The sequence below is a fragment of the Pyxicephalus adspersus genome, chromosome 7 (assembly GCF_032062135.1).
Source record: "Pyxicephalus adspersus chromosome 7, UCB_Pads_2.0, whole genome shotgun sequence".
Taxonomy (NCBI): domain Eukaryota; kingdom Metazoa; phylum Chordata; class Amphibia; order Anura; family Pyxicephalidae; genus Pyxicephalus; species Pyxicephalus adspersus.
In genome coordinates, this window is record NC_092864.1 from 38,910,689 (window position 1) to 38,982,777 (window position 72,089).

The 72,089-nt window shown below is 38.6% G+C and overlaps 1 protein-coding gene across 1 annotated transcript; it reads right to left on the bottom strand.

The window, feature by feature from the left end:
* Positions 1-27,742: 27,742 nt before the first annotated feature.
* Positions 27,743-53,252, bottom strand: RND3 (Rho family GTPase 3). Its single transcript, XM_072418143.1, has 5 exons — positions 52,923-53,252; positions 51,925-52,012; positions 33,314-33,423; positions 32,081-32,215; positions 27,743-30,361 (listed from the first exon to the last, which is right to left on the bottom strand). The coding sequence occupies exons 1-5, from the start codon at positions 53,070-53,072 to the stop codon at positions 30,110-30,112; spliced, it is 735 nt and encodes a 244-aa protein (XP_072274244.1). The 5' UTR covers positions 53,073-53,252; the 3' UTR covers positions 27,743-30,109.
* Between the last annotated feature and the right edge of the window lie 18,837 nt (positions 53,253-72,089).

The window sequence follows — 72,089 nt, forward strand, 5'->3', positions numbered from 1 at the left end:
AATTGAAACCCCATAGATCCACTGCAAAGGGGGTGGCTGTCACACTCCGTCCTCCAGCAACAAATTACCCCTTCTACCAGCATCTGACAAGCAAATGACTTGAGAAACTTGCAGTAATGGATACAAAATGATGAAGATGAAATAAATAATGCAGCAGATTTTATTAAAAACATACACCTAAATTATTGTTTAAATCCTTAAAGGATTTCTTTTTTCCTGTAGGTGTTTTTATTTTCTTTTTTGTTTAATTGTTGATCGCAAAAGGTAAATTATATTCTTTTTATTTAATTTGTCTTCTTTGAGGTTTATAAGTTTATAAACTTAAAAAAAAATGTATTACTTTATAGTACAAAAAAATAGTTTTATACAGTGTGCTTCCATAAAGCTGAAGACTAAAGAACACGAATGCAGCTTTAACTCATGAATCCTTTAAGTGAGTATCAGCCTTTTTAAATTCTTGTATAGAAGAACACATATGTGGACAAGCAGCATGGCAAAAGAAGAAAAGAGCAAGAAGATTTAAAGATTAGTTTATTTTTACAAAGTTTTTGCTATGATGTCCAAACACAAACTGGGGTCAGGTCCGCAACCTTTCAGACTCATAAGAAAATGGGTGAAATAATGCTGACTGTCATTTAACATGGACAATCTTGGGATAAGTACTATAGAGAACAGCTTTGGACTGAAGGTCAGTATTGTTCTTTTTTTATTTGAGGATGGAGTTGTGCTTAAAAGTTAGGTTCCATTAGTTGTATGGAACAGCAGTGATATAAAATTTTGATTCTAGTGAATGCATAAGCAGCTACATAATAAAAACACAACATTAACAGTAAGGTCCACAAATCTAAAATGTACCACTTCAGAATGACACCAGAAGTTATAGCCAACACATTTCAGGAGTTTTTCTGAAGACCCCGTTCATCAGGGCTTTGAAAGGTATATAGCGCGGGAAGGAAGGACTTTTGAAACTCTGAAACACCTTAGCTGTAACATCTGATGTCAATCCAATTAAGGGCTAATACATTTTAGAATTTTGTACACTACTATTTGTATGGGTCTCACTTTGTGTTTAATCCCAGGCCCCTTTAGTATATAAGAAATGCCAGTACATACAGCTCCATAAATTACACCTCCTTCCTACCTTACTTCCTCCTTACACTAATACTCTTTTAATATCTATTAAAGAGGACTGTGAATGCTTACCCATGCCACTGTTTGCACCACCACTCACACGTAAACTTCGTGTGATGTCTGCAGGAAAACCAACTTTTATGGCAGGTTCAGTCTCTTTTTTTGTCTTCTGCAATATTTAGTGTTTTCTCCACAAATTACAGGACAGGAAGGCCATCAGGAGGAACCAATGAGTGTAATAGGAGACAGAAAAGTTTACAATGTTTCGCCATTTATAAGAAATTTTATATTCTGGAGTTTAGAATATAGAATTTCTTTTAAATAGCGAAACATTGTAGCACCAAGTGGGAAAGGTTAGTATTCCCAGTCTTCTTTTACAAATGTTTTTAATACCATGAGCAAGTCCATTCATTGATCATAATAAATCACAAACAACATTCACTAAACACAATCGTTTAAAGTTCTACTGATGATTCTATTTTCATTAATGGGTATAGAATTGCATCTAGTTAGCCAACGCATGTGATCAACGAATTTGTCAATATTAGATTGGTTGAAGGGAACTTTAAATAACAGAAAGTATTTAAACTATCCAATCTTAATTTTTTATCCTTCTATTGATTATCTCTTTTTTTCGATATTTAAATATTTATTAATTCTATTTTACATATGGTTAATATGTATATATATATATATATATATATATATATATATATGGGTCTTTTTGATATTCATGTTTGGGATTAAATGCACTTTGCTAGTAGATAGAGTTTGTCTTTTATCTGTAGTGTACATAGTCTGATCTCCCTGTTATTTAGCTTTTTATTTGGCTATATGTCTTTTTTCCATGCAATCTCTCAGTGACACATCCCTACTAAAATACCTTTCTGCAATGGTCATTTCGGTATCAAATTATGGTGTCACTCTCTTTCTTTATATTGTGAAAGAAAACTAAACATGTAGCTGTGATAAAGTGGTAATTTTGTGATTGCAGGAAAGGGCTGGGAGAAAAAGCTGCAGCAGGGAAATATCATCAAATGTCATCATGTAAGAAGACATTGGGTGACTCAACACACAAGAACCCACCCAAAAGTAAAATATCAAATTGGGTGGCGTTGGCCTTTAAGACAATGGAAAAGGAAACAGATTCAGACACACTACCTCATTCTGAGAAGTAAGATGTTTGTTATTTTTATAGGAAGGGAAAAAAGCAGAAATAAAACAGAACCACCAGTGGTTTGCTATAACTTCTTCCTTTCTGTGCAGATTAAATTGGCTCATACAGTGATATTGTATCAGGAGGACTGTTGCAATAGACTGCAGAATAGAAGTTCAGCCGCTGTCACATTCTGCTTTTCAGACATCAAGTTGCGTCTATGTATTCAACTTCTAATGGAGAAGTATTGATTGGTGGCTCTTCGCAAAACATGAAAAGGCCGTATCGTAGTGCAGTGAGCATAACTCTGACTGTTCCTAAGAGAGGAAAATTCTTGATGGCATTCTTCCGATTTAGTTAGTTGCATTATGTCAAACATCTTCCTGTCTCTTGCCGTCTATTACTTCTTTCTTCTTGATGGAAAAAATAGAAGTGGCCAACCTTCCAAAAAGTTCAAATGGTATGCGGCTGCCGCTCTACGTTTCCTCTCTCTCAAAACCTGGAAAATGCTATCTACTCTTTAGCTGTGAAGGAGCTACAATTCCCAGCATGCCTTGCTTATGCCTAACTCATTTGTTTTTTGGTTGGATTGGGAAAAGGTAAAGTAAAAATTTGATGTCTAAATATTAGATCTAGTATGCAAAAGCCCAGTAATGTTCAAAGTAAGGTGATCCAAATCTTGCTTACCTTCATGACCAGCACTGAAATGGTTTATGAAAGTTCCTATTGGCCCTTCATTGTGTTGAATTTACAGGGTATGGTGGTTGGATATATCCAGCATTTCCAGAAGCTCAGGAATTAATTGTACAATTTACATATTCCAGCAGTTCTACTCACCACTCTGCAGCAATCATTGTGTCTGATTTATTAAAGCTTTCCAAGTCTGGAGAAGATAGACTAATATGAGTGATCCAGCAAACCTGAAAAAGGTCTGATCCAGGACTGAAAACATTTGCCAACATTTTTGAGAAATATATTCCAGGTTTGCTAAATCCCTCAGGTTCTCCCATTATAATCTATCTTCTCCAATCTTGGAGAACTCTAATAAATCAGGCCCACTAAGTATTAAAGAACACATCCCCAACACCTGTATTCATGCTTTATGCTGTGTAATCCAGGAGCACCTCTCTGTGCAATCAGCTGCATGTATCTTTATTAAAACAATTTCCCATCACCTCCAGTCTTAGGAGAAAGTGGGGTAACTCCCTTGTATAGGAAGGCACATAGCAATAAATGCTGTGCATTATCCAAAATCAAATAAACCATTTTGATTGGTGATGGTCTTCCAGTTTGGGAAATCAGATAAAAGACCAATTTACCAGATTAAAAGCATAATTTACAAAAAGTTCTGCAGAAAAAATGTTGTTTACAGTGATAAGTCAAAATACACACTAGTGGCTCTGCAGATCAGATGCAGAATTTCACTATGATGGGTTAACATTACATTTAGCATTTGCTTAGTAAGCAGCTAACTAGTAAATTAAATTTTAGTGTGCCTTCTTTTACATAAGAAATGCTTAAATACATAAGGCCATGACCTGACTGATGTTATATCAAGCTAATGGCAGGCCGGTCATATCCTGTCCAATGCTGCCCAATTCAACAGCTCAATGCAATGTTTAGAAATGGATAAGGCTGTTTAGGGGTCACCCCAGGAGATGATATCATTAATCACACCACAACATATTCCAACTTGTTGGAAGCTCACAGCATGTGCTGATGAATCCATCTGCTTACTCATTTAAAAGAGATCTAATATGCAGAAGCTCAGCATTGTTCATAGTAATTCAATAGGGTGACCCAAATCTTGCTTATCCTAATTATTGTCATTGAAATGGTTTTTGAATGTTCCTATTGGCCCTTCTTTGTTCTGGCCATACCCTGTCCAATGCTGCTAAGTCCAACTGCTCAATGCAGTGTTTAGTAATGGATAAGGCTGTTTAGGGGTTGCCCTAGGAGGTGATACCATTAATCACACAACAACATACTGTATTCCAACTTGTTGGAAGCTCACAGCGTGTTCTGATTAATCCATCTGCTTTCTCATTTAGAAGAGAGAAGAAAAATTGGTGGGACCCAGTATGACCCATGTAATAGATGACTCCTGGAGATTCTGCCACCGTATACCTACTAATTATAGGATTTATTGATGATGTAGGAGTTTGAAAAAGAAACCACATCTTATGGGGGGGGGGGGGGGCACAGATACCTTGAGTTTTTGGAAGAGTTAAATGCTAAAGAGACTATATCACTAGAACAAAGAGAGGTGAGTAAATTAGTTATTCTTTTAGAGGATATTTTTAGTTTGTTTTTTTAAGCCATTAACTGGGCCACTTTAGAGCAAATGTGTGCATTGCTTATGCAGGCAATGATAATTTTTTACTATTCCTTTGCGCCATTACTATTTTGTTAAGCCATTTGGTGTCAGGAAATGACCTGGTATGTCGAGGTAAGAAGCATGTACTACCTTGTGACAGTACAGGCCCTTCATGGTTTGGCTCTGTCACATGTGTGCAAGGAGACAGTACTGAGCCAGGTGCAAGCCCTTCCTAAAGAAACCCAGATCTTACAACATATGTCTTTCCTAGATTCCAGTAGTTAACTAAAGGGATAAGAGAAAGTATTTTATGTTGAAGGGGGCAGCATTGAAAAACCCAGGTTTGCTTTAGCCACAGGCCAGGTCCACCAACATCACATGTATGGTATGGTTGCAATGGTTTATGCAGTTATTATATAACTATCTAATACAAAATCCTAATAAATGAACCAGATACAGGTAGTCATCTCTCAAGTTTTTGGCATTGTGATCATTTTCAGTTCCTCTTATAACTTAATGACAATGTCTACAGTGTAATGGAAAAGTTTGCTGTGTTCAGTGCAGTTAATATATTATTGATAAATGGTGCTTATTATACAGCGCTGTATGTCACCACAACACTTATTTCTGAAAGCTGAAATGAAAAAGGCCTTTTACTAATGAATCAAGCATTAAAAAAAGAATTAAACTGACAGAAGGGTGCCTGTTGAAAAATGGGGCACATTAGTCTAGAGCTGAGAAACTGGGAAGTAATTAAGAGCAATTAATTTTAACTAAGTTTGGAAATCCTGTAACACTGTTTTGTTTTATAGTCACACTTTAAAAGAAACTCGGAAAAATACTTTTAGAAGATAGGTATTGTATGGGGTTTATTAATAAATGTGTTTAGCCAAAATTTACCCAAGTTGTAGTCTTCCAATAAGAAATCATCTTGCCATAAACTGTATCTAAACCCAAATACAAAAATGTAAGATATGGCAGTTAAATGTGGGACTGTGTTAGTTTTCATTTTAATGTTTTCCCCCATTATTTTGACCTTGGCAAAACACAGTTTCTATTCTAGGGTGTCAATGCTCTCTTACTCTACTGTATCTATGGAGAAGCAACAATGTCACCCAAAGGCAGGAAGTTTGTTAGAGCGTCAGAACACACAGAAAGAACTCAGAGCAATGGAAAACTAATTAGTAGAGCAGATACAAAGCAAAGGAAGTTACCATACAAGATTTCTGGCAGAAGCAACTACTCATCGAAGCTGGTATAACAAAATGCTTCTAATGGTAAATTTAAGAATAATCATGTAATATAAATTCTTAGTTGGGGTTTTAACATACCATTAAACTATTTTTCTGACAATAACTTTAACAACACTTTTCACCTTCATATATATCAATGTGAGAACAGGTTAGAAGATGAATTGTGCCATCCAAAAATATCCACAAACACCTGCATTTTTTCCCCCCATTGAGTAAAAGATCCTTCTGCACATGTCCAAGATTGGGCACGTGCAGCAGGAGCAGCATATGTATCCCAGGAGGCTCTGTGCTCCTATTCTGTCTTTATCAAAGGGTTTAAATCTCCCCCACCAAAAAAGGTTTTTTTTTACCTTACATAAAAGGGTTGTCTACCTTTTTATGTAAAGTCAAAATTTTAGTTTACTTCCACTTTAAGTAAGGTTATTGGTCCAATACCCCCTCTTAATATGATATTGATTTGGAAACTGGTCCATTTTGGACTTTTGGTAAGGGACTTACAATATTTCTGTGCACCTTGATCAGTTCTTCCTATTGAGGCAAGAAAGGTGATAATTGCACATGGTTCCAGTTCAGGAGGTATGCCAGAGCCTTTTTAAAATACCTGCACCACCTACTCCGCCTTTTCACCCCTACCCACTTTACCATTCAATAGCACTCTGACACCTGCGGGTATGGTGAAAATTGGCCCTAAAGCCGTTTATTAACATACCAATTTTAAATAACTCAACACACATTACAAATAACAAATATAACCATTCTTTAATTTTATTAAATTTTATCCCTCTCAGGTGGCAGGTCCTTGACAGGTCTTTACTCCATTTATTCACATTAACACTGGATCTGCGTTTAAATTGATATATATATATGTCATGCTCCCAGGCGCCACTCTACAGCCTCGGGAAAGATATCAATCCCGCATCTGCAAACCAAAGTTAACCACTTAACCTTCCATTAACCAATTTTGGAGACCCCATACCAAAGATGGCTCTTCACACTTCATAGCTTTTACACCCATGTCCACAAACCCCCTGTCCTTTAGGACCTCAGACCGCCTTACCTGAACATTTCCAAAGCCCTTAAACACAAAGCGGGAGGGTGGGGAACTCTTCTTCTTCCAACTGGCAAATTTCTGATCTCCTTCATTTTCTTTCTATAAACTTCATTTTATCCCTCCCTTTGTTTTCAATAATGACATATCCTGACCCCTCTCTTCGATCAGACCACTGACACCCCCTTTATCACAAAACCTATTGACCTACCCCCCTCCCCTGTCGCAGGCTTTTGGGGCCTCACTTTCTTGAGACAAGCCACAAAAAAACAGCAGTGAATCCTATAATTAGAGGAGACATAGATATATCTTCAATCAAGGTTCTCAGGAAGACATCCGTCCCTCTATAGACCCTTTAAAGTGAACCTAATGCTTTTCTCCTGGCTCATGTTTAAAGCTCAGCTGTGGGCTGATGTCTTTACCCCAATACTCTGCATACTACAGTAAAGTTCCCTTCAGTATTTTTGTATTTACCTTTTCTAGAAACCTTCATTCAGGTCACCCAATGCCAAAGGGACTTCTCTTCTACAAGATAAGTGAATGTCAAAAGTGAAGTGAGTAGCACAAACGTGATGACATGAATTCTGCTCTCCACACCAGAACATTGTTAATAGAGGGTAGCATGAACATCACCCCCAAGTGGCAAGTCCATGTTGCCCTTTACTCACAGTACGTCCTCAGTCTTCTGAGCTGAATGACATTGGACACTATTCCACTCGTACATAGACAATTAAAAACTATGGATAACAACAAGGCTTTTCAAACATCGACGCATATTTCAACAATTATTTATATGATGATGATCATTTTATTGTATACATAAAAAATACATTAAAAATGCCATAGTTTCCTTACGATGACAAGTGTACGCTTTCCTCTGACAATGCATACAATTAGAGAAGTTTCTTGCAGATGAGGCTGATGAACGGCACAGCAGTACAGAGCTGTCATGCATCAGATAGTACATCTGTTATGGTAATCGCTGGGAGCTGGGACCCTTTTGTTCAGACTCATCCCTCCCATTGGGGATTTGGCTGGAGACCATTTTCATGTTATTAAACATGATTTCAAGCTAGGAGAGAGCAGATGCTGCTGCAGGTTTTGGAACTAATAACCCCATCTTCAAGTGCGGGGAGCTCTTGGGGGGACCTGTCCTGTCTGAGAGCAATTTTATTTCCAAGATAATGTCTTGGCTCATACAATGGATGCATTTACAGAACGTAAGATGACTTTTAACAATGCAGCTGAGAGGCCTCTTAGTGTCAGAATGGAGTATGAAAATCCCCCACCATTAAATGTGTTTAAAAAGCACTAACATAGGGTTCACATAAAACATGTTAGAGCATGCTTGCCAACATTTTAAAATCATTTTCAAGGACACTTTGCTCCTAAAGGCGAACGTGCAACTGTGTATGTTGTTTTACTTGATGAAAACAACATTTAATAATGAATGTGTACATTGTGAAAACATTGCTATCGTGTATGGTAACTGTATTTGCTCATTACATATGCAGGCACTGCTTCCTGCCTGAGGAACACAATGAAAGTCACCTAACCTGGCTGTGTTTGGCCAGATCAAATGCCAATCTAATGATTCAGAAACATTTATTAGCAGCACAGACCTTTGCCCTGCTACCTATTCATTGCTGCTGGTCAATCCCAATGCCTGCTGGTAGTCAGATCATGCATGCATATGTCAGACTGCCCTCTAATGATTATGGGCTGCCTTAGTAGTAGTGAACAATGACTGTGCTTTACTGCTTCCCTTTTTAAAGATGTCTTAATACGTAGAATAAAGCTGTGGATTGACAAATCTCCTAAAGCAGTAAATATTCTCAGATAAGTCTGAAGACATAGTGATTTATTTTCCGTATGCTAACTCAACATTTGGAGCAATTAGATTTATTACCCTTCTGGATCTCTCCAATCTTATTAGTCCAGTACGCACGTTGTTCAACGGAACAAGGCCCTGATGAAGAGATACCAAATTAGTTTCCTGAAATGTGTTGTGTTTTGATTTCTGAATACATTTAAATTTGCAAATTATTAAATCTGATAGAATGGGAGAAGCTGGTTGATCCAACAAACCTGGAATTATTTCTTAAAATCATTTGCTTTTATTAGGTTTCAATCCTGGACCAAATCCATTCCAAGTTTGCTGGATCACACAGGTTCATGATAGGCCTGTGATAGTCTATCGTCTCCATTCTCTGTCTTGAAGAGCTTTATCAAATCAGGCCCATTGCTGACTGGTTGAGGGAACAGCTGGATGATGGTTGGCCAGGACACTATCTGCATGGAGTTTGAATGATCTTCCTGTGATTGCTTGGGTTTTTTCTCTGGATACTGCAGTTTCCTCCCACATTCCAAAAAAACATGCAGTTTGGTTAATTGGCTTCCCCTCACAATTGGCCTTAGACTGTATTAAAGACATATGATTATTGTTAGGATAATATATTGTAAGTCCATTTGAGTCCCAGTTAGGGAGTAAAGTGCTGCCTAATATGTCCTAATATGTATAACTACAAGATAATAATAATGGCTGCTAGATGGGAAATCCTGAGGACTGTGAGACCATACATGCAATCCAATGACCCTTTAGTGCTCATGCATATAAGGAGTCACCATAGACTTGAATGGGCCATATATCAATATAAGAAGGCATACCCAGAGTTCTGAAGTCGGGGATGTAAATATTGGAGCAGGCTGCAGCTCCTGCTGTCCATGGTTTGAGAGAACTGCCACTCTTTTAAACACATTTTGTATCCTTTTTTTATTTATGATGTGTAGACTATTTTACTGTTTAACTGCCAAAAGTATTAAAGTTACATAGTTAGGGTGAAAAAAATATGAGTCATGTTCAACCACCAGGGAAATAAACATACCACTGATAAAACCCTATAGACATACACTAACCTTATATCTCACTACCTTTTTGGTATAAGAAATCTAGTAATAAAAAATCAATGGTTAGTTTACCCAATGATGTATCAATTCTTTATGATCTGCGAAACTTGGGGTGTGTCTGATAAACTAAAACATGTCTCACTTACCCAAGGTTAGGATGTTTGGGATAAGTTACTGAAAGTTTAGTAAAAGCTACTGTACATTTGTCCATTGGGAGGTCAAAACTCCAAAAACTCAGGGCCATTTTCCCGGGAAATTGTGCAAATATAATACAGTGAATGATTTTACCTATATGTTGCTAAGTCAGTTTATTCTTCTAAACACGTTTCATTGAGTTTTATGTAGGAAGAGATGAGACAATATTTGATGTAAATGGAGAATATTTGAAAAACAAGTCTGCCGCACATGAAAGACATATACAAGAACGGATTTATCTGGCAACAGATTTGTAACATAATGCACATAATGTACAGACTCTTGTTGTGTACACGCTTGTTCTTCACTCTGTGCCTAAACAGAATAAAGGGAATCTAACAAAAATATAGCAATGAAAGCATATTGTTGCTGGGAAGCCAGCAGCACATACTGTATCGCTTCAAATTGCCTTAATTTGCTTGTTTATATCCCAACATATATGGCAAAAGAGTCTGCAATTTTCCTAGACCTTCCCAACTTGCACTTTATAGCCCTTTCCTCTATAACAATGTCTAATAACTGTCAATGCTGGCCCAGCAACTCCACCCCTCCCCTACATCTTTTCCAGGGTGCTTTTGGGTCCCCTTAACAATTGTGTGTGTATTCAGGTATGTACTGTATCTAAACCCGCAAAAATTAATATATTGCATTGTACTAGTTCCTAAATTTAGTTGCTGTACTAGTTTACATTTTGAGACTTATGTTCACCCAATGAACCTGCCAGCAGAACATTTTTTTGACAACACTCACTGCACTGATTCTATGAAGAAGGAACATTTTCAGCTTAGGCTGCTCTCCTGATTTGAGCTACAAGCACATCCTTCTCTCCCCATCCCCAACCTATAGACATGCCGTTGTCTATAGTTCACAGTTGCTTGTTGAGTTAAACTTTGTTATTATTACGGCTGGTATTTAAGTGTATTACTCTGTTTTACTGTTAAAGTTTATTATTTTTTACCACTGAAGCCCCCTTCTGTACATATGCTTTTTTATTCTTTTTATACCCCACCCAGCCAGTCCTGTGAAGTCTTTAGCTTATTCTTCATTCTGCTGCTTCCACTAATGTCTCACATCGCCATCTTCCTTTTTCTCTCTTTTGGCTCTCTGGATGACACTTCCGACAGGACCCCATCTCACTGCTATGTCATTGGGTGTCATTCTGCAAATGTAAATACCCTGGTGCTGATCTCATTGTGAGCATACAAAAAATTAGACACTTGGTCATTTAAACTGTGATCAGACTAGCAGTTGATAACTGTGCGGTTAACTACTTTCAGGTGCTATTTGGCAACTACTCAGCACCTGAGAGCAGTTATAGCCAGTAAATGTAGCACCTGAAAAAATGGACTGCATGAAACCAAGCACATACACTTGTAAAAAAAATGATTAAAAAATGAATCTATTGATTTCAATGATAGTCGTAGTTTGATGGCGGTTGAAGACTGATTCTCAGTGGTTAACCTGAGTGATACCACTTAAAAAGTGCACTAGTCTTGCATTTGTGGAAAGCGGACTGATGATGCAGAGACACCAGATTCCATGTGTAGAATACCGCAGCCTCCTGGGATATCAGACATAGGTATTGTATTCCAGGAGGCTGCAGAATTGCCCATCAATCTTTCTTGTCATGCCGAAGTGGCGGGGGACACAAGGGAATATAGTAAATAGGTTGATGAAATATCCCCATAAAAAAATTAAATCACAATTTTAGCAAATTAGGGGAGAAACAATCCTATAACCTGGAATTCTATTTTTAATGATAAGGCCACTATAATACTAATACACACTTCCCATACAAAATAAAATTCCTCAAGCCAGTAGGGACAGTGTTATAATCTGGGGTGCCTGTGGGGACACTGTTATGATCTGGCGGACGTGTGGGGGCAGTGATATAATCTGGGGTGCCTGTGGGGGCAGTGTTATGATCTGGCGGATATGTGGGGGAAGTGCTATGTTCTGAGGTGCCTGTGGGGGCAGTGTTATGATCTGGAATGCCTGTGGGGGCAGTGATATGATCTGGGGTGCCTGTGGGGGCAGTGTTATGATCTGGTGGATATGTGGGGCAGTGCTATGATCTGGGGTGCCTCTGGGGCAGTGCTATGATCTGGGGTGTTCATGAGGGCAGTGTTATAATCTGGGGGACCTGTGTGGGCAGTGTTATAATCTGGAGTGTCTGTGGGGCAGTGTTATAATCTGGGGGACCTGTGTGGGCAGTTTTATATTCTAGGAGACCTGTGGGACAGTGTTATAATCTGGGGTGTCTGTGGGGGCAGTGTTATAACCTGGGGGACCTGTGTGTGCAGTTTTATAATCTGGGGGACCTGTGTGGGCAGTGTTATAATCTGGAGTGTCTGTGGGGGCAGTGGTATAATCTGGGGGACCTGTGTGGGCAGTTTTATATTCTGGGGGACCTGTGGGGCAGTGTTATAATCTGGGGTGCCTGTGGGGGCAGTGTTATAACCTGGGGGACCTGTGGGGGCAGTGTTATAATCTGGGAGGCCTGTGGGGTCAGTGTTATAATCTGGGGGACCTGTGTGGGCAGTTCTATAATCTGGGGGACCTGTGGGGGTTGTGTTATGATTTGGAGTGGCTTCAGTTGGTCAGGTTTAGGTTCAGGTGAGTGTATGCTGTAATCAAAGCAATGGGTGCTTTTTTTGGCCAGACAGTGTATTGCTGTATATATACAAGCTGAAAAAAAATCTTCACGTCTGCGGTTCTTTCCTGCACAAATACCATTAAGAAATCAAAAGAAAATCCTGTATCATAAACCTGCACAGGACCGTTGCTATTCTTTCTGACATGTAATATTCACCCAGGACCACAAATTCATTAAAATAAGGCCTAGGTGCAGTAAACCTCAGCAGAGGTGTGAATTGCTGTAATAATAATATCAATCGGTGTGTGTCTTGTTCAGTAACCTCAGTGAATTTATTTCCCAGCAGTGCCCAATATGAATTATTCCCCAGCTGCGGAACTGATACTCGGTGCTGGCTTTCCGGGGTATAGTGTTATATTTAGGTGTGTGTTCTCCCTGAAGGGAGGATGCTAAGGGGTTCCATGGTGATACTAGCAGAGAAATCTACTAGAGCCTGCATTCCAGGTTGCTATGGCGATTGGCTAGGTATTTGTATAAAGCATTCCGCCTATGTGCTGATGCCTAATGCTTATAAATAATACCAGATATAATGGGGCGGCCAAGGCCATTACTCTTTTCCTTCCCAACGTATTTCATCAAATAAAAGGGCGTTTCAGAGTGATTGAAAAAAGGATTTATAAACTGCTCTATAATAATAATTATTATAAAAATAATAATAATCTTCCTCATCACAGTTATAATATTACATAAAGAATAATTTCACCTTTTTATATTTTTCAAGAACAGCTCCAGGCCTCAAATAAAGTCAATGGATCTGTTGCTAATACAAATAACAATGCAAGTCAATTTCTATATTATTTTATTGAATGCTATCAGAAGAATTGGTTTTCACATTGATTTTTGGTAGTACTTCAAATTTTAGGGACAGGGATGTAGTGGTTAAGGTGGGGGAGGAGGTACGATGAGCAATGGGGAGATGGGGACCATTTACCCACCCAAAAATGGGTTATTTGATAAATATTCTATCAGCTGCAGACATTGGATGTGACTAAGGTTGTGACAATAATTATAACAGCTTTACAAAGCACTGCTTGTTTAAACTTTTTTTAACTAATGGAGTCCCAGGTGCAATGAATGCCATATTGGGAAAGTGGCCTGTTGTCCCAGCACCATTTTGAAATCACATTGGGATTGGCTTCTACAGATCCTGGCTGGCTGTAACGCCATTGATGTCAATCAGGATCTAACAGTAGAATACCACCACAAGTCCTAGGTGCCTTCAAAGCCATATTGGGAAAGCTATTATCTGTCCCAGCGCCATTTTGAAGTACATTGGAACTCAGTGTCTCTTGCAGATACTGGCTGGCTGTATTGCCGTTGGTGACAATCAGGATCCAACACTAACGCTATATTTCCCAGATAATTGTCACCTGAGACAAATGATCAATATAAACTTGTTGGTATATGCAGCAATCCTCGAATATTGTTTAGCAATCTGTGTGTCAAATTGCTAAACGACTGGCAAGAGATGGCCACAGCCATTTCCTATGGAGGAGGATGCAGCGGGTAGTATTCCTCCCACTCACCCACCCCCTTCCCACTCCAAAAAACTGGGCAGTTCTATATGTAAAGTGCTTGTTCCTTCTGCTCTTACTAGAAACGTTCAAACAAGATGGCAGAATGGTGCACAATTGGGTTCGTTTAATAAGGCTAACTAGGTTGTTCAGTCCTTGCAAGAGATATCTAATTCGCTCAGTGAATGAGATGAAGTTCTGCTGGCTCCAACCTTCTAATCATCTGCAAGGAAACATTTTATTCTTCAGTTTTCCTTGCTAAGTATCTAAGTATTGTTTGCAAAGTTCATTTTAATTGTACAGGTTGACAATTGAAAATCCGGCAACCTCTGGATTCAAAGTAGAGGTGCACCAGATTCTTGAAAATTACTGATTTTTTTTTTTATATACTTACCTCCACACACAGACCAGCCTTCCTCTCGCAGCACCCGCGGACATCTAGCACAGTTCCAGGGAGCAGGCAGCAGGGACGTCTCAACGTTTTTTTAGTTTAGCAAGCAAGACCTAACAGCTGTTTCTGCAGAACAGTGCCATCAAAACATTAGTGGCCAAACAGTGTACTGCAGTCCCTGTATTAACCATGCAATCTGAAAGTCATGCCGGGAAACTGAAGGAACCAGATTATCGATGGCCAGATTTTCGATTGTCAACCTGTATTCAAAAAGCTAAGTGAAATATCCTTTGCAATGGGATAATTCACACTGCTAAATGAACTGCCTATAGTCCTTTAGTAAATGAACTCTGGTATTTCCACATTGTGATTTCTTGTGTGATCTTTTTTACCTATCAGTACAGTACAAAAAATGGTATTAGAGATGAAGGACTCTGCTCTTCCTTCCTCCGTAGCAATTGAATAATGTTATGGTGGATCTATTGATGGCTGGTTAAATATCACTTTGCTGATAAAGGAGGAACAAAGGGAATATTAGACAATGTCAATTGAGTGGCAGCTGTGAGGCTGCTGGGGCTGCTGATATCACATCAAAGATGAAGGTAACTACAAGCATTCTTAGAGATAGTGGTGGACAGACCCTGAAAAACTCCCAGCCCAATCTCTATCTTTATCTCTCCCTCTATCTTCTCCCCTTTTTTGCCATTCTTCTTCCTCCTTTTAATCCCCCCTCCAGCACCACACACACAATCCATGCCCCCTTTTTTATTTTTTCATCAGACTTTTTTTTTCCTTTTTCTTTCTAACCTTCCTTCGCTCTTACTTGTAGGTCTGCAATGTGCAGGGCTCAGTTGACACATCATGCTACTTTAGTATACAGCCTGTGAGATGTCAGCTGAATGCAGGCAATGACTGTGTTAGTTGTTGCAGGGACCCCTGCTGGATGAGGAATGTCCAGGGACCCTTGTGCAGCTGCACATGCTGCACCTCGATATGTCCACCCCTTCTTGGAGAGCTTGGATGCAAGAGAAGCTTTTACATTCATGGTCAGTGGAAAAATGCCCTACTTACAGATGATTAGAAAGAGCGTTGGTGTCATGCTAATGACAAATGGCACTGGCCACAAAACTTTGAGCTCACCATCATATAGGTGGTCAGTCATCCAAAGATTAAGGAACCCCTAGCAAGCTTTGGAATAGAACCCTGGTTGAGAATGCACTATAAAAAAAATGTATCTGGTGCGAGGTCCAGTTCAGGACAGACTAAAGCCTTTTTTTCAGAAGCTTAAATCGTAAAGAGGTAAGGGATGTATTAAGGAGGAACAAAACTGGAATAGCAAAAAAACTATGAGCAGGTGGGTTTATCAGCTGTCCCTTCTGCAATAAAAACTTGCCTGGTTGTTCACAGTCACTTATTGAATGTAAATGGGGCAATGGGGCAAAGGAAAGGTGAGTTTACTTCTGCTATAATGCAGCGTATACACAGTTTTTTGGGGGGTCCCTATACTGAAAACTATTTTCAGGGGTTGGCCAATAGGGATGAGCCTCTGGCATTCTCGCAAAAATTTCCTCGAAGTTCGGATGGGTTCGCAAAACCATTGGAAATCATTATAGGAGGATTATCACAGCTGCATTCATAAATACAGCCGTGGGAATCCTCCTGTCAGTGTGTGATCCTCCAGAACTACAGGTCAGAATGAGGGAAAGCCCTCATTCTAACCTGTAGTGCCTGGGGATCTCTCACTAAGAAGAGGATTTTCGCGGCTGCATTCATAAATGCAGCTGCGATACTCCTCCTCTCAGAGTCCCGAGTCATGCCGCTTTTCGTTCTAGGAATGAATGCGGCCTAAGGAACAATCAGAGGATTTTTCCCACGCTGCATACATTCATGAGCAGCTTTCGAGACCCACACTGTGTTCCTGGATAAAGAAACTCTATCCAGGAACACATAGTACAGAACTGCAACAGCAATCAGAGGAGCGGAGCTGACAGATCTGCTCCCGATTGGTCTTGCAGGTCCCAAAAATTCGGTCTTGCCGGCCGAATTTACAAAGGCCGTTTTGGCCTATATGTTTGGTAAACGAGAACTACCCAATTGGCTGCGAGACTGAATTTAAAAAATTTGCTCACTCATCCCTTTTGGCCAATGTGTAATGGTTCTTGAAGACCCAAACATATTGACCTGAAATGTAAAAGAAAGCAAAAATGTAGTATGCTCATTTTTCAACACATACAAATAACTCATTAAGGGATACCGACTTTTAACATTAACTTCTTTTCCATATACCAGATTATTACCAAAATACATTTTGTCTGCACAAGCAAACCCTATTTATTTCCAAATCTGTGTTTACTTGTTATCAACATACATGTAATAACCTGTATATTTTCTGGGTGGAAGCAAAGACTGCATATATTTCTTATGTTTGGCACATTCACATATCCTTTGTTGTTGACATATATTATTTTGTACATGGCCTCTTGGATACAAAGAAATGCTTATGCAGAACATTTTGCCTGGACCAAATTTCTTGGAAAAGTTGCCGTGATTGAGGTACAATAATGCAATCACGCACTTCCTGCTCCATGTGGAATGCGGAAGACTTCCTGAGATGTGCTGACATTAAAGAGGATTTGATCAATGAGTCAGCCCCCATGGGTCTCGCTGAGAAAAAAAAAAGGATTCAGCATTATTCCATCACGGGAAACTATGAAATATTTTCTGAAATGATCCCTAAAGGTGGAATGTCAGATTTTGGTGGGACAAAAAAGTTTAACAATAATACCAAAAAATAAAATATTAAAAAAACAATTTGCAATTTTCCAATAGAGCTAATTCCCCCTCCATTTTCATTGAGTTTATCATTTTTCGGCAAACGGATGAGGGGGGGAAATGATAATAAATGCAAATGAGTGCAGGATGTTTGTGATCAATTTGTCCACACTACACACGTGGGATTGTGTGGGGTGGGTCTTATGGAAGCTGGGGATTTAACTTTTACATACTAAAAGCTCAAGATCACATGGCCTATCACAAGTAATATTATTATTAATATATTAATATTAATATTATTATTATTATTATTATTATTAATAAACAGTATTTATATAGTGCCAATATTATTATGCAGCGTTGTACAATAAATAGGGGTTGCAAATGACAGACAGATACAGATAGTGAGTGACACAGGAGGAGGAGAGGACCCTGCCCAGAAGAGCTTACAATGTAAGGGAATCGTGGGTAAGTAGTAAGGGTTTTAAGAGACAGAAGATGACGGGTAGGCAAATTTGAAAAACTGGGCATAGAGTGCTCTTTTAAATGAGCAGAACGTAGGAGCAAGCCGAATAGGACGAGGAAGACCATTCCAGAGAATTAGGGCAGCTCTAGAAAAGTCTTGTAGCCGTGTGTGTGATGAGGTTATGAGAGAGGAAGTCAGTAGAAGGTCATTGGAGGAGCAAAGAGAGTGGCTGGGGGAGTATTTTTCTACCAGGTCAGAAAGGTAAGTGGGACAAGAACTGTGGGGGGATTTGAAGGCAAAGCACAGGATATATACCATTGTCATAACTCTACACTCAATTTTTTTATGCTATAGTTATTTAAAAGAACATATGGAAAATGCCAAGATGCTTACATTTTGAAATGGCACAAGAAAATGTAGAGCTGTACGTAAGTGCCCAATCATTCAATCAATAAGTCAATGAATTGCTTGTTTAGATATAAAAATGATATTGTGCAAATGTTTGGTTGTTTTTAGGCCATTCTTTTATAATAAAGATGAATTTGAGAGAAAGACAGAGAGAGATTAACGTGTCAATAACTCCCTCTCCTCCCCCCCAAAAAAAATCATATCTGTGTTAATATACATTCCTTCTTTCTGTTATTTTAACAATATGTGTTATAAGCTAGTCCCCTAATTATCCTATGTCCTTTGCAAAAGACTTAGGCGAGGGTCCCTCCACGGGGGACAAACCAGCCGGACCACCCGACCTCCTGGAAGTGACAGGCTGCAGGTGCCTAAATTCTCAATGCCTGTGGCTACACTTATTGCTCTAGTCAGAATGTCTTCTTTTGTTGCCACCCTAATAAAAGACCACATCTATTATTTACATTAGGTAAATAATATAAAACAAAAAATCTTTATAAGAAAAAATTGTATTTAGTAAAATGCTGCTTTATGCCACTGCACCGGACCCTCACATCACTAAAATACTTGTTTTGAGGTGAAGACTCTGATTGCCTGCCTCCATCTGATCTTTCCTTCACAAACAGCTGCAGCTTAAGGGTGGTGGTGGGAAAAAAATTGTGTGTGTTGGAAATTAGACAGAAGCCATAATGGCCAATGGGTGAAAATGTTAGCCCTTTTGGAGGGATTTGAGCTTAGATCTAAAATTATAAATTGTGAGCTTAAAAAAGGAAGAACCACTAAATTGTATATTATTATGTGATTATAATAAAATATATATCAATACATTTTATTTTGTATATATAATATATTATACACTAAATAAATAAATTGTTGGCACAGATCAGACTTATATTTTATTAAGCTGGTGATAACTGTCCTGCTTTGCACTATGGTGGACTAGTCTACAAAATGTAAGACTATCTATTGAGCTGGTGGCCCTTCGCCAGGTTTGATATCTGGTTCCTGAGGAAACCCTTATAAGGAGGGCGAGTTTCCTATAAGTGACTGGGGTTTCCTGTGCTTACTTCTCCATTCCAGCACATTTCATAAAATCCATGATATTTATAGCCAGCTTAGCACATCTTGCTCATGACTCATAAGCACCGAATCCACAGTGAGATCTAAGCTTTGGTAAACAATGGTTTGGGGGATGTTGGAGATCAGATATATTTATATAAGGGGGTTGTGTAGAATTTCTAGAATTTGAGGAAATATTTAAATATAGACACAGAAATACTTTGCAACTTCTTAAAATAAACCTGCATTTGGGTCATACCAGGCAAGCATGGGGCGTAGGGACGTTTTCTTGCCACCTGCTCTCTTTCCCAGCACCTTGTTCCGCTGCTAGCCCAGCTGGGTATGGAAAAATCCATGACATTCCATTGTACTCTCTACAATGCCCTACTTTGTACCTACATAACCAATCACAACATGCACTTTGCCTAATCTTGGAATTTTAGGTGGGTCAGTGGAGACAGAGCAAGTGGAAGGTCAGTGTATACACCTTGTGTTCTATACAGGAAAGCGAACCTGTTACTTTGCACAGAAACATTGAAGCCACAGGGGACAGTCAGGCTTATCTTTGTATAGGTATAGGTTGTACAGGTTTCAATTAAAAATGTACTAAACTTTGTTGAGACATTGTTTTTGTCCCATCATTATTGCTTGCAAACAATTGGTCTTCTACAATAGACCAACAAAAATCAATAAAGTCCTTGGATAACATGCTTGGATTCACTAGAAGTGACGGGGACCAGCAGAGCGGGTAAATCTGATTCTCCCTGTGAGACATTAAAGCTGAAATGATCAGCTATAAAAATATTCCACGTGGGTGCCCTTCTCTCAGTTTATTGATGATTTAATACTTGATTGGTCTATGAAATGTATTGCAGCCTTGTACTCACTCCTGCCGAAATGATGCAGAGTAATGTTTGGTGTAAACCTGTTTCCTACAGATCAAAGCAGAAAGCTGTGCTGTAACAAAAGGATTTGAAGTTATTGTTTACTTGAGTATTCCTAAAATGGCAACAAATGTATCTATTTCAACAAAACTGGTAATGCATAACTGAATGTTCTGCTTAATCAGCTAAATACATTCCAACTGCATCAAAACAGAAATGTGCACAAAATACCACTAGTACTAGTATATAATCACATTGCTTTAAAAGGAAGCCATAGCCTCAGTAGAAAAGCCTTTCCCATACCAGCATAGTGCAGAGGACCCTTTTTTTGGAAGCAGTGTTTTTTTCTCAGAGGTCCAACATGCCCTCTGCGTAGATAGGCCTAAAACTCCAGAGGTAACAAAGCTAATGTTTCCAGCAAAATTGCAGTGCTGTAAACTTCACTCTGCTGGAAGTGTGCTGGATTCTTGAAATACGAGCTCTGCTTTCATTCTCTGTATTGTGCAGCATGCAGAGAAGGACCCTTTTAATGCTATGGCCAGACAGGAGCTGGCGGGACTGAATAAACTTCTATGGGCATGCGCAAGAGTTACGCCATCCTGTTCTAGCCAATCAAGATGACTGAAGATCAGGACAAATGGAAGAGAAGAAGGTGTTGGATTGAGGATAGGTGAGTGTATTTAAATTGTGATCTGACAGCCAAGGTTATTTTATTCCACAATTATCATTGCCTATCTCTTCTGCAATTAAGGACCTGGCTAGTCACAATTTTTTATATTTTAGCTATAGTTGCGCTTTTCATTGTCACCCTGATAGTAAATAATTAGCTTAACAGATGCACAAGTCAGCACAAGGTCACCCTGCAGGTATTGGCAATTATTCCCCCATTGTATGCATTGGTTCCTCCTGCCAGCTCATACATACTACTGTAGTAAATGAGTTGGAGGATATTTACAGTGGATCTAAAGTTCCACTTTTAGGATTTGCAATCAGGCAAGGCTTTATTGCAGAATAGGACAGGCGAGCACAGCTCATTGTTGGTTGTTTGGGTACCTGGAACATCCTGACTTCCCCTGCAGCTGCCAGTAGGTAATGAACTCCTGCACCCCTGCATAAGATTTATGCCACCTGGCCAATCTAGATGGCCCAAAGAAGAAGGAAGGATAAGTGGCACCATAGAAGAGACAAGTATAAACTGGATTTAGTTCAGCTTTAATGCCATTCTAATGCACATCAGGAGGAAGACACAACTTTGTTTCATGTTGGTTGGCAACATCACGTCATTCTTTCTAATAATTGTGATGTGTCCTATGTAAATAAATTCAGCTAACAATATTGATATGGTCATCAGTAAATCATTTTCTGCCAGTTTGAATATTTTACTATAATTCTCAACACTATGACTTGTCATTAGATGTTTACTGTGTATGAAAAAAAGTAGAAATAGGCAGATTCTTTTTTATAGAAAAGGCAGGTGATGTCCCTTCTGCAATAAAATAACCATTCTTGCCTCTTTAGTTCCGCTTTAAGGCTTTGTACAGATGTCCAATAATAGTCATGACAGGACCTGATCCTAATGATTGTCTTTGGTAACAGTAGGAACAGACAGGCACTGTACAGACAGCACTATTCTATTTTAGGTAGAGGGGAGGATGAGCAGGCCTGCTGTGTCCTCCCCAATTTTAAACAATAGCATCATTAGCAGGCAATCATTTAGTATTGAGCCACGGAGGAATGCTAAACACCATTAGGGGCAGCTGTATTTTTTTTGTTTTAATGTCATTTTCATGTCATATAGAGTGCAGCACACAGCAGCCTATATGTAGGATGATGTCACATATATATGTATATTACAGAATAAAAATGTGGAGATTTCCTTTAGAGTTCTCTGTAAATAACAAAATATTGTTAAGCCATCTTTTACCCAAGGAGTTTTTTTTCATCCACATTTTTATTCATGTGAAACGTTATAATTATGTAATGTGATTAATAATTGAAGTGATAGCACTGGTGCCAGCTGCTAAAAATCATATTAGCATTTTATCCCATGGATACTGGAGGAGATCCAGAGGTCTGTCCTTGTGGAGGCTGCAGCACAATCCTCCATAGCTCAGACCTTCATGTAATAATCTAGTAAGGAACCATGAAAAAAGGTCTTGTGATACCAAGGTGATCTCTACTATTTTGCAGAATAGGCTCTTGGGATCCATTATTTCTTGTTAAACATGACTTACAGTTGGAACAAAAGTTCCTGCATTAGGTCACCTCAGATACTGATCTATTTTATCTTCACTTGTGAATATCATTTTGGAACAATTCCATAATGGGGGTCATTTACCAAGCAGAAGGACATCACACCTGTAAAGATGCCAGTATACTTTTTAAAGAATCACAAAATTGTAGCTGGTAGAATACAGACCAATACCTTATGTGTGATTTATTCTGACATCATCCAGAGCAGGGGTGTCAAACTCTGGCCCCCAACGTCCTTTTTTTGGCCCCCAAAGGAATCCTAAATATTAACTGCAGCTGGCCGCCGCTGCATTGAAATAGCACCGCTACTACAATTCCCGACATTACTCGCATCTATAGGCCAGTGAGCTCTCATCCTATGGGTGGCCCCGCATTAGACTGTTTTATAGACTCAAATAATGTCAAGAATTTTAGTAGCAGCGCTATTTCAATGAAGAGGGAGGCACAGTGGCGGGCCACTCATAAGATTTAGCTCCGCATTGGCTGCATCTGGAATTTCCAGCACTCCTTCTCAGCTGTTTTTTTCCTTGCTACTCCAAGGCATGGACTTGAGTGGTTGGATTTTCATAGAAGAATATTCTTAATAATATTGTCAACCTGTTCAAAAAGGTTACCATTCAAAATTTAACTTAGAAGGCTACAAATAGAGAAAGAGGCAAAGATTTTTTCCTAAATAAAATTAAAAAAAAATGTTATGCCTTTCTCTATTAAAAGCTTGTTCCAGATTGAATGTAAAGCAAAACCTCTTTCATATCTATGAAATATCTATGAATATCTATTTCACCTCGTTCATATCTAATGAGAAGGAAAAATTTCCTCAATTTTTTCAATAAATTTCAAGGTTGGCCCGCTACTTTGTCTAAGTTTTTAATTTTGGCCTTCTGTGTATTTGAGTTTGACACCCCTGATCCAGAGTCACTATCTACTCGCTGCACGGAGATGATGGCTCATAGATGGCACAATCATGTAAATGTTCCTGCCTATGCAGTTCTTGGCTAGGTCCACCATTGTCTGACACAGAGCACCCTTGCTGCAGCCTGACACTTGGTGAATTGCTACAAAGTTACAACGTTACAGTATGATCAAAAAGGGAGAGGAAACTAAGTGCAGGTTTCCACCTACCCCTTCACTGAGCACTTTTGCGCGGCTACCTGGAGCTGGCACCTTGCCCACTGCTCAAGCATTTGCAGGCAGCGATGGTTCAAAAAGAACCAGCGTATGCACATGTGACAGCTGGTGGCAGTGAGCAGAACTAGTACCGCCCAATTCAGCCCCAATTCATTCCATATAGGACTGCCGCAAGGAGATGCTACATATAGTGCCTTCCTGAACGGCAGTATTTCCTGGCCTGAGAAAGTGGTAAACTCATTGCAACCTCACTGCCAGTTTGAATTAGCCCTAAGGAAATGCTTCTTCCTGACTGCAGCAGACTAATAACATCATCACTGCCTGGGCAATATCATGGACTGGAGCCCAAAGACTGCTTTTCAATCATACAATAAAGAGCTTTATTAAAAGAACATATTGCTCTTATATATTGTGACAATAATCATTTATAGTGGAATTTATCAATGCAAACTTAAGAATGAACTGAACGTTAAAACCAAAATATTGTGAGCAGGTCCTTTCTATGCTATGTCCTTTCTGCAACAAAATAGACTTACCTGCCTGATCACAAAATCACAATAATCTACAGGGCATGTGTACAGGAGTTACATCATTCCAGCCTGACCCAAGACCCGAAAGCCATCTTGACTTACCAGGCCACAATGATATATCTCCAGCACATGCACACAGGAGTTCATGTATTACCAGCAACCAAATATACTGGGACTACAGAAAAGATTGAAATCAGGCAGGTGGGTTTGGGTTTTTATTTTGCAGATATGGCCTGTCCACTCACAGTTTTGTATTTTTGAACTGTGTTTGCACTTTAAGACACATTTACACTAATAATGTTACAAAATTTACTTTGTAAAGATTCGTCCTTTCATCTCCTATAGATCTGCCCTAGTATGCAGTTAGAGTTCCTCTGCCTTGATTCACTCCATGCTTGTCACAGGACAGTAAATTAGAATACATTGGGGCCACAGCCCACCAACGAGCATTAAACTCATTGAAATACCATCATGTGGAGTAGCAATTACAATATTTTTTTCAAGAAACTAAAATTCCCTTTTTTGGGTACAGGGGACCCCTGATTTTCAACACTGGCTCCCGGACTCTTGAGCAGGTAGCATTTTTAGCCACCTGACTTTTGGAATCTGTCCATCTATGCTTTACCATGTACACTAATGAAACTGTAGGGTTTTTTGTATTGTAGCTTCACTGAATAAAACATCCCGCTGCTACTGCCAATATTTCACATCAGAGATTTCTCGGCTTCTTTTTCATCCTAAACAAGATTTCTCATGCCTGTAAAACATGCCGTGTATGTCTCCGAATATAGTCAGTCACATCACACTTCTCCACGTGCCAGCAATGACTGGATGGAACGTTACATCAGCCCGGCACAATGACTGTAAGAAGAGGATTTGTTTGGTGAAGGGCATGCAGCATGAATATTCAATCTGCTTCATCCACACTGACCCTGGCCTTTGTGAGATGTGCGCAATGTGCCAGGAAAGGCTTGTTCATTTAATATCTATAACCAAATGATGCTTTTATTATAGGAACAAGATTTTATTACATTTGCCTGAAACCTTTTCAAGATTTAAATTAAAAAAATGTAATATATTGCAGCTTATCAGTCTGTAGATGAGTTGGCTGCATTTGATTTCCTTTTTTAGGCTAGGAACATTTTCAGCAAGTACAGAAAATTGATTTTGCAAGAAATGCAGTGGCCTTCACAATTATTTAATGCTTAAAATAAAGCACAGGGATTTTTTTATTGTATAATCTTCCAGTTCCATCAATCCAATAGAGAACCCTGGCAGACATGTTTAAAGTCCACTCTTCTACATTCTATCCTGCTATAACTCAGTAACAACAATGATTCCAAACAAACACATATAGTAAAGATCTTAGCACTCATGGTTCTTTACAAATCCTTTTACTATGGTTTCACCAACTAACACTGCGTTTAAGGTTGTAGTGGGACCTTTATCCTAGCTAACAGGACAAACTACAGGCAAAAAACCTCAATACATCCATAATAATGTTGTGTGACAGAGCTGCATAATTAAGTACAGTACCCAAAATGCCACAGTCTCCAAGGTTCCAAATAATACAAATGATTATGAATAGTACACCCAAATAACCCTGCCATCAGAATAGCATTGTGTGTGTGTTCATCCCTGCAGCCATTCCACACCCAGGAAGTACTCATAATGGAGAAACCTAAATTGACCTGGGAACTGGAAATGAATTCACCAAGTATTTCCTGCTCAAACCAAACAAGGAAATACATTGGTGAGTTCACTTCCAGTTCCCAAGTCAATTCCTGTTTCTGGAGTGTACACCACTATGGTTACTCCCTAGTACAGGAATGGTAATTGGAGAATGTTCCTAATTGGACAATGTTATAATTAGGATTTATGCATTTAAGTTAAAGCTTTTGCCTGTGGTTTGTTCAGTTTGTTGCCCTAATAAAGAGACATTGCACCTCTGGATAATAGTGTTGATTGGTAATGAACCACAGAAACTTTTCAAGGAGGCATGAGTGATAATATTTATGTTGAAGTTCAGTCTGGATGACAACCATGGCTGCCCTTTTAGATACAATGGAGAAATCATAGTAGACAGTAGACACAGAGCTACAGGACATCGTTAGGTACAGGAGTGCCATGTAATGATTACAAAAAAAAGGAATGCAGCCATTTCTTTCCAGATATGCATAAACGCCAGATAGACATCAGATGGTTGCCGCTGGAAAAACTCTTTTCCTGATTGTTTCCAATGATATATAAATGAACAAGCACTGTACCCACAGCACCATTGTATTTTTTGGCGAAAGGAGGGGGAAGAACATGTGAGTGGTGCTCTTTTATGCTCCCATCCACAGAAATGCCCAAAAATCATTCCCAATTCCCATTCATCAATCCCAAACATCTGATTTTTGCCCAAGATGAGCAAGACTGTTCATCTCATGCGATGTAACATAGCTTAAGGCTTTGAATGAAGTAGGACGATGGTGCCAAAACTGCAGCCACATGTGACCCTTTGGCACCCATTGTACAGTGCTTGATCCTAACAGTTGTGAAAAACAGTTGTTTTTTATGTTGGATTTGTTATGTAACATTGTTGAAAGTGACAAAAAAGGAAATAAAATATATAAGATACATTCAATAAACAGATTAGCTTTCATTTTCCTTATGAAGAACTCCATTTGACTTGACCTTTAGGGTGATGGGCAACCCATAATGGAAATTGAATGCAAAGGTGCCATATGTTAATTGAACCTCTGAAGTGAGAGAATGAACACTGCAGTTACCAATGGAATATAATGAATATGGCTTTCTGTCACAGCTGGATGCTGGCAAGGCAGTGCAGAAACCTGATTAGCACTCGATAGTCACATATACTTTAACATACTAGCTCTTTGAATGGCACCATATGTAGAAGGTAAGAACATGTTCATTTTTTCATGTTTTGCAGTTGCATTGTTTGCAGGGGACATACATTGGTTAAAAATATTACAATTTCTTTACACAATATTTTCCTCAAGCAATATCTGTGAGAGAAGCAGGACAAAAGCTACAAGGTTCACATGAAATCGCCCCTCCCTGCATTGCTCACAGGTTCATTTTACAGGAAATGTGTTGTCAGAAATGTTGGCAGATCTTCTGAAAGGTATGTAGTTAAAATATGGACTTCAGGCAAACCGCTAAATATAGAGGTGAAATTTATATATGTGGGTTGTTTTACTGGCAAAAGGATTTTCATTTCCGCCCAGAGTACAGCTCTGTATGGCGGGGCAAGCAGTCTAATTTTTCTCTGCAACACTTTTGGGGGTCGTTCCATAATAATGATTTAGATGAAATGGGGTTCTGGGAAAAAATAAGTCAGTGATACCAATTAATGGCATTCCAGCTTCCTGTACCCCATCTATTCTGTCAATTGGGACCTTAATAAGACGGGGGCCCTTGGGAATTACTTGGTTTGGCCTAATCTAAAACCAGCCCTATACAGCTCACATGCCTACACTGCATAAACATTTAGTGGTATTAATAACAGAGTCACATTCATTGTATCTCTTTTGTATCTGATCTTAAAACTTTTTATGAAACCATTTTTTGCATGAAACCCTCCAATTATAAAATTGCTCCCATCATGGTATGGGTGTATCCATTGATGAATAATTCACACAAAACATCTTAAAACACATGAGACAAAATAACCTTAATGAAGCCTTTATTATTCAAAAGGAAAAAAAGGAAACATAATAAATATTGCAGAAACATTTACAAATCAAACGTACAAGGTGACGGACATTGAAAAGAGTTATGTTGCCCAGCTGTCAGACACATATAATTTAATTGCTTTGTTACAATATTTAAATATAAAGTAAGCACTTGCTAGATAGTTTGATGTAATACTGCTCAAAGCACATTGCTGCGTTACGGTAAAAGTACTGCCGTGGTTAATATCGGATCAGATGGCAGAGGACGGGGATGGTCTGCAGCTTTTTTTGGCACTCCCGTCCTGTTCTCTGTGTTGGAAGGTTGGAAAGACAACTGGAATGCCTGAGACCACCTAATGCTCTTCTACGGATATGACACAGTGCTTGTCTACACATGAAACACAGGGTTTAACTGTCATAACACAGACTCGCGCTTCAAATAACGAAGCCATTAATGGAAAGAATGCTTGCATTCAACAAGCAAGAGTCAGAAAGATATGTACTAGCTGAATTTTTTCTGTTTATGTCACCAGACCTCCCAGCTACCGCTCAGAAAAAATTAAACATTGCCACCATATTTTCAACGACATCCTGCATTAAAAAAGGGAGTTAATGTCAAACTTTGGCTTTGTAGTCAACATAGCAAAGCAAAGGAAGAGGGATATAAATTTCTTTTGCATTGTGAAGGTTTAAGTATATTTAGGTGTGTGAAACTAGTTTCAAATTTGTTTTATTATATCTTAATATAAATAATATATGTTTGTCATTCTGCACGGTGGTTAATTTATCTTTATTTTATCTTTATCTGAATACAGTTGGCACAATTGCACAGATATGGATGTAAACTGACCATAAACATCCAAGATATCCCACTGGTGATAATGGTCACAATTATTAGCATGTCAATATTATTTAAACATTAAAGCCCTCAAATGATTGGGTTATTGCTGATCACTGCAGGTATTGGAGATCTAAAACGAGGCCAAGATAACAGTGGCGAACGTAGCCAAAAGTGGGCCCCTGTTCAGAACTGACTTAGGGCATCTAAAGGGGTTCCTTGTGGCTAATAAGGATACAAAGCCCTCCTGCAGCAGCACATTTTGCATCTCCCTATGTCTGCTCCTGGGTTTGGTATAGGTCTAGAATGGGTAAGATTGACATCACTGCTCTGAAAAATATTAGTGTTTGTTGCAAATTACCTACAATGTAACCATTAAACAGGGGCCCGGCCTTTAAACATACACTAAAACCTTCACAGAACAAAAAATATTTAAAAATAAAAAACATCCTTTCCTCTCCTTTTTCTCTGCAGTATTAGACTACCAAATTGACAGGTCCTCCTTTACCCCTTTTAAACAGAATGGTCACACATTATGGCTGACAAGTAATTCAGGTTCTCATACAGTTGTGTTAGATTAGGTGAGGAGGACGATGTTTTGATTATTACGCTGCTTTTACTAAATACTTGCAATGCAGACAGGGAGATCAAATGCCAATTAAAACCAAGCACCAGCTGAAACTTCTTTTTCTGACTTTTGGGAAAAGGTGGGGAATTGCCCACCTTATTCAAAGTTTTGGTTGAAGCTGGACTTTTAATAACTGTTCATGTTTCAGAGTCTCTCTCGAATATGATAATCAGGGAAGGGTCACCGACCCACTGACACCAACTTATGTGTCTAGCACCTTTTTAACTGTCATAAAATAAACCAACTGCCTATCACGTTTCAATCTCTGGTTCATTGCCAGTTTAAATAACAGCTAAACATATCTTAAAAATAAACTATCACATTAAAAAGCTAAGTCAATAAAAAAGTACCATGTACTATCTAGCCTACGTAGCTGTGCAAGAACGTTATACAAATGGGAAAGTCAAAGAGGAACTTTCCAAAAATGTCCTTCTTCTGTAGAAGATCCTAACTGACCATTGTGGTCTTCACCTACGCAATGTGAGTCAATAAAAGAATGGTGTCCCAGAGTGCAAACAGCATCACTTGAGTCAGCGTTGAGTAAGCATGGTACTCTATCTTGGCCAAAGAATACAAAGAGAAACAGGTGAAACTTGGGATCGATCATTTTAGAGTGATGAAGATGACATTTTCCCCCATCCATCTACATGATCCAATCATTTCTGGGGGGTGTTTTTTTTTGTTTTTTTTTTCTTTTGGCATTGCTTCTCTCCGAATTGCGTCTGCAAAACAACCCAACTTTTCTTTTCGACACCATCAACATGCTGCATTCTTGAGTACCAATGGTGAAAAAATCCTTATCAACTTGGCTTTACCCAACATTAAATTCCTCTTTGACTGCTCCGTTCATTGATCCTTCACTAAATCTTCATATGAACCGCACCACAAACGCTCATCACATTATGCTGCAGCTTTTAGCTTTGTCCTTTCTTAAGTCTGTGGCCACTGCAGTCAGCTCTGGTCTGCTAGGCATGTGGGAAATTCTTTTTGTGGTTCTCTGAGTTTTATTCCGTTTGAGATTTTTGTTAGATTTATTGACGCATGCCAGTGTGGCTACATGGAAAATGTCCCTTACACTGTTCTCAGACTGTAAGGCTGAGCATTCGATGTAAGTGGCTGCTCCAATTTGCTTGGCCATATTCGCACCCTAGAGAAAAAAAAAATAAAAAAATAAAAAAAAAGCTCAGTTAGAAAGAACACTGGTGGGACAAAAGGGTCACATTGCAATGATTAGTGTTCCAAAGTTGAACAAACTAAACTGGCCATAAAGGCCATAAGGCTTCCATTGGCGACTTCTCATTTTGAACCTGCTACTTGCTAGGTCGCCATATTGATCCCTTATGCTTTAGACTTTAGTGTTACTGACCCAGGCCAAACCTGGGGATGAGAAAGTTCTGATTTCTTGCATTTTTGTTTCAGGTTAGTAAGATAATACTGTAGTCATGGATCAGTGTTACAGCCAAGCTACTAGCATATTCCCTATATAATGTGCAGTACTGCATAATATGTTGGTTTTTATAAATACTGTTTAATAATAGTAATGATAATATTATTTAGGAGATAAGCCGCAATGTCAACACGTTCAACTTTTAAAAGACTCTGTTAATTTCCACATCTCAAAGTGTCAGAGTCTCTTTAAAGTTCATCCTCTGATCCAATTAAAAAGTATGCAAACAGAAGGCAGTATTAAAACACAATTATTTTTGCTTTTTTTGCCATATAAAAAGGACTCTTAAATTAAATATAAGCCCAAAACTTCACTGTATGCAAACAAGCAGCTAGAATAAATGGTGTAAAAGTTACTAAAGGTAATGATATAAACACATAAGTTACATAACAATAACTTAGAAGCAGCTCCTGAGTCATTGAAATTGCTTATGGTTGTCGAACATGATAATTGTAGAGGGCAAACATTTCTAAAAACTACAAAAGCCTGTGATCATAATCTCGACTTAATGTGAAATCTTGGTGGATTTAGATAGCACATTGTGACAAAGCTGAACTAGAGCATACAGACCTGTAATTACTTAACATTGCATTAACTATGATTAGCTATCAGCTGGGAACACAAAAGAGCGATCTCAAGCTACCCACAAATACAAAAGGTAGGTATAGCAGCAAATGTGTTTATTTTATACTGATAGAATGCAGGTTCAATGAATGGCACCCGATCTTCATGAAAGACAAAAATAATATATCCAGTTACCTACTGTTAGAACGGAGAAACATCTATCTATATATTCATACTATACAGCCAAGGGTTAGAACTACCGAAAGGGGTTCAGTCACTATGGTCCCTGAGATAAGGCTTGAACAGTCAACATCGATGCTCAACTAAGCAACACATTGATGGCCAAACTTTCTGTTATTTTTCCTTTATGTTTGTACATGGTCCTATCCCATGGTGCCAAGCCAAAGCCTCAAATAGTAAGGCATTCAGAGTGTACCTATGCCATGTGCTGCACACAGTCATGGTTCCCATTTTATCACTATTTGTTGTCAACATTTACCTTAAATCCCCCTATTATTTTAAAATATGACTCTAACGGCACCACAGAGTTCCATCACTAATTTTAGGGAACCCCATTTGGTATATACATTTGGAACAAGTATTTATTAAGGCTAAGCCAGATGATCAACAAATAAATTGAAGACCCAGGCCAAATGGACCATCAAGTGGTTTCCCTTCAAAAAACGAGTCTGTCTCTTGCTAAAGGAATATTTTTGCTTTAAAACCTTTTACTTTACTGATTATGCAGAACGTACAGGAAGCAGTGCTGGCGTCAACAGACCTCAAACATTTGACAAGCTGTTTACATAGTTGTGAAGGTTTAGAAGAAAAAAAAAACATTCTTGGCTCACATACCTGATCATAAGACACTGGCGTCTGCCTGTGATTGGACAGTTCCACTAGCGTTGTGAGGTCCGTTCGTAAATCAGACTTGCAGCCAACCAGCAGCATTTTTGTATTGGGGCAGAACTCCTGAATTTCACCTTTCCACTGCAAAAGAATGTTATGTGAGATCAGTACAATTCATCTGATATAGATAAAAAAGATAACACTCAAGACATGAAAGAACAGGAACTGGTTGACCTACTCCAGGCAAAAAACTTTCTTTTCTTGTTAAAGCAGAGGAGAAAGGATAAGAACTCCTGACAGGTTTGTACTGCTGTGATGGGTGTCACTGGTAAAGAAAATCTTCCCGCCAGAGACAGAGACTACTAAGAACATTTTAAGGTATCTTTTTACAAGTCAGACTGAAGCTTTTCTTTTTATAGTAGGGTCATGTCCCTGGATCATTCACTTTCAATGCTATTGCTTGCTATCAAAATCCAACTACAGTATTTTTGTAATTAAACTCTTTAAATTCATGGACAGGTATCTAATGTGCCAAGAATTAAACTTCCCATATCTATTTAGGCCTTTTATATAGTTGCCAATGGAAACACATGACCCTAGGCTTTTCTTTTTCTTCTAAATTGTTGTAATTCAGTGCACAAAGAGCATGTCAGTGCAATCCAAGATCACAGATTGAAAGAAAAAAAACTCATAAGCAATATTTACGCCTATGCCGATCAAAGAAAATAATGCATAATACAATTTTTAGAAACATAGCTATGTAAGAAAAAAAAGATATGAAATGCCTATGACCCTGGCAGCCAACTCACCCCTAAACCATCCTTGACATTCACAACCTCTACTTTCCAACCTATTCAGTTGTATTAGCCACCAGCACAGGCTAATGGCAACACATATTGGACTCTGTGGACCTTCTGCTGGACAGTGTCTGAGATTTGATGAGTAATGCAGAAAGGCTGCATATTTTTTGGTATTTTTATTAAAGTTAAAAATGTATTTAACTGGGAATCTGGAGTAAAATTAGCTCTGCCATTAGGATGTAAGGAATTCCAGACTTTGAAATTTTGGGATCTTTATATATTGATGTTTTCTTGTTTCAGAACTTCATTTGAATTTCAGCTAAGCTCATGACACAAAACTCACTTGAATGAGATGAAATAGGCAAAACAATCTACGCTTTTGACTTGCAAACTAAGGGGCTGTAATGACAGTTCCAATGTACGAGAAAAAGGAAGTTACCTTTTTAAGGACGCTATCCAGTGTTTCAGGACGGCTGATGTCAAAACATATCAAGACGGCATCGGAGTCTGGGTATGAAAGAGGGCGGACGTTGTCGTAATAAGGAGAACCTGAAAAGACAGAGAATATACCAATTACCATTTCTGCATATTTGATCAATGTTTGTTACTTATCATTTGTTCTTTGTTTCTTATTATACACACTTGTTACGGTTGATGTTAAAGTATCGGAGGCTAAATACACATATTAGATGTCTGTCTGAGATATGTTCATCTCTCCTCTAAAGTTGTTGATTGATCCTGGTGGAAGAATGAACAACCGAGCAGGGACACAATACTTACCTATGGAGAAGGACACAGCAGGGTGCAACTTGCTTGTCCTCCCTCCTCCATAGAACAGCACAGAGATGTGTATACAACACACATTGGTTCTACTGTGACTGCAATGATCAGGAAAGATAATTCCCAGTGACATTAACCTAACGTATGTACATACCTAAGGCTGACCAATTCTAATTTCAACAGAAATAGCCTAGGAAAATTGATTGCTGCAGAGGCTTAAGCTTGTAACACATATATAGTTTTATAAATATATATTTAGTAGTCATATGATATTTGATGGAAATCCAGTCTGAAGAACACCCAACAGGTGCAACACAGGGATTTACTGTGCTGTGAGAGATACTATGGGCTGCAGGAAAGCAAAATGGATGTCATGACAGCACCAAAAGAGGCAGAATTGCTGAGTGCCACCAATGAAGCCCTTGAGACCCATTACACATATAGTGACAAAGCTGGAAATGGTAAGGCACTTGGTGGTATACTGCTAGTTTGCCTTGGCATCTACTTTAAATGTCTACTTATTTATAAAAGCTTATACATTAGGCTAGGCTATACATTAGGAGTGATAATTAAAGAAAAACAGAGGTCAGGCTTATCAGAGGCAATTGGGAGCTAAGTAAATACAAGTAAAGAAATAAATATGTTTTACGCTCCCACTGAACACCTACGAGGCCATCCTTGAGATGTAGGCTATTTGGGGAAACGTGTAGAATGATTGCCGCAGGACAGTAAAGGGAAGACTCCAATGATCTCACCCTGGAACATTCCACACATACTTCTCTCTTCTGTTTCAAATTACTTTAAACAAGTGAATGTTCCACATGATTATTTTAGGACCTACAACTGTTATTTTAAATTCCACACAGTGTTCCAGGCTAGCCTTATATACACACTATATATACTATATACAAGGACTTTTTCACAGTTGCAGATAATAAAAATGACATGCTTTCACAGTTCATAAATATTGGACAGTGTGCGTCACCTTTTAAGCAAGGCTTGGGCTGTAACATGCTTTAAATGGAATTTTGTTTTGTTTTTTATTTAAACATCAGTGTGATATAAATATCCTTACCAATAATTTATGTTTAAAATAAATATTTTTATATAGAATTTGTAATTCATAAGGTGCAGGCATATTTCTTCTCAGTGCTACAAAACAATTGCACTGGCTTTGCTTCCAGTGTTACAAAACAATTGTGTTTTATTGCAGCTTCTAACTATGAAAGTTCAATTACTGAGCCCACTGACACTTATAAATAGACCCAAAGAGCGCACTATTTTTTACTAACCGGTGAATAAATTAAAATATACAAACACTTTTTAGGTGCTTTTTTTCATTAGCATCACCATACTGTAAAATCAACCCAAATCTGGCAATCAGAAGCTCCAGTCAGTTGAATGGAATCAATGACTGCCATCATTTTTGGCCAAAATATCAGTTATGGAAAAAAAAATTAATTTAAAAGTTATGTTGAACAGTCATAGACACAGGGCTGTGAATGCAGCAGTTCACTGTGGTCCCATCCAAAAGGAATTATATTGTGCACACAGCTGCATGGTGTGCAAGTCTGGTTAATTTCTCTTTGGTAAATTTCAGTTTGTTGCGCACCCAGGAGAGTCAAACCAGACTGCTTCACATCGCAGGTAGGAAAGGGCACTTACATTGTGGCTGAGATTGCTCCCTTTCAAAAGTGACAACTGTAGTGCTGATCGGCATGTTTGAAACAAACAGCACTGATCACTATTTTGGCCTATGGCATGCTCTATCTTCATAGTAGTGAATGCTTTTGGCAAATGCTAACGTGCCCATCAAGTTTATCATATCACAGTTACCATTTTTTCAGTAGTGAACATGGTGATGTTACGGTGAAGTCATAGAAACCCTTTTAGGATCCCCTATCAGAAATGTCTGCATTCCTGTCTATTCCATTGCCACAAAAGGAGAGAAGAGGTGTAGTCAGTATTCCAGCTGCAGCCCTATGGGAAGCTCAGCCCTGACAAGCTGTGAAATGACAAACTCTGTTTATTAGTAATTCAGGATAATCCCAGCTACAGCTTCAAAGAGAGCAATGCAAACCTCCCGCCTTGACTGTGTCAAGACATTATTGCACAACAGGCCCAACAGGGAAACGTCATCTGTAACCGGATTGAACTGAGCAGAAACAATGAACACCATGTGCCATATTCACAAGCCTCACCCAATAGGCAGGGACTTCTCACTCACATACCTGCCTGCTGAAATCACTGCAGATTCATCCTAGCCTACCATATATGTACAACTTATAGGGCTGCTCCCAGAAATCAGCCGTGGCATAGGATGGTGTGTTTGTCATGCTAATCACTGAGCGATCTTCAGGTTCTTAAATCTGCATTTATAACCGCAGATGTACATTGTTCATACATGTCCCCTAGTTTCATGCGAAAGATACCTGTCAGATCCCAAGCCCTAGCTATAGAGAAAAAAAAGGATTATGTACAAGTTTCTATCTAGTGTTACATTTTTTTTTTAAACATTCCCGCTTAAAGTTTCATAGCACTAAAATGGTATGTTAATGATAAAACTAAAATCCTAGTGGCTGTGCCTACACTACAACAAGAAAGTAATACTGAAATGTCCTTTTCAAACCAAATTTAATTCAAAAAATGGACTACTGAGTCCAAGTGCACAAAGCAAACCCAAAACCAAAGAGGTATTGAGACCAATTGCACACAGCAAACCTTGTGGCACAGAGGGTATCAGGGCCAAGAGTACATATCAAACCTGGAGTTGCAGAGGGTATCAAGGCAAAGCATACTTATCAAACGTGATGGCAAAGCGGTATCGAGGTCAGGTGTATGTAGCAAGCCTGGTGCAGCAGAGATTCTGTTTTAAAAGGTAATCTAAATCTAACTAAGCTAAACCCAATAGCCCCTGATCCCTTCATGCTACCTATACCCTTATACTAGATGATGTTATTTCTCTAGTGGCTGGTAGAGGGGTACAATCTTGAGCATGACTAGCTTTTATTAATATACCACTTTTGGCAAGCATGTTTATTAGGGTCTACTAAGAATGGGATGTGCATGTACAGTACTGAACAGCTATGCTGAGCCAAAGGGGAACTGGAGCTCGATTTAGCCATATGGACATTCAACCCATCAAAGACATATTTTAAGTTATGATTTCAAGGTCCTGCTCACATTTCACAACCCACACAGGAGGGTTTTTTTTTTAAATACTTGATCAGATTCCAGCTTTAAAAGTAAACTGTTGCTTTACTCTGCATGGTTTGAGGTTTTACAGCTGTAATGGCAATTATTATACAAATGAGCAAATCTTTTGAAACAAGACACCCTGAACTTTTCCTTTTCTGCATTTCACCTGCTTTAAAATCATTGTCAGTGGAGGACACCCAACAATTATAGCTCCCCCCCCCCTACCACTACAGCTATGACTATTTAGGAGAAGTGGTCACAACACACTAATATTTTGATTTCCCCCACAAGTAAAATGCAGAAACTATGATGTTTGATTTTAACTTGATTTTACATTTTATGTTGCCAATTTAAAAGCAAACACCTGTAATAGTCTCATTTACAAGCAGTATTTGCATAATTATGTGTGGTATTGCCATCTCATTTCACTGTCATATCTCACATCCTGTAAAAAATGCTCCCAGTTGTACCATTAGTCATCTGGCTGATGTAATGAAATGTTAGGTGTAGATATTAGAATTCATTGTTAATTGTCAGCTTGTTGAGCTCCTATCAGCATACAATCCATATGGAATGGGTTTCCCTTGGGGTTAAACTCATCCGGACTTTTGCTGTCCTCAATTTGTAGCAGTAATCACAGCCAGTGTGACAGGTGCTGGGACCCCAAGCAATCCTATCTGCACATCATAGCCGTTGGAGCCTCAGGCAAGTGAAGATTTCCAACACATCAATCATGCTGTCTGCTTGATGATTTTGAAACCCTCAGCTTTGGGAAATGAGGTTGGGTAGCTGACTGAAAGATGTGCAAACGGTGCATTTTAAAGAAATGCAATGGACGGTAAAGCTATTAAAACATGGCATAAAAAAACACTTGTCAGCCAAAACACCTTCAACTTCATTTTAACTTGGAAATAGTTGCATTTAGATCAGTGCAATACCTTATTATCTGTGAATGTGAACTCCAAATCCATTTTAATATGCATTTTTAATATATTCTGCAGACCCCAGGCAGCCCTAAGGTCAACTGATGGAGTGTACACAGAAGGCTAACAACACTGCTGCCATTTGCAAGTTATTAGTTTAGTGCTGATTGCCAGTAACAGAACTGGTGCAGGCTCAAAGTATGAAACCTTGCAACAGATTCACAAAAATTGATTTGCTTAAGTATGTGTATGTATACGGCAAGGGATGGTCATCTAGTGGCTTAGCAACAGTTACCAAACAATTGTCATTGTTTTACAGGTTTCCAGGTTTTTTTTCTCACGTTTTACATCTTGCTGCTGAAGATCTCCAGCAGCTATTTTATAGTCCTTTCTTGCCTATATGCATAAACCCTAATACCATTGGTTAAGGTGGGTTTCTTGATGGGGCCAACAGCTGAATATATATCATGGCTTCCTACATTCTTCTTTGGAATGCATTTGCAACAAAGTAACAATTGGAATTCAATAAAAAAGCATTCCCACCACACTTCTGTAAGTGTTTGAGCAGCCACCATCACCAGGAGTTATGTTAATTAAAGCTAAATAATTAGAAAGGACTTTTCAAGTTAAGAGAACATACTATAGAGTATACAAGCAAAAAAACACCAAAATGTACAAAATGTACATCCAACAACAGTTTGCATTTGAGGAAAAACTCCAAGTACCTCTTAAACAATGTTAATACCACTTAAAAAAACAGACAAGAAGACGGACACATGAGCAGATAATATTCCAGAACACACAGCTGTATAATGTGCTGGCAGAAGTCCAGTGGCCATGGTTAAGTTCTCTCCATAGCTTACAAATATTGAATTCAAACACGTAAAACAGGATTACAATTCTCAAATACTTGTATGATTCAAAACAAACACTTTTCTAGCCTAGAAGCTGCCAACTAAAGAAAATACTCCCCAGGTAAAAGCCAGTCCATCCAAAATTAATATTTGAGTTGAAATTGGAGCTTAAAAGATGGAGACAACCCTTGGCTTCTCATGGGTCTTGGGCACGCCAACAGATCTTCCTGACATTATTCCCAGTTATGGTTTTGTTCACCTTGGAGATTTGTGAAATTCTGCCCACCTTTGAGTGTTCCAGCCACTCTCATTATTAAAGACCACAGCATGGCTGAAGGCCCATAACTTGGGGTTTAGATATCAGTTATCTCACCAGTAGGGTCTCCAACAGATATGAGAAGCTGTCTGTTTGTTTAACTCTCTATCATTTGCCAAAAACTAAATAAATAGGTGGACTGATATCCTAAAGATTAACGTCACTAGAGCTACCACCTCCATCCATGTCCACATTTATTATGAAGCAAGATGATGGTGGATTCTCCATAATATTTACTAAAACAAATGGAGAGTAGCTATTTTAGTAAAAAAAAAAAAAAAGTCAATAGCTGGTCTGCATGCTTTACCGCTCATTAAAAATGCATATGTTTAGATTTCCCTTAGAGCGCGTTATTAATTGATCAGACATCTAGTTAAAAGACTAGCTCAAACGTTTCAGTTACCGAAGCCCCACTGTAAATTAAGATGAAGATGTACCCCCTCCTTCCTGGAGCCATCATCGAGAGCCAATCAGATAGACAAGCGAGCTGAACGGACACAAACAGGAAAGTAAACATAATGCTGTAGACATGGGGCTTTTATAATAAACCACAAGGAATCGCAAACAGCCTGATTGATAGTAAACACATATCTGAGTTCAGCCAAAGGGCAGCAAATGGAATTCACTTTGAAAAAAAGCCCATTGTGGAGGAATCTCTACTCAAACCACAGATTACCAAAATGTATCAAAAACAGGACACACTACAAAGAACAGAATGGGCTTCTGGTCTCTACCCAAATCATGAATAGATGTTTAAAACATTTTTCTGACTCAAGCTCTAGGATCATATTCTATCAGATTTAGCTTGCAATGCCGACTACTGGGATAACCACTATTACAGTGACCATTTACAATGAGTACCATTGTGATAGGTCAGGCTTTAGTATGATGGTGGTCAGATGGGATTCCTAGTGGTACCTTGGCGGTCAGATGGGATTCCTTGTGTTACCTTAAGGGATTTCGAACTTTCATGTTAGGCAATTGAAAGGTTAAAAAGCAGTGGTTTGTTTGGGGGTATTTGGGAATTAAATACTCATTTATTTACCAAAGGCTGGCCGCAAACTATGCACAATGAAAATGATAAATCCAACAGCTTTCAAACTTGGACATGTGCCTGAATACAATTCAATACACATGTTTAAAAGGAAACACCCATATTGGTTACATGGAAAGAGCCTCCTGGATTCCAGCCATAATGACAGGAAAATGGAATCTTTAGAAGTGGAATTTAGTGGTAAAGATCCCCAGCTTTGGTTAGTATCACTCCTTTATCTCCATCTGCTTTCCATGGAATGAAAATACAGAAAATGCAACTAATTCTAACCAGAGACTCTGTAGTCATTTCAGTTGAATCATTCTGTTTGGCGTTTTTGTCATTAAATGTTGTTTTTAAAAAACAAATTTAGAATGCTCCTACTTTCTCTTCGATATGAAGGAGCTCTGAACTTGTAAGCACGTGGTATCACCTACTTCATTTGTGGTGTATTAAGCAAACTGAAAAGTGCATTTGAGAGACTTACTTTTAGGGCTTACATTCAGTTTAAGCCCCCATATCTCCAACAGATACAGGTTTTCTGGGCTTATACTTGCCTTCAGCCCAAATCAAGGGATCTTACCACTGACACGGACCCAGTGGTGGAGAAATTCAGTGTACTTCTATTGTATTGACCATACCTTTGCTGTACTGAAATCCCAAGCAGTATTTTTAGCATTGTGCAACTCTCTTTTGCCAAGTTATGGAACACCTTCCACCCCGGGGCGGACATAGGATGGTGCAAACTGTGCCGCTGGATGGGGTCCCTGAATCCTCCTCAACCAAAAGGGGCAATTCCAAGGTACCCAAGTCTGTTCTGCACAGGGACCACTGTGGACTACATTCTGCCTATACATACCGTACTTTTTACAAAATGTAACAATATGGTTATGTTTAAAATGAAATAGAGCTTAGCAAAAATTGTAAAATTTTATTGAAAGTGTTAATATATCTGTCACATACGTGTTAAAACTGCGAGAAATCCAGAGAGATGCCAACTTCCTGCGTTTCAAACTTGCTATATTTTCTCTCTGTGGACTACAAAATATCTTTCCTCTATGATATGGAAAAGAAGAGGGGTGGTTTTCCATAGCATTGGCCTTAGGTTGGTAATGCTGCTCCTCCTATAGATACAGTATGGTGCATTATCACCGCAGAACATTGGGGGCATTACTGGTAGGATCACAGATGAAAAAAAAAAAAACCAAGAACAAATCTTGAGGCATGCAGCCACCACATCTATGACTTAGTTGTAATAGATCACATTTTTGAGTTTGGATATGCTTAGGTTACCCAGACTGAGTAGTAAAAGGAAATGCTGCTATATCCTTTGCAGAATGTAATAGGCATGTAGCTTGTAAACAACGGGGAAGCAGTATTCATATGTAAGCCCTCTGGTCTCATGGGCCCTGGGCCAATTACCCTTGCTGAACCCCCTTCAGCTCCCCTGGTCATAAAATTGATATAACTCATCAAAGGAATGAAATACTTTTGGTGCAGCTACATCCCCATCCAGCTAAGAAATTTCATAACACTCGTCAGGACCACACAAACATCACAGTTTACACAAGGACCAGGAAATGGTTTCTGTGGAATGTCACACAAACAGCCCTGCAGAATATACATAATATATAACTGCTGAACAATGCAAGTCTCTTTATTGTCGCTAGACACAGGGCCCCTACATGTCCTAGCAGGGAAGACTTGCGCAACTCAACTCCTGGATGTCGGCCAGGTATTCTGGGAGCCCAACATATTTTGGCAGATCTTTTTAATCACTTCCATGCTTTGCTCAAAGCTTCCATCCCCAGCACAAAGGAGCTGGAGATAGCAAACATTTTTAATTAAAACGTAAGAACCTTCCACATATAAACTGTGTTAGAGAAAAAAAACACACAAAAAATTGAAAAGTATAAAGCCGCCCTAATTCTCAGCATATAAATTGGAGGAAGAAAAAACAAATGTTTACTGTGCCTTTGAAGGCGAACTCTTCAAAAAGCGGTTTCTCAAACGACGGAGAGAGCTTGCGTCTGGAATCCACCATCTGACAAGGATTTTGTCTCATTGGGTCTGGGAGATGGTAATTGTAAACAGTTTGCACAAAGTTAGGACTGCTAAAAAGAGCCTAGATGATATTGCTTTTTAATTTAGGCCACCCTGTCACTTAAGAGTGGGGATTTTCTGGATTAAAGGGTAACCATTAGGACGGTGGCCTTTTAATTAATTCAACAGTATGCAATGCAGCCTGGTCACATGCAAGCAACCAATGGTGCAACAGAATCACAACGTGGATAGTAATGTTCCTATATTTTATCCATTTTAAATATGCAGAATACAAAATAATACATGATGATGCTCAAAGCAATCCAGTTAGCTCTTAACTCTTCTGTTGGCTGACAACATTGCCACTGCTTTATGAATTTGTTAAGCAATCATCAGCTATGTCTCAGTACAAAGCTCCACCTATCACCATTTTTCTCTCCAAGATAAACTATGATACTTACTCTTCAGTAAATTGAAAATCATGGAACCCACATAGAGCCCTATACACGAATGTGTTCTTGTGTACGGAAAAGTAGCTACTTTACAGCCAATTTTATCCAATTGGTAACTGTAAAATAATCCCTTCGATTTAAAGTAAGGACACGGTGAAACAACAGCTCCCTTTCTTTAAAATGAAATGTTTTTGTCATACACACACACATTATGATGAACTGATTCACACTCTAAATTGCTTTTGGCTTTAGTCAGCTGCAGTAAACAATAAAACCCATGATCCTCATCCATTTATGTGCAAATCTGTAGCAGGAACAAGGACGCAGACGCAAACCATGGATCCAAGCAGAAGACACAGATATAAAACTTCAAATGTCAACACTGACCAGTAAGTTATTTGCACAGTTTATTTAATGAGGTAAAAAGCCATCTGCAGAATGAACATATGCCCCTCAGAATTTATCTTTTAAGGTTCTGAGAAATGAAATTGGATTACTTGCTGTGAAATGCTATACTTCACACATCATCACAGCACTTTGTAATATAGTCTTCAGAAGAGGTTAAACGGGCCAAATATTTCCAACCCATTACTTCTCCATAGGTGGCGGTAGTCTTGGAGTGGCTCTGCATCATTACTCAAGCAGCCTTTGGAGGAGGCACTGAGCGGGAATATAACATTTCTTTTCATGTTACAGTGGAAAAACCCATTTGTGATCCGTGTTGTTTTAAGTACCCAAAACCTAGAAGAGGACATTTGCCCGCAGAAAGTTCCTAACCCCAAAATATACCCTAATCCCGAACACTAAAAAATAAATAAACCCTAAAACTTAACCATGAAGTTACCCTTATACATAAATAATAACCTAATCTTTAAAACAATACCCATAATACCAAAATGGAGCCATTAAAATTACCCTAATTTCAACACACACCCATATATCCTGAATCTATTCGGTAAACCCAACATCCTAAATTTGGGCCATGAGCCCTCAGGTGGTGCTTACATACAGTAGCAACGGTCCTGCTCTATGACTGGAGGAAAACTTCCTTCTATTTGGTAAAAGAGTAAAAGGTCATATGTGGAGGAAGCCTTGAGATCAAGAGTGTTGGAGTCACCCAACCACATGCTTGCTCCCTGGGCTTTGCTCAGGGGTCACTTATTTCATAGGAATGCTGATAAGACTCCAGTAGGACTGTCACCAACAAAACCATCAACCTAAAGATTAGAAAGTTGAAAGAACCTCTTAGGACAATTTCGAAATGTGAGAAGTCTGAATGAAATGGGCTCCCAGGATTAAGGTAGGAGGCCACTCATGATAAGAAAAAAGACCAATAAGTGAAAGCCAGTTTCTGTCTGCAAAGAATAGGGCCCAGTCTTGGACGTTCCCATCAGAGAGCCTATCAGGTGCTGCAAGATGTAGCTTGGGGCATCAAATAATTGAGCTTTCTGGAAATTCCTGTAACTCAGAAGCAGTAATTGAGTATTGTAAAGGTGAGATGATTTCCCTGCTTACCTTATATAAGTTCCTCAGGGTCTAACTCTCTAGTAAAAGTGCCAAGCAAGCCTAACCTGACTTCTTGTTGATATCCAATAATAAAAACATCACCAGAAACCAAATATTTCCCCATTTGTATGTCTAAACCTCTGAAAGAGAATCCACATGGGCATTACAGTTGTTTACACAGTTATGGTCAATAGTAATAGCATTTTTTTAATGAAAATATACTTTCCATATATAAAAGGACAACCACATATTGTACAACAAAACGGAGTACTCTATAGTAATCAGAAATTAGCTTTCACAGATCTTACTGGTATTGATTATTTCACCTTATTTATTTTATGTCATCATTGTTCTTTGAATCCCTTACATCCGTCAGCCTTGTATAAAAGCCACACTGGAGCATTGTGTGGCATATGATGCAAAATTGCAATGCTTTGTGACTTCTGAACGGACTATAATGGCATTTAATTCTAGGCCTTGAATATAATGCTTTTAACTAAATTGAAAATGGTGAATATGTTGTAGGATCAATCAGAAAGGTTTGGCACCACGGTGACCCGCCTGGCCTGGTTAATTGAAAACCTAAAATAAAATATTCATCCTATGCAAAAATAAATAACTATTATTAAAAACAGTGGATTTCTGAATAGCCAGACCCAAAAATAGCAGCATGAAACACCAGAGGAATGCATCACAACGTGCTGCGATAATTTCCTTGTTTCCCATTTCTCTTCCTTCCCCCACACCCCATGTCCTTAGATCAGCTTTCAGGAGCCTGCATGGGGAACTTGGATGTCCCCCACCCTCCATCCCCTGGGATCAGCTTACAAGGCCTTGGATGGTCAACCAGGATGTCCTTGAAGCTGCAGAAGTGAAGGCCCCCTCCTATTTAACCCTGCAATGTGTCTGGCAGGTCATCAGAGGTCATCTCCCATTTGTCAACATCTCTCTACTCAATCCCAGCTAAGTTACACAGCATTCTGCAGGGAAGTTATGTGACACATGCAGCCAGGTCTCTTGCTATTGTTCAAAGACTACAGAGCACAATACCGGAACTGCCTGAGCCTCTAATTTTACCATGTGCTTTCCCATACCATCACAATCCAGACCTCCTGTTCATTCCAAACATAAATTAATTTCATGAACTGGGAATCTCCAGGCACACATATTCAACCTTTAGGCTGTCCAATACCTGAACATTTTCTGATTGCTGAACATGATGACCGATGCTGCCTATTTCTCACAAACCATGTTTGAGCTATGTGTTAACATGCACATGATTGCATAGACAGGGACCTCTTACCATTTGTGACTTATATAATCTACATGGTTTAAAAATACTTGAAGCATGCCACAGGTGATAGCACCATATACATAATTATGTGGAAAATTAGATTATTGTGAATTAAAATTGCATTTAATGCACTCTAATGTGTCAATGCAAGTGCTTGCATTTTCAATCAGATTGTCTGAAAAAGACAAAGCAGAGGTGATGGTCCACCATCACCAGACACTACAGTATATATAGCAGAGGTCATTAGGTTCGCTAATGATTAAAAGTAGTTCGTGGACCAGCTACTCAACCTTAAAACTGACTGGTACACACATCAGGTCACACTCCACCAGCATAGCCTTGCTGTACAGTCAGCAAAGCAGCCGCCAGAAATCTGAGGAATTCCAACTATTTCCTTAAGCTGCCTGCAGATCTCATCTACATTAAACAGTTACTATGGAACAAATTACTATAGAAGGGGGGAAGAGACGGCCACAATACACCCTATGGAAAAAGCAAGAATAAAAGACAGATCCTCAGGCTAGATCACATGCTGGAAAAGCAATTCTAGCATCAATCTTTACGACTGCTCAATTCCCAGAAGGAATGTTTCAAATACATTTTCATATAAATTCAGGAGAGTTCTATCTGCATAATATTACTATTCAACTGTTTTTTTTTTTTTTATATAAAGCACCAAGAGGTGGGGGAGAGCAGTAAACATTAAAAGTGAGGATGCACACAAGTCAACTTTTAAGATAGGCAAGAGGGTGACTTTTGGGTCAGTTTTGCTCACCATAAAAATGAGTATGCAACAATGGCTGGTTAAACCAACAAATATTTTTTACCCCTACAACTTTAAAAGATATGGCTTTAAAAAGAAATAAATTTATTCATTAAACAATGCAAGAATCAATGTGCATAAACATAATCTGTCCAGCCTCAGTGAATTAAATTTCGATTGGTTGATCTGGGTTACTGCACTTTTCGTTTCGCTACTTGAAACCCTTATTGGATATGCCCAACATTTCAGCAGAACATAATGATGAAATCTATTTTAAAGGCTGCCCGCGTGGAGTCACATGATCCAGTTCTAATCTGAGCACAGACTCCTCCGCTACAGTAATAGCAGCAATCAATGACAAAATGTCTAGTAACAGATTGTTAAACAAAGTGGATAGTAATGTCAGTTTTGTACTGCTTGTTATCAAAACAATGCTGATGGCCATGGGAAAAAAATTGGACTATCAAATAAGTTAACACAAGGGGTGTATGCAAAAACTATATAAATACTTGAATTACTATTCACAAATCTGACTTCATTAAACAATGCTGGTTGCTAAAGGCTAATAAACTTTACAACACCAGGATACCTGCCCGGGATCAATCTACTTGTGATGTGTACATTGAACAATATATATATATATATATATATATATATATATATATATATATATATATATATGAACACTATGTACATACACACACACACACACACACACACTTTTTTGGATCAATGCAATTCATTTTCAACACAGCAGCCTGTAATACACTTGAATTCACAATCAGAGAATAATGGCACAACAGCAATATAAACACCACTCAGTATCACCAGTTATTAACAAAGCCAGTCTATACCGGATATAATAATGACTAACATATCTGAATCTCTTACTATCAAGTTGGACTACAATAGACATTTTTTGAGCTGTTGCAAATTACTTTTACCTAATCATTCACTTAATCAGTAAACAGAATGCAAAAGACAAAGACGTGTTGAAGCCATGAGCTTTCAATTAGTGACAGTGCAGTGAAGGTCAATTAAGAGTTGGATTTGAAGGCTAAAACCATATGGGCAATAATTTTAGTATCCTATAATACAATACTAAAATTGCTACTGGTTGGAATGACACCGTCACCTTGGCCACATAGGGCAAAGTGATGTGATGTCTATGAAAATAGCCACCTGAGCCCCTTTCACTCCATCCAGCCTCTACCACCATAGCAGGCAACACTCAGACCAGCAGCGACTTTACAGAAACACTGCCACTTTGACCTGAATATGCAGGAAGACTAATTTGTATAGTGCAGGATCATAGAAGAGTTTGAATAATCATTATTACATTCAATACGTGTAGTTTACTTCACGGGGAGTCATTTGTTCTATCAATGTAGAAGAAATGAGCTATTAAAATTCATGTCTGTAGCTCAAGCCTAACTATGAGTTAATGTGTCCAAACACACATCAATTACAGGCTTGACTAGGCCCTTTTAGGTCCCATCTGCTGATCAACAAGAAGGCACAGAGCCATCTACTATGGCCAGTCAAAGTCAACAATGGCTAGGATGCACAAGTCAAATTACAATGGCTGCCTCTCAATAACCACAACTTATGTGTACAGTATTGTACAACCACAACACAAGTATATAGCACCATATACTGTATGACCATTACCATTGTGCTATGGTGTAGATATGTATCGGGGGATCCCTAAATGCAGATATCTGGCCATACATCTGTAATGGTCAAACAGCCCAATCATTCTGGTTATGGCCAGATGTAAATTGCACCTTAGGTTTTTGCATTAAGGAATTAGGATTATGTTGCACAAATATTTGCAGCCAATATAATGATGGAAGTAAGTTAGCATTTCTATCCCAAATTTTATTGCTTTCATTGCAAGCTCAAACTCGCCTTCTTATAGTGAGGAACTACTAAATATGTATGTGATCCTTGATCATAATAAATCATACAGAATTATACAAGCCTTGGTATGAAAAATAAGGTTGGAAATGCAGATGGACAGCATATCAAAGGTAATAGAAAAGAAAACAGACACAAATAATACATATGATCATATTAGCCATCAAAATGTCCCATAGTTATTGTGTGATACAGCACAACCACAACACACTGTAGCACCATACAGGGTGTATGTGTATGGGTTGGGGGGGTATCTGACACTGCTGACAGTACTGCAGAAATAAAACTTTAATAAGTTATTGCTGGTGCCTCGTGCAAACATGATAGATTGCTACAACGGTGGTCATTAATGTGTCTTAGAGGTACACAGCAGGATTTCATGTTAGTTTAAAGATCAACCCTTCCTTTCTAGAAACATTTGATATTTGGAATATTGGATATTGCATTGTAAACCACAATACCAAAACATTTATTCTTTTGGTCAGTAATTGTAATATATTGTGCTTATTTATGAAGAAGCTCCAAATGTTTTCACTGTTATGTTATATAAAACAGTTAATTAGACTTGTTTCTTTGTGATGTGCTGATGCATTCAATATTGGGCCCAGTTAATATGAAAAATATTACCTGTTTGTAAAAGCACCCATTGGCTTTATAAATAAGTCCTATTTACATTTTTGCAAATATTCTCTATACAGGTTTTTGCAAACTAGAATTCTTCCAAATTTTATGAAAAAAATAGTCCAGGTATCTCTATACTGAAACCCCATAGTACTGACACCTCCAGGATCCAGAGAGCTAGGGCATGGAATCCCCCAATAGATGAGCCCAAGGTTGCCGAAATCTTTTTTACAGATCTAGCTTATAACTGCTTCAAGGGCATAAAACACCATCCAAATTAGCCTATGTAGCAGCTATGGGGCTCAGGGAAGGTGTCCCAAAGGCCCTTTCTCTTGTTTGTATTATGTTTCGCCAGGCAGCATAAGTATTTGGGGAATATAGAGGACACACTGACTTTTGCCGGATTGCATTTAAAGCAAATTTGTAAAACATAGAGCTGTTTTTTTCAGTGGGGTCCTGTAAAATACTTTGCATATCTCTTGGGTACCGGGCCATAAAGTCGAATTTCTTCTGTTGCAGCATTATTAATATTATTAAACAGGATTTATATAGCGCCAACATATTACGCAGCACTGTACATTAAATAGGGAAGCATGAAGTCTAGATCTTCCCTACTGCAATCACCTGCAAAAAACCACAACAAGGTCTCCTATAATATGTGCTACAGCACCTAACTTATATTTAAATCGATTTTTTCTTAGTCTTCCAGCAAAGTCCTAAAAATATTTGTTGATTTTGTGAGTAATGACCACCTAATGCACCTTCCAATGGGGGTGGCAACAATGCCACAATGTTCCTGAAACCAGAGTAGAGTTGCCACTCGTCTGGACCTTCTTACACTACAGTGGGATGAAGAAATATTGCAGCAGGTGTGTTATAAGCATTGTCACTTTTAATTCACAACCCTGTAGATTGTCAGTCAGCACCTGGTTACACCTAGTCCTGCCCATTGTTTTCTGGATTGACAGCTCTGTCTTGTCTGGTTTATGAACAGAACTTGTTCTTTGCTCTAATAATGCTAAATCTATCCATTGTAGGGACAGGTTTTGTTCTTTAGCACACATTTAAAAGTGGAGACGAGAGGTACTGTAATTACCCTAAATTGGTGATAAGAACTCTATTAGGACCACTTCCCACCAATTTTAAAAAGTGACATGCCAAAACAGTTGTGATCAGGTTGCAAAAAAATCACCTCTGATCTTCTTTGTACTCCATAGTGATCTCCACTTTCAGAGTTCCAAATGGCAACAAAAAATTGGAAAATATTCCTGAGCATGTAGATCTTGCAAGATACTCCAGTCTGTTACAAGATTGTCTTCTTGCAAGATCTTACCTGCTCACTGGCGGTGACTTCATCCATGCCATGTGAAGAAGGTGGGGAAAGGCAGGTTTAGCTTGTTTTTTTCCCTTTTCAGGTACATTAAGAATATGTTGTTTGGGAATGGGGCACTGAGATAATTGCAGACATTCCATTTTATGAATTTGCAATATATAAATAAAACGTTTCATAAAATGTTTAATTACACATTAAAAGAAAAGAACCTATATCAACGGTCCACAGTTCAGATGCTGCCTATGAAATTCTTTGGTCTTCACATAATTGCATACCACAAGTCAACCTCATAGGAGATCAAACAAACAAGGAACATACATTTCACATGTGTTAAACTGTTCCGTTACACATTACATCATAGTCAGCCACATATACAAGAACAGAATGTGAAGCTGGGATTCTCAGAAAACCTCCAAATTCTACAGCACACTGTCACGTTAGCACCGCAGTGAACTGCCTTTGTTGCGTGTACTATCCAATCACAACCTTTGATTACCCCTCACAGTATTTGGGGGATGAGAGCACAATTCTTACTGGCTACTCTGGGCAATGCAGAAAGCTTTTTTCCTTCACAATAATAAATGAGGCAAAGCAATCAGTATGTCCTTAGATTTCATACCAGAGAAATTCCGAACAAGATGAAGATTGAGCGGTCTGCTTCCAAGAGGCAATTGGACCCAGAGGAGCTGCGAGTTTAACAATCAGACGCTACCATAAAAAGCAGCTTGTCAATACAGAGAGGAAGGTTGGATTACTGGAAAGCCTGGATGTACCAAGGAATAATAATGAGCAATTGTTAGCTTACTAAGAGGTTCTGCAGCAATCCACCTATCTGCAGATAACAATGTGTTAGAATGGAATAAATTATTTATAGGTATACTAACAAGTCTCTAGTACAAGGGATTGGGAATAACCTGGATGGAGTGCCTAGGTAGGGTTAAGCTACGTACACACGTCAGATTTTTATCGCCTGATAATCGGCATCGGCCAATTATCGGGCGAAAATCTGGCGTGTGTACAGTCGGTGTCGTCCATCGTCCGGACGACCGACCTGCCGGATCCACGGACGATGGACGACAGCTGATCGTAATGAAAGTGAAGGGGAGAGCGCGCAGCAGGGTGCCGCTCCGTCGCTCTCCCCCTCCCCTCTCCATAGAGCATGAACGGTGCTGTATGTACAGCACCGTTCATGCATCGTGCACTCCCTTGTCGTTGGAAAGGATCGTGAAAGATCCTTTCCAACGACAAAAATTGGCAGTGTGTACGCAGCTTTAGCCTACCATCAAGGTATAGGGGTGCAACAACTACAACCTCTGACATCACCAAGGGTCCACAAAGTGTATGCTAAAAAAGACCTTTAGGGACTGCAGACACATGCTACAGGAAATTGTTAGAGGCAGTGTATGTAAACTCAATGGATTGTTTAATGAGGGGTAAGTCTACTTAAAAGACGGCTTCAGCTGTGGCCCCTGACATCACCATGGGGCTGTATGTAATACATGCACATGTGTATGCTACAGAAGTCAAACACTGCACAAACATAGAACAATGACAGTTGGAGATTGTGGAAATGCTACATTAGTGGCTCAGAACATGTTACAAGAGACTGTAAGATATTATTGCCATTACCAATCTCTTAAAAGTCAATTGCCCACTACGGACATATGGGATTCAGGTCTGAACAAAAAGTACCAAAGGGCCACAGGTCGGGCACCTGGAGTTTTGAGAGATCCTTTATACTACAAAATTGAAAAAAAAAATGTAAAGCAGATGTAAAATCATATTGTCTAACCATCTAAGGTGTGGATTCTATGTTTAACAGCTGCTGCAGAACCCCTTGGGATTTTGAAGTGCCCTTGATTGAACGCAGCCTTGGAAGGCAATACCCCACCGTGATATGGTACAGTTCACTTTAATGCTCCCCCTTCCCCATGTCAATATTACCCAACATTACAATCTGATACCAAAAATGACAAAGCACATTCCTGAGATGTTAAAATGTTGGTTTCCTTACCAGATGTATCCCATAGACTCAGCTCTATTCGCTGTGTGTCGATTTCAAAACTGGCTGTGTAATTCTCAAATACAGTGGGCACGTAATTCTGATAGAAAGAAAACAAAAATAGGATTATGTCACTTGTCATAACCTTACCCAGTGCCACTGTCATCTGCCCCAATCAACCCATCTGAAAGTTAACGCCAACATTACTTAAACAATCACATCAACTGCCATGGTTATTCGTAACTGTGATATAATATGCAATTATGCCTATGGGAGAAAGCATTATAAATAATTTATTGCCTAACTCAGTAGACCGTGATGTTCAGAATTTTAGGTTGCCATCCCAGCTGTCGGTGGGCTATTGTTCTAGGACCCCCTTATTAATTTCAAATTGTTTTCACTGGCAATTTTTCAACAAAACAAATGAAAAGACTTCAGAGGGTCCTCCTGTTCTCAAAGGAGTTAAGACCCAAAATGTTATACATTGCCTATAATTAAATCAATCTCATTAAAATTTCTGGGGTGTCACTCCCTCTCAATGACTGTATGCACCCCTGCTTTTAACAAGCATTGCACATGCACAACATGCATCCATTACTAATTTATAACCATACATAAAACATTACAGCTATAAATCTAACCATAGGAGCTTGCAATCTACCATCGACACAGATAATATACTAGTTTTAAAAAAAAGGCTGAGTGATGAGAAGTAATTAAATGCCCGAAAGGAGAGTATAGAGGGAGTGAAAGATTAGAAATATAGATTCCTGTAAATCTAGCCTGCAGAGCTTGCAATCTATCAACATCGCTGCTAACAAATCCTATTACCAAAAAAAAACAAAAAACTGTGGTTGACAGACGGAACCCAGGGGGCTGAGAAGTAATGATATACCCCTGAGAAGAAAGAGGAGGGGGAGTGAAAGATTAAGAAGCAAGGGGGGATTTATTAACCCTTAGGGAACTAGATGGGGCAGTAAATCAGGAGCTTGGCTGGGGAAGTGACTTACCTCTGGGAAGGAATCCTTGGCAAACACATGCAATAAAGCAGTTTTGCCACACTGGCTGTCTCCCACCACCACAATTTTACATTTGACATTCTGGTTGGGATCCATCATAGATTTGCTGGACAGTTTCTGGCAGGTCCTTCTCTCCTTCATTGAGGTGAAGTTATTCCTCCTTGTTCTGGTGTAACAGAAGTTGTGCAGAGAGAGAGCTTGGTGCTGTAAAGCAGATGCAATTCCCCCAGAGGTCCCTGGCTGCAGCTATTGCTGCTATATCCACGCAGCTCCGGAGCTGTGCTGCTCTCCCATCCAATAGAGAGGTGACTGAGCTTTGTTTCACTACTCCTGGCTGGTTTTATGAGTCCAGCCTCCTGCACTATTCCAGTACAGACCCACCCTTTCCCTTCTAGGGAGCCTGCCTGCGCAGCAGCCTTGTGGGTTGTATCCAGAGCGCCACCTTGAGGCCACTGGGCAAACTGCAGCGATCACAACTTGTTACTTTGTATCCAGAGGTAACACTTTCATTAACTGAGCTAGATAGAGTATTGATGTATATAGCCACATCCCAATATTACTTGCAACGAGAGAGAAAAATAAGAGTTTTTAAGGAAGAACTGGTTTATTTTGAGATCAATTATCTATCTATGGATAAAATCCGTTAACATTTATTAATAAAAAACAATCTGAGGGCCATCGATAAAAACTTCTTATTTATTTTACTTGTATTTATACATCACAGTCCATTGACATATCACCATGAAATGGGCTCACAATCTAATGTCCCTACCAAAGCCATTTGTCATCACAGTCTAAGGCCAATTTTCTAGGGGCAATTACCCTAACTGCATGTTTTTTGGAATGTGGGAGGAAACTGGAGTACATGGGGAGAACATACAAACTCCTGGTATAACTGTATATGTGATATTTTAATTTTTTGTTTTGTTTTTATTTATTTTTAATTGGGTATGCATTGGTTTCTGTGTTTTACAATCTTAGAAAATAATGATTCACATTCTAGAAATGTGAAAAAAGATTATATTACAAAATATTCACTGATTAAATCTAATTACATCCCAAAATTTTATATGAAATGTAAGCCCGATCTAATATTTTTAAATAAAACAGACACTGTTAATAGCTCACTTGATACCTATTCAAACTGTCGATGAATGATATGATCCAAAGTGCTATGATAAATATGTGCACAACCCCTTTAAAAAAGGCTTCTGTAGTAAAACTCTAAAAGCTACCATTAAGCCAAATTACAGAAAAACAGCTATTTTTTTTATTTCTGTTCATCTAATTCGAAACCTTACACAGCTCTTCTTCCCTGCTTCACAGAAAAGCTTCACTAATAAAGTAAGCAGACCCGACCTTTCTCTGCTTCACTTTCATTTACTGATCCTTTTATTATTAATATTATTATTTTTATTATTATTAATATTAATAATATTAATAATAAACAGTATTTATATAGCACTAACATATTACACAGCGCTGTACATTTAATAGGAGTTGCAAATGACAGACAGATACAAACAATGAGAAGTGAGGGGAAGGCCTTGCCCAGAAGAGCTTACAATCTAAGAGCGGGGGGAAGTAGCACACCATTTTTCTCTAGTGGTTAAACTTGATGGATTTATGTATTTTTTCAACCTAACTCTGTAACTAAGTAATTTGCAGCATTTTGGGTTTGAAAGCCCATATGAATGAATGAGCTTCCAAGTGCAGCACAATGCAATGTGCACAGCAAAGTATGTGCATTTAGTAAAGTGCACCAGATCCTTAATGTCGAAAGGTGCCCTAAGGGTGCTGCTCAAAGCTTTATGAAAGCTTTGTATATGCCATTCTTAAACATTGCTCCTCAGACCAATCTTAAAAATCTGAAACCTGTTATAATTGATCAGAGCATTACTCAGGTGACCTTTTTGGAATACATAAAAGTGTAATTACATTTCATATAGAGATGAGATATTAGTTAATTATTCAGACCACTGACTTGCAGGCCATTAGGCATAGGAATATCCAATGAAAACTTTTTTCTTGTTTCATTTTAGTATAACACGCCACCATTGATCAAGTGATGCTATGACATCATCACAATTAATCAATAAATATTTAAAGACAGATGGAGAACCATTGGATTAAGCTACACTCTTTGCAGTGGTAGGTTATCAGAATGGGAATATTGTAAGAAAAGCTTTAGTTTCCTTTCTTGTTATAAACCCTGATATTTCCATATAATACATGAAATCAAAACACGAGTACATAACTATTCACTTTGCATAATAATTATGGAATTTCTTGTTTGTTCTCAGAAAGAGTAATGTTGTTATGGCAACCATTCATTTGCTGCAAGCTTACTGTATACTACTGTAAATTTCAGAAAACAAATCTGAATTGTGTGTCCTCATGGGATTTGAAAGCATTAGTCCATCTGATTTATTATAGTTATGGGGACGTTATTACTTGTTGGTGTCTTTTATTTCTTGTAGACTCAGCTGCTGATTTTCTGACTCGCCATGGATTATGGGCAGATGGACTGTTTGGCACACCAGGCCTTTGCCTACAGACAGCAGGGCAGAGATGTTTTTCTGTAAAGCTATAAATTACATTTGTTTGAATACAGTCATCTCCTATATTTTGTATTTGTGAATTCTCATTCCAAGCTAGTTTAGGGCAACTAGAACGGATTCTGTCTCACCAAGGTGATCCTAGAAAAAAGCTGATGCTATGACTGCTAAAAGTTGTGCACCTAACGGCTCAATGGATGGAAAAAGTGCCCAGATTAGTATTAAATTGATAGTAAATGCATATTGGGAAAAGGACTGTCTTGCATTAAATTACAATAGGTTAGATTTGCACAGGGACACTTTATAAGCTGCTGCCTGCCAAACATCGTCCTATGCAAATTACAAATTATGAAGTAGCATTGAAGGATTTGAACTTCTATCAGCTGTTGTTTTATTGCTGTCTGTGTCCCCATAAAAGTAGATTTATTATTTCTGTCCTGATCACCAATGTCACCAGAAATGAAAATGAGGGGAAATCTTCAATTTTGTGAAGCCAGCCAAATAATGGTTTCACCTTTAATGGGGAAACATATTACTGTGACTGCTATAACTGCTTATATAGGGATTTATTAGCATTATAAAGGAATCTTCTTACTTCCTGTTGAGTGTTTAGGAGTGAAAGTGAAGGGCTAGATACATTGAAAAGAAAAGTTATTAATACACCAAAACAGCAAAATGTGAATGGGCCCTATTACTACACAGAACAAAGGGATGGCTATGGTGTTCAGGGCTGGACTTGTACATTTTTCACCCTTAGGCAAGCTAACTTGTGCTCAAGGGGCATATATATTTTTGTAATGTATTAAAGCCAAAATAGCAGTACAAATGCCACCCCTAGTGTCCATGGCACCCTAGGCCATGGCCTATTTAGCCTTGTGAGAAATGCCCTGATAATAGGAAGCAGACAAGTAGCATTTATTAATTATTGATTGCACAGATCATTGTGGATTTAGTTGTAATCAGGCTAATAAAATAACCTCATGTGTTGAGAAAGGGAGGTAAGAGAAAGAGAAAGGAGGGAAGAAGGACAGAGTCAGAGAGAAAAAGAGATGGTAGAGAGAAAAAGAGTGAGAGGGAGAGAAAGAGTCAAAACAACACTAAAGTTACTATAATGAGAAACTGCAGCTGTAACCTGGGTGTTTTATAGTTACATAAGTAAACTATGTAACCAAAAGACCAGTTGACACCCTAAGGCCATCAGTTACTCTGTGAATCAACAATGTACAGTGTTATTTCTTTTACATATTAACATTTTGGAACAATTTACAGAACAGGCTAGAACTTGCTGCTATAACTATTTCATGCTATAACATCATATACTGTAAAGAAGTCTTTCTATAAGTGGCAGATAAACCTTTTTCCTGCTAAAACAGAGTTCCCCTTTCTCATTTGTATTGACCTTAAAGTGAATACTGTTGCACTCATTTTTCTATATGGGTTATTTATATATTTGTACAATGTAATCATATTTCTTTCCTATAGATCCTAGTGAAGGGGTATTATGTACTCCAAAGAGCTATTCTGCATGTATGAAGAGTACATACTTTACCCACAGTGAGGCTCAATAGACTGGATAGACTGTGCCATTCTGTGGGTAATTTGCTTTTATGAAATTATGTGCAGTTAGTTACAACATCCTCATATAAATCCTCACACGATAACCCTCTAATAGAGAGTATAGATATAAGGTGCTTTAATTCACAGAGCACAATGTTCTGGCTAAAGCAGATAACATACACCTGGGGGCTTTAGGGTGCAACCCAAAATAAACTGATATAAATCCAAATGTTTACCAGCCACTACACCATCTAAATTCAATACACTTTAAATGGGATGACATAATATTTCAGAGCTGACATATTTTATAATTACTAGTCCCTTTTTTGTAGACCAATAAATGCTGTATAAAACTGGGAAGGATGTTTCTTGGAAAGGGTCCAAGAAGTTTTTATTCTGTGTGATATAGAAGTGATACAGCAGTCTAGCAACCTCATACAGATTATAAAGCCCTGATGAAGAGGGACTTGAGCCCCCCAAACATGTTGTATGTAACATTTTTGATCGCCACAATAAATCTAAGCTTTGAACTCCACTTTAATTGTTGTGGCACTCACTTTGTTCTTTCAACCTCATCATAGAACAGCAGTGCTGTGTAGGGACTGACTACAGTGTTGTTTGTAAGGGCTGACACTTTAGTATACAAAATATGTGCTATTTTGCTTTGAAAGTGGCATGCAAATACAAACCATGGGAACTTGTGCTATGACATGACTTACTTTTCACTTTTTAATAGGTTTTACTGAATTTTCTATAAAGCCTGTGGTTTGTAATTAAAAAGCTTGTTTCATTAATGCTGGCAGGCTGCCTTTAGTTTAGAAATAACGCATGATTCAAGATTAGGAATGCATTTAAAAGCTGATGTCATTGATATAGCAGGAAGAGGGTGTGGGAGTTGATGTGGCTGCATATAGCTACATACATATATATTACCTGGCCTGCCTTTCTGTGCTTACCTGATTATGGGTGTGCTTACCTGCTCTGCTACCTGTAATCATTTTCCCTAATTGACATCAAGATTTACAAATGAACAGTTTACTCTACAAATATTAAATTTTATGACAGTCAGTGTTAGACACTGAACAAGTGGGCATATTCAATAAAGAAGCAGAAGGCAAAGAACTGTAAACTTATTGTCAGATACATTTTGCCACCTTTTTATTCGTGGGTCAAATTTGCAAAAACATTTGTCTATCGAAGAGAAATTCTCCAACATCTAGAACCTACAATCACTCAAATATAGGCTTTAGTAACATTTATTATACTACGTTTACTACTACTATCACCATATAATATAATAATAAACATGGTAGGGGGTGGCACAGTGGTTCAAGTGGCTAGCATTTCACCTTGCAGTGCTAGGGGCCCCAGGCCTAAATCTTAGTTACGACACCATCTGCATGGAGTTTTCATGTTCTCTTTGTATTCATGTGGGTCTCCTCCAAGGACTCAAATTTCCCCCACACCTCCAAGAACATGCAGTTAGGTTAATTGTCCTTGGTGCATGTGGAGAATAAACAGCTAAACCAAAGTGCAGCACGGGCTGCCAGCTGCTGGGCACAACATGGATGTGTGATAATAATAAATATTCTGTATTAAAAAAATTTAGATCATTTGAAAAACATGGCAGATGTTATATTTACAAAGGACATTCGCATTTTGGCCACTCTAGACTAGGATAATTTATCTTTTTGTCCTGTAGATGCCAAAACTGCTTGATCATCTCATTTCACATTTACTGCACATTAGCCAAACTGTAAAATAGGACTGAGAATGTTTTCATTAGCAGTCCCTTTGTGTATTATGAGTCCCATTAGTATTTTTGGGCTCTGCATGCCCCCCCCCCCCCCATAAGTAAGCTATGGAAATATTTAAAGAAAAGCAGCCATGGGTAGCCATTTATGTTCACTAGAATGTCAAAGTTGTCAACGAAAGGGAAGAGCTCAGATTCAGCAGGGTGGATACACACACAAAGTCATTCTGGGCATCTGGCTTTGGAGATGAACCAGCTTGTGTTTTTGTAGTCCTGCTAGGGAACATAGATTATTTTTTTTAATACAGTTACTTTTTGGGACAAAAAATGCTTCCCTGACCCCTGTGCCCTCTTTATTCTAAATTGAGTGCAAGGTATAGACCCCAGATCCCACACATTTAGGCTTACACATTCTCACATGGCTCCTCCATCCTGACCAACCCACCAATTCTGGATGTTGTGAGTGTTGATAAATTTGGATCCCTAATCTGGGGGTTGGTGGAGGAAATAGTGCCCCAAGGTGCTGTTAAAGGCAGACTAAGAGCTGCATCTGGATACAATTTGGGTAACAGATAATGCTGGACATCCTCCAGCCAGGAAGTGAGTGCTAGATAATGTTGTCCATCCTCTCGCCAGGAAATGAGATGGGCTCTATCTTGCCTATTGCAGCTTCTAATGTACACTAAGCCTGCACAACTGGGCAAGACCAGAAATAAGGATGAAGTTTGGCTTTAGGACATATGTTGACTTTACTGGAGACTCCTAGGGACAAATGTATCCTAAATGTGCCAAAATCTTGAATATGTCTAGGTCCACCCTACACAATAAACACAACCCCATACTGATGATGTCTTATGGATGTTCCGGAAGGATGCATTACCACATGCAGAATAATAGAAACACACAGAATTCATATATAACTAAAAGAGACCATCATAATAAGCCTGGGTGTCATTGATCTTTTTTCATTTTTTTATTTATTGCCTCATTGTTTTTACATAAACCATTGCCTGCACGGTACCAAAATGCTCAAAGTTGACTATCGGTAGACGTGCAAGTGTTGGCTATAGCCTGATGATTTGTGTTTAGTTTGGAGGAAGGGGATTCGACTCCTATATTTATTCACATTGTGTAAGGCCTAATCTCGTATCTCATTCTGGCACATAAATTATCCTTACACTCACATTTAATTGACAAACTAATTTTTCATTAGAGCTCGGTAAAATTACACTTAGCAGCTGGCAAACATACCCACAATGGTATGAAAAGATGGAATATTATTGCTGCAGGCTACAATTATAACACATTGCTGTAATTCACAGTTGTGACATGTCGTTTTGAACTGACGCACACTTCGTAAATCGCAGAAGCATATGGTTTTCATCAAATTACGATTCCATTCCCAAATCTTGTTTTTTGAAAAATTTTAAATAAAATCTGCCTATGTAATCTGTTTTCCTGCTAAAACAGTAACCCGTTACACCTATTGTTATTTTTCTAGCAGAATTTCCAGGATATGCAGGTGCATCTATTATGTATAGAATTTTCAAAACAAAAGATTCTAACTATCCCTTAATGCATGTATCCCAAGTGACACCTCTTGCCATCCATCAACACAGATAAGCCGTAATGATTTTGCCTCTGCTGCACGGCGTTGGGGCTTAGTGTGTTGTAGTTGCCATAGCAATGACTATACCCAGTTAAAAAAGAAGCCAGTGAAAAAGGGATGACATTTTTCCATCCTGGCATCAATCCCATGTCACCAATTTCTACTTTAAATGAGCGGACGAGGTCCAAAACAAATGTGTGATTTGTATTTCCTCGTTCATTCACAGTTCCTCTGGAGTACGCAATTGCTTAAGCTAATAAAGTGTAAACCACAGGAATTTGAACATTCACACATTAGACAGCAGAACATCAGTCAATGATAGCTAATTAATCCTTGTGCAGGGATGGACAGTACTTAGATGCTGACTGTGAGCATCAGTAAATACTCATGAGGTTACTGCACACTGGAGGCAATTAAAGAGTCAATTGGAATTAAACTTTGCATGAATAACTACTAATCCCCATATCCACCATTACATAGAAACAAACAAAAGTAGATGCATTTGTAGTCCACCCTGGTTTTCTTTATTCCCTGCAAATAACACACTTTCTGTCATTGGGTGGCTACTCTCACTTCTCCACTGTATGTGTTAGGAGACTTTTTTCTGTCTGGCAATCCCATGCTGTGCACCACCACAGTATAGCATGCCCTGATAATTCCCTCCAGTGATGTTGCTTGCAGCAAAAGTGACGCACTGCGCTGATGCACAACGCAGGATTGACGGCCAGTTAAGCGTCTAACAGTATGTATTGAAAACCCCATTGTTGCCACTTAGGTTTCTCTACAAACATAGACCCTTTCCTTATGACCCTGGGAATGTGGAGATCACCATTTTAGAGAAGAACAATAACTCAGCTCACAGATCAAGACAAATAGTTTCTAGAAGGTATTTTCTGTATTGCTATAAATGTTTTTCAAATGACAAATAATGAAAAGGAATAACAACAATGGAAAGTGGCAATTTATTACAATTCTGTTCTTAGGCCTAATTCGGCATTGCACTGGCAAGTGGTGAAAAGTGGAAACACAAGCTTGCCTTTTACGTGGGATTGTTGAATCTCCAATTACAGTTGTGTAGACTGCAAGATTTATACATAGGTCCTCACCTATGGTCATGATATGTGTTAGGAACAATGGCAGGTCATGGCTACAAGAGTCACAGTCCCCACATTTATTAGGTATCAAAAAGAATGCCTTTTAGCACAAAGTATACAGGCAATGGATGTACCAGCACCACCACTCCAGTTATAGGGTCTATAAAATGTTGATACCAATATGTTATTTTTCACCACTACTTATTATTTTGCTTGCTTTGCATAATAACAACTGCAATAATATAGAGGTTGGATACCTGGTTTATTGTAGAATAGCAATTCTGTACATCAGATCAAAAGGAGGACAAAAGAGAAGAAAAAAAGGTGAAGGGGACTTTTAGGAGCTATGCAAGAGGTGGACATTCTGAATTTAAGAATTCAAATGAAATTAGGTTAAGGACACAGCAGTCTTAAGCTACGTACACACTTCCAATTATTATCGTTGGAAAACGAACGACGAACGATCCTGCACGATATCTACGAACGATCGTATAGCACCGATCCTGCACATAGAGATAACGACACGATCGTTCGTAGATATTGTACACACAATAGATACGATCGTTTGAGCGATAGAGGAACTATGTGCACGACAGGAAGTGAACGAACGTTCGTTCATTACGCATGCTCAGCCCATGGACGATCAACGAACGACCGTACACACGAACGATGTTCAACGATCGTCATCCAATCCGATCCGCCGGTCCGGTCGTTCGTTTCCAACGACTTTCCTCGTTCGTCGGCGTCGTTGGTTACTTTTTTACGAAAGATTTTTTGCCCAATCGATCATTCGTCGTTCGTTTTGAACGATAAAAATTGGAAGTGTGTACGCACCTTTAGAAGGTCTCAAAGTTAGATATCTTTTCCACTGGATAAAGATAAGTCTTTTAAGGCTGTTTGGCCATATCACCAAACTGCATCAAGATGGCTACTTTGGGACCTTTGTTGAGCACATTTGCCAGATAGGAGGTTCATTTGATTGAAGAATTGCAATCCTAGACACTGGCCAGGCAAATCAAATTTTGGACTGGCCTATTTTGTTTTTTTTTGCTACCACAACCTCCAAAGTCAAAGTGTGCCTTAGGTTTTTGACCCATGAAACGCATTGGCTGTTGTATCATTTGAACAAATAAAGTTTCCTTTGACTTGTGTGCAGTTTACAAATTAATATTTTTGGGGATTTTTACTCCAGGCACACAGATTGGAAGTCCAGTCAAATAAGAGCAGCCTCACCAGGGCCTAAAAACTATTTGAGGTTTCTCCTGGAGTACACCCCCTTACTTAATTGGGATGACAAGAGAGTGAGGTGTTCTGAATTCTAGCAAAATAGAAGTGCTGACAACATGCAGAGTTGCCAACACAACTTAGGAACTTAAGAGCTGAATACATTTTTAGCACAAATCCCAGTTATTTTTGTGTCTTTGCAGCAGGACTAAGCATGGAGATCCCCCTTCTCTCCATCTCGATCGCCCCTCCCCTCATCTCTGGCTTGCAGAGCAAAACTGCCTTCTCCTAAGTCCCAGCCATGATTTCCTATAGCTCCGGGCCTCTTCTATCTGTTATGAGTGCCACAAGGCCAAATCTGACCACTGATGATTCCCACCACATTCTTCCTACCTTCCTTCAACCAGAGCAACAGGGGAAGGAAAGGTGGCAGGAGTACAAGCAGCAATAATCCCCTAAATGCACTACTGGATGTACTGCATATTTTTTACATAGATTTTAATAGCAGAGCATGTGTTAGGTTACTTGAAGTTCACTTGGCAATTTGCTATCGCACAGTGCTCCCCTAAAAATTGCTTCATTTTTTTTGGAGTGACTTACTATACCCCCATGTGGTTTTACAAGGGTAGAGTGATCCCCATTCATATCTGTGCTCAGCAGGTGTGGACACACTGCTGTTTTCTATTAAAAAAAAGTTCACGTCTTGTTTTTTCCAAAGTTATTGTTACTAAACCAGTGATATGTTTATGGCTTTGCTTATCCCAACACTGCAACTTATTATAAATTTGCTGTTAGCATCAAAACTCAGGAAGCTGAGTCACTAATTGTATAGGGCAGCGTAATTAATTCAACCTATTACCATAAGGAAAACCTGTATTTATTCTAAGCAAATCCGCATAAATGTATGGCTTTGTGTTGGGCTTACCTCTTGTCATCCCATTTTATAGTCATCACACCTGCTTAGTGCAAATTCCTAAGCCATCTGTGCCGCCCTGCAGCTTAATATACATTGCACAACCTCAAGCGAGAGCTGAAGGATAATTAACGATACCTAACATTAAACTTTTATAGCAACAGGCAGGTCTGAATTTAATCTATTCCTCTAGCAGTGGTTATCAATAGCCGTGACACCAAAGGCTGGTGTGGCCACCTTGTAATTGATGCTAATATTAGAGTAAATAAATTCTTGATTGAAAGAATGGAAGAAATTTTTTAGACTTGTTATTAAAAATCAGCTGTTAAATTTCCATATGTCATCAACATCATGAAAAAAGAGCATATATACTGTATACACAAACATTTATGCATTGGTGATTTTAAAATGTGGAATGTTTCATGAACATTGGACATACCATAGTCAATTTAAAGATGTGTCCATACATTGGTGGTGAAAACATGGCAGAGCTTGTAGGTTGTTCGTTGTGCAACAACATTTTACTCCTAGGGCCCCTACATTGACAAATAACTTTTTGGTTGTTTTACTGGCCCCAAACTGGATTAGATTATTGTGAAAATCTATAAATAAGTTTATATGAGAATTCAAGGAATGTGGCTTTATGCACCAAGCTAATAAGCACCAAACAAAGGTCCCTGCAAAACGACAGGCTATGTTACCCAATGCCCTGTACGCACGCATGCAATGCAGTCATTCTGATGTCTGGAAAGTGTTTTTGTTTCAATCCGTTTTATTGAATATTAATAACATAAAGAACAGGTACAGAAAATGGCACATACAGAAATATGGGGGCACTCTGCCCCTCCTTGCAGAAACACATTATACAAAAAGTGACATTTTACATTGACTTATCAGTACTGAAAAGAGAATAAAACAAAATATAAGAAAGTGGGGTCAACCGAAGGAAAAAACATACAGGGATTGAAAAGCATCCCAAGAAGAAAACACCCCAAATCAAACAATTTTTGTTGCCTGAGTGAGAAACCATAGTAGCTGTTAGGGAACTAATAACTCGAGTAACCCTCGAGGGCCTCATATCCTCTCTCTGACCCCTCTCTGGGCATACCCGGTGATGCCACCATTAATTCCTAACCATAAACAAAGGCAAAACAGTGAGCCCAAGGGTAAACATGGGAATGGGCAAGGGGCAGGGGGGGGGGGAAATATCCGACTGGTCTGTTGCATATACAAACTCAGAGTCCACCAAGAACCCAAGTATGACAGAACTTAAAACTTCCTAGCACTCCGCAAGGTTTACTGCCAAATCAATTTAAATTGGGGCGATTCTTTGAACCAGTCCCAAGTCGACCATATCAGCTTATATTGCTCCGTCTTATCCTCATCTTCCGCTATCAGTCTCTCCATGTGTTGTATTTTTTCCAACTCCACCAACCAATCTCTCATTGTGGGTACCAAGGGCTGTTTCCACTTTCGGGGTATGATTGTTCTAGCTGCCGTGAGAAAATGTCTAAGCACATCCTTCTTACAAGCCTTAATGGACCCACTGGAAAGTGTTTTATGGCAGCCAGGGGAAGGTCCCTGAAGGAAAGGGAAAGATCTTTGTTGGGACCAGAGCACACTTCTTGGTGTCTGGAGTGGTTTACTTGGGGATTTTGCATGGGGAGTCCTGTGTTGGTTATGGGAGTTGCCTGTATATGCCATAAATGCCCATCTATTGTCATGCTTGCACATTTGTTGCCCACATATCACCTGTTGTTGTCCTTATATAGAAATGATTACTCATTTGTTGCCTGTCTACTGTAACAATTCACTGTTGCTTGGCCACATATTGTAAATGATTTGTGGCACATTGTTTAAATGACTATATTACTAAAAAATAGTCCTATCTAAGCCTATCACTATCAAACCTTGTTGCTAGTATCCCCATGTTTCTTTAATGAACCTGTATTTTTTATCTTCTTTGTATGCTTTTTCTTCATGTATATTATTGCTATTCATTTGCTAATAAAGATCATTTTGACCTATAGAATGGGTATTAAATATGATCCACCCTGGGTCTAATAGGTATGTTACTGCATGTGGGCAATAGGTTCTTGTGAAAAATCTGCTTCTTTGCCTCTTCCTTTAAATGCACACTTGTGTATTTTAGGTATCTTCCAGAACACAGAGAAAAAAGTAATAAGAGAATTCAGACAGGGCAGGTTCTAATTCTGATATTTCAATGCAATTCTAATGACTCAAAAGGCAAGGTCACCACCATACCCTCAAACATTCTGGCCTCTTTCTTCACAGAGCTAACTAAATTAGAGCTTTACCTTTTTCTTATTCTATTTTTTATTCTAAGCGTTCATTAGCTGAGCAGCAAAAGGCAGAGCTAATGCACATGAAAGTATAAGCAATGGTAACTTCCTATTATTCCCCACAATTAATTACAAATAATCATCAACATTTAGGATTAGGAGAGTGAATGAGGAGTTTAGCATTTGCCAGGAGATCAGCTTAGTGTATTTAAAGGCCATGATATTTTTGTTTTTTGAATTATTGGAGAAAGTTTTTTATTGAGTTCACATCTGTGCAGTGTGGCACCATACAGTTTATCGCACACACTATCTCACTGTTTCACAAGTTGTATTCATTGTTGTTCTGCAATGCAATTTATTCCAAATAGCAATCCAACACACTTTGTTGACTGAAGTGCTTTGCACTCTGCTGCACCACAAAGAACCCTATCCACCACGCTTTGTGTTGTGAATACATCCAATTATGTTGCTCTGTATTTGAATTAATGTACTGCTATATTATTGTGCATTCTATGCTGGGTATGTTTGTGGGTGACTTTAGTGTGACTATTAGTGTTGTGCATGTCATTTGAGTACATGCAGAATGGTGCATTAATAAAAGGCAAGTTTGAGGTCATTTTTAATCTAATTGCTGTGAGTTGCTACAACTTCTGCATTGATCTCCACCTATTTAAAGTCAGTCTGAATTAATAAACACAGCCCCGATACAGATAAAAGGGATCAGCAACTGCTCTCCTCTCACTTTCATTATTATTCTAAATATCCAGCTTCCAAAATCTGTTCACTGCCCATCAATATTCTGTGCGCACCTTGTATTACGTATGGTAATAGAATTCACTTGGCTGCCTGAAGACCTGCCCTCATTCACCAGTCCAGCTGGTATTGGAGTAGGTGATCTTATAATGAATTAATCAGTGCGGTAACAGCTGCCGTGCAGGTGGCAGAATTAAGTATTTCCCCTTTATTTCCTGGAATACCGAATAACAGAACAATAAAATTGGAACTGCCTTCTCAATTGTGCAAATCAAATTACATATAGCCCCCAAATTCTACTTCCACGGATATGATCTGCACATTTTATTGCACTATTACTTTTTTTTTGTTTCCGCTGCATATTTGGCTTGGCACAACATCATCTAAGAGTTAATTAGATCATGCTAATTTTATGTTAAGCTCTCAGCTTCAGGAAATCCCAGCTGCTGGCAAAAAGCCTGGTATTTATCCAAATGGATCCACATGAAACACAGCTGTACACTTATGATTAGGCTCTATTTAGACAAAATAATGATTTTTCTATTATTGACTATTTTCTTTTCTTGCTTTTTGAATTGCACAGGCGTCGGCTGGCTGAAGTGCTTTTTTTGGGGTGCCGTGAAATATTTTGTTGTACATCATTTAGCGACATGTTTTTGAGCATGTGGGTCTTTATGGCAGATAAAGCCTTTGATTGGGAGATTTGAATGCATAGTTGAGCTGTGGTTTGTGATATTCCCTGGCAGCTTCAAAATGCTGGATTCTCTGTTTGGCCTTGTCTGTAGGTTGCAAGCTTTCTGCATTTGTATGGGTCTCCTCCAGGGGTTTGGAGTTCTTCCTACAGCCAAAAGCTCACTACATGGTTTATTAGACTTTTATCTAAATTTGCTCTTTAGGCTGTTGGTGTAAAAGTGGTCATCAATGGGCCAATTAAATCACATTATACTTTTAATTTTTAACGCTTCTGAAGATTTTCTTGACTTGATTGGGGCCCAATTTTTCCCTTTGCTATGAAGAAAAAAAAAATTCAGACCAATGAAAACCAATGGCATCAAAAAAGCACTGGATTTAAAGCAGTATTAAATTCTTGCTGGTGTGGCTGAGTTTTTGCCATAACTGACAATTATGCATACTGGTTGCTGAATATGGTACAAACTTACCTAGTTGTAGGTGCTCTGAATCAATGACAGGTTCAGGAACCTGTCACCACTGTTGCCATTTTTACTGCTGACTCAAAAATGTATTTCCAAGTCCTCCTCAGTTAGTAGATGGCACTGATGGTGTAACTTCTGAGCATTTAGAAAACTTACATTGTTCCTGGTGTCTTGCTCTATACATGATGGTGCCACATAAAGAGCAGGCCATGTGCTGTGGAGTGTGGGCAAAATTCAACAAGCCACCAATAGCCAGGGGAAAGACTTTTCATACCTCTTCTGCCAAAAAACACTACCTCCTGGTGACTAATTTTTTAGGTTAAGTTTATTGCAGCAAAAAAATTATTTTGGTATTTTATCTTTTAAGAGATTTTTCATTAGGATCTAGTTAAATGAGGTCTGCCAGGGTTAGGATGGATTCTGTGACCTCCTGACACATGGATCATGTGCTTAGACAAATGAAAGCTGCTGTGTTAATACCAGTGAGGGACTTCATCATATGACATATTTTTATTATTTTGTATTTCTAAATAATCAATTCCACTGCCAAATGCACTGGAAAGTGCCTCAATGCATTGATCACTGTAGTTCATTGGCTTCTGGAGTAAATGAGTCTATAGGGTTCAGCTGATTTTTGGGATAACTGGATGATAACTAACCCCTATGGTCTACCCACTAACAACACCCTCTCACTTTAATTGACTGCAGTGATAATGGTAAAAAAATTGGAATTAAAAGGAGAGAAAATGGCATCTTAAAGAAAGGACTGTCAGGGACCAATATGTTGCAGCACATCTGCACTGTTGCATCAGTGGTCCCCTGTAGCTGGAAGCCGCGCTGCCAATGGACCTGGATTAAGGTAATTATAACTTTAATCAAGAGAAGGAAAAATAAAAAAGCATTGGTGTGGGTTATGAAGGAAGTTGGGAGGAAAGCAGTGTTACATATTTGCTCAGGGATGCGCTTTAAGGTTAGGCTTACAGTATGAAAAATGTTATCAATGTTATTTTCAATCAATATTACAACCTTAATTACAAACTGTTTGAATGTACCCTGAAGAATGACTACAGGTTTTGTATGTACCATCCACCTGTTTCATATTGTATAATTATTGTTTTCACCAATACATCCAAATGAAATAACAAAAAGTGGTTTTGATTTCAATACAATGGTAATCAATCAACACATAATAGAAAACAGCATTGCCCCATCAACTTCAATCATCCCTTTCTCCAATATAAAATCATAAATACAATATTTTAGTTTAAAAATATGGAATAGCATCAAGATAGTGTTGGGTTAGGGTTCAGGTGGTTTGTGAGAAACAACTTTTTCCCATTTTCACAATTGATATATTAATGTTTACCTACAGCTGTTTGTTATATTACTCGGACTAAGATTTTATTTCTACCTTCAAACAAATAAAAAAAGTTGCAGGTTAATACTAGAGAAAAAATGAAAATTTATCAGCCAATATATAGGTTTTGAACAAGAATGTGGCCATAAGTACCACATTTTTCTCTCAATTCCATTTTTCCTGCAAAAGATACCCTCGCTATTTGTTGAATGTATTTTCAAGCTCTCATAACCGCACAAATAAAAGAACAGACCACCAATTTATTATTATCAGTCTGTAAGCAGGAAACATTTCATGCCATGGCAGTTGTGATTTTTATTGTAAGACCTGTACCCTGAAAAGTTTTCATTTAACTTGTATTTCGTTTTACTATCACTTTTTTTTTCTTTTTTTTAAGCCAATGTACATGTAACATGGTCGCATATCAAAGCAAATGTTCTATAAAAAATATAAAGAATGACCAGTGAGTTCAGCAACATTAGGAAATACATACCATTTTCAAAGTGTTTATGAAAAAATACTTTTTAAATAAAGTTTTAAAGCAGTGTTTCTCAACCAGAGATCCTACAGAAATTACTGGGGTTCCTTGAGCAATGAGCAGTTTGTGGCTCTCAGCTCAGTTTAACTGATACCAATGATCATTTTGGCTATCTGTAAGGGTGGTATTCTCCCTATGGTCAGCAATGTAAGGGACGTTATTCCTGCTTACCCCTACATATAGTTATATATGGATATAGTCGTTATAGCAGGAGTTCCCTAAAGGCCTGAAAGTTTTTTCAAGGGTATACCCATCCTAAAAAAGTTCAGAAACAATGCTTTAAAGACCTTGCTTCTTTGAAAAGTTTATAATTTTAAATGTACATGGGGGTGGCCATATTTGCTCTTTACATATGCAGCCTATATGTGACAACAATGCACTACCTGTAGAAAAGTTAACTTTTTTTTACAGGTATTAAAGAGACCCTGTCAGGTTTAAAAAAATTAGAATAAAGGTACCCAGATAAAAGTAATATTGTCCTCACCTTTGGCGGCCCACCTATCCTCCATCCAACATTGCAGCACCCGTAAGACTCCCAGGGATCTGTCACTTTAATACACAATGGTTCTTTGCTCCAACCCATGCAATACCATAGGATTCAGCAGTGATATATGCCTATTGGAATAGAAGAGGAAACTACAGTACATGGCTGAAAACAAAAGCACACCAGACTGCTAAAAGATACATAAGGCTGCAATGTCCTAATCTGAGTGCTGCTTTATAGCTTACAAAAGGCTGATGTAAAGTACTAAGTAAAATTAGGGCTGTTACCACTAGCCAGTATATATATATATATATATATATACTCTAAAGTGATTTGTAATTTTTACTTAAATGGAGTTGGTTGCTGTTCATCTTACTTTTATTGTACTGCATCCATAAAGGAGCAGAATTGTCCTAGAACAGGAGGTGTGTTAGGGTTACAAAACATCTCCTGATTTCCGTAACATATTGGATTCATCTCTAATGACTTTTTGCGCACCCCAACTGATATCAAAATTGATCATTCAAGGCTAAATTCTACTATCCAGTTGAAGACCATTCTTCATGCTGCATTCTTCAACTATCATGTATCACATCATCTCAGCTTTCTGTTCCTGGCCTGCCAGAAATGGAACCCATGTTTTTCTGCTGTTGCAGCTTCAAGGTTCAACACTTTTACATTTTACATGCTTTTCTGCTCATCGCAGTTTTAAAGATTGATTATCTGACTTACTATAGTCTTTCTGTTGGCTTAAGCTGCGTACACACGTCCAATTTTTATCGTTGGAAATGAACGACCGATTGGCCAAAAATCGTTTGTAAAAAAAGTAACCAACGACGCCGACGAACGAGGATAGTCGTTGGAAATGAACGACCGGACCGGCGGATCGGATTGGACGACGATCGTTGACCATCTATTGTGTGTACGTGCATGTTCTGAGCATGCGCGATGAACGAACATTTGATCGATACAGGCTGTATTGTGTATGTGAGTGTGTGTGTATATATATATATATATATATATATATATATTCATATATACTGTGTGTATATATACGTGTGTACAATATCTTTGAACGATCGTGTCGTTATCTGTATGTCGTTATCTGTTATATGTACAGGATCGGTGCTTTACGATCGTTCGCAGATATCGTGCAGGATCGTTCGTCGTTCGTTTACAAACGATAATAATTGGAAAAGTGTACGTAGCTTAAGTCTTGTAGGGCCATTTTCCTGGACTTCTCTTATCAACAAAGTGCTTCCATCTGCAGTATTGCCCATCACTGTATGTTTTTTGCTTCAACTTTAGAGACTGTTGTGTATGAGAATTTCAGGATTGTACCAGTTGGTCTGGTACAATCACACCATTGTCAAAATTACACAAACACATTATTTCCACATTCTCGTGTTTACAATGAATATGTGCAGTGAATTTCTGTGCACACCACACTATAGTGTTGACCCACATTTTCTTCCTGAGAAGAGTTTTTGCATGGTTGTACAGATTTTGCTCCCCAGCACCAGGGACTGGAGTAACTTGTCACAGATGGCTGTGCGTAGAGCCAGCTCATTTTAACTTATTTTTAATAAGACTGCTGTATCAGGCAAAATACCCAGCCAAAGCTACAAACACAAAATCTAAAGCTGGTGGCTCAGGGAAACCTGTCATAATCTCCACATAGCTTCCAAGTCAATTTCATAATATTAGTATTTCTTTTTTTCCCCTAGGAAGGACTAATCCTTAGTAATGGTGAAGCAGGAATATTATTTATATAGTGTGTCAGAGTCAAAAGTCAAGCTCTGGTATATGAACATTATAAGAAAACTGTGCAAAGTAATTTACTTTTATAATTTGTTACAAA

Excerpts from the sequence above, each read along its gene's own strand:
- RND3 (XM_072418143.1), bottom strand. The coding sequence starts at position 53,072 with ATGAAGGAGAGAAGGACCTGCCAGAAACTGTCCAGCAAATCTATGATG. Across the intron at positions 33,424-51,924 it reads GAGTCTATGGGATACATCTG|GTTCTCCTTATTACGACAAC; the intron begins GTAAGGAAACCA and ends CTGTCTTTTCAG. Across the intron at positions 30,362-32,080 it reads CGCCAGTGTCTTATGATCAG|GGTGCGAATATGGCCAAGCA; the intron begins GTATGTGAGCCA and ends TTTTTTCTCTAG.